At 33.6% G+C, this 60,948-nt stretch overlaps 7 protein-coding genes across 7 annotated transcripts; 6 read left to right on the forward strand and 1 right to left on the reverse strand.

Moving 5' to 3' along the window:
• Positions 1-5,328: 5,328 nt before the first annotated feature.
• Positions 5,329-10,569, forward strand: LOC122578965. The gene is made up of 6 exons (XM_043751037.1): positions 5,329-6,752; positions 8,408-8,463; positions 8,871-9,101; positions 9,182-9,476; positions 9,860-10,056; positions 10,130-10,569. The coding sequence occupies exons 1-6, from the start codon at positions 5,676-5,678 to the stop codon at positions 10,281-10,283; spliced, it is 2,010 nt and encodes a 669-aa protein (XP_043606972.1). The 5' UTR covers positions 5,329-5,675; the 3' UTR covers positions 10,284-10,569.
• Positions 10,570-21,219: 10,650 nt separating this feature from the next.
• LOC122579719 lies at positions 21,220-26,513 on the forward strand. Its single transcript, XM_043751942.1, has 16 exons — positions 21,220-21,249; positions 21,455-21,532; positions 22,729-22,800; positions 23,254-23,383; positions 23,484-23,564; positions 23,671-23,753; positions 23,831-23,946; positions 24,077-24,187; positions 24,297-24,382; positions 24,678-24,837; positions 25,242-25,319; positions 25,431-25,481; positions 25,567-25,653; positions 25,726-25,776; positions 25,900-25,975; positions 26,298-26,513. Exons 3-16 carry the CDS (start codon positions 22,770-22,772, stop codon positions 26,324-26,326), a joined length of 1,170 nt encoding a protein of 389 aa, XP_043607877.1. The 5' UTR covers positions 21,220-21,249; positions 21,455-21,532; positions 22,729-22,769; the 3' UTR covers positions 26,327-26,513.
• A 1,781-nt stretch (positions 26,514-28,294) lies between these two features.
• Positions 28,295-32,118, forward strand: LOC122578263. Its single transcript, XM_043750180.1, has 11 exons — positions 28,295-28,362; positions 28,893-29,146; positions 29,315-29,387; positions 29,545-29,669; positions 29,755-29,863; positions 30,275-30,338; positions 30,420-30,475; positions 30,619-30,726; positions 30,924-31,070; positions 31,164-31,334; positions 31,671-32,118. The coding sequence occupies exons 2-11, from the start codon at positions 28,902-28,904 to the stop codon at positions 31,902-31,904; spliced, it is 1,332 nt and encodes a 443-aa protein (XP_043606115.1). The 5' UTR covers positions 28,295-28,362; positions 28,893-28,901; the 3' UTR covers positions 31,905-32,118.
• A 1,460-nt stretch (positions 32,119-33,578) lies between these two features.
• Positions 33,579-34,985, reverse strand: LOC122579165 (histone-lysine N-methyltransferase ASHR2). Its single transcript, XM_043751277.1, has one exon. The coding sequence runs from the start codon at positions 34,916-34,918 to the stop codon at positions 33,728-33,730; it is 1,191 nt and encodes a 396-aa protein (XP_043607212.1). The 5' UTR covers positions 34,919-34,985; the 3' UTR covers positions 33,579-33,727.
• Positions 34,986-36,519: 1,534 nt separating this feature from the next.
• On the forward strand, positions 36,520-44,071 carry LOC122580295 (DNA repair RAD52-like protein 2, chloroplastic). The gene is made up of 4 exons (XM_043752572.1): positions 36,520-36,992; positions 37,530-37,567; positions 42,947-43,038; positions 43,602-44,071. Exons 1-4 carry the CDS (start codon positions 36,661-36,663, stop codon positions 43,740-43,742), a joined length of 603 nt encoding a protein of 200 aa, XP_043608507.1. The 5' UTR covers positions 36,520-36,660; the 3' UTR covers positions 43,743-44,071.
• Positions 44,072-45,563: 1,492 nt separating this feature from the next.
• LOC122579117 (DNA replication licensing factor MCM2) lies at positions 45,564-51,905 on the forward strand. The gene is made up of 17 exons (XM_043751223.1): positions 45,564-45,891; positions 46,425-46,603; positions 47,242-47,426; positions 47,520-47,706; positions 47,809-48,028; positions 48,115-48,322; positions 48,389-48,523; positions 48,621-48,812; positions 49,383-49,555; positions 49,641-49,829; positions 49,918-50,034; positions 50,127-50,211; positions 50,305-50,457; positions 50,914-51,039; positions 51,115-51,297; positions 51,387-51,548; positions 51,626-51,905. Exons 1-17 carry the CDS (start codon positions 45,605-45,607, stop codon positions 51,740-51,742), a joined length of 2,898 nt encoding a protein of 965 aa, XP_043607158.1. The 5' UTR covers positions 45,564-45,604; the 3' UTR covers positions 51,743-51,905.
• A 4,763-nt stretch (positions 51,906-56,668) lies between these two features.
• LOC122578616 lies at positions 56,669-59,484 on the forward strand. Its single transcript, XM_043750612.1, has 2 exons — positions 56,669-57,054; positions 58,835-59,484. The coding sequence occupies exons 1-2, from the start codon at positions 56,738-56,740 to the stop codon at positions 59,250-59,252; spliced, it is 735 nt and encodes a 244-aa protein (XP_043606547.1). The 5' UTR covers positions 56,669-56,737; the 3' UTR covers positions 59,253-59,484.
• Positions 59,485-60,948: the final 1,464 nt, after the last annotated feature.

Raw genomic sequence — 60,948 nt, forward strand, 5'->3', positions numbered from 1 at the left:
TAATATATCAGTAGTTCATTTTCAGTTAATATTTACCAGCTATATATATATATATATATATATATATGGTAACACTCCGGTGATAACATTTTTAAAATAAGAACGGTGAGAACACTTAAAAACATTATTTTGATGAATTAAAAGTCTATAAAACTAACATAGTGCATAACTAATTATCATTATTTAAGTGTTTAACAACACATTGATCCTTCAAAATTAGAAAAAAATCACGTTTTTTTTTTGTGCATCCATCTTGGATGCATATTATCAAAATGATGCATCCAACAAAAAACGTGATTTTTTTCGATTTTGACAGATCCATGTGTTGTTAAACACTTAAATAATGATAATTAGTTATGCACTATATCAGTTTTATGGACTTTTAATGCATCAAAATGTAATTTTTAAGTGTTTTCATTTTAAGTTGATTCTCATTCAATTATCTATATATATATATATATATATATGATTGTCTAGGGTGGCTTTCAAATGAGAATGAAATTAAAATGAGAACAAATGAGAACACTCAAAAATTACATTTTGATGCATTAAAAGTCTATAAAACTAACATAGTGCTTAACTAATTATCATTATTTAAGTGTTTAATAACACAATGATCCGTCAAAATCAAAAAAATCACGTTTTTTGATGGATGCACAAAACAAAAAACATGATTTTCTTGATTTTGACAGGCCAATGTGTTGTTATACACTTAAATAATGATAATTAGTTAAGCACTATGTTAGTTTTATGGACTTTTAATGCATCAAAATGATGTTTTTTAAGTGTATATATATATATAGGGTAACACTCCGGTGAGAACAGTCTTAAAATAAGAACGGTGAGAACACTTAAAAAACATCATTTTGATGCATTAAAAATCCATAAAACTAACATAGTGCATAACTAATTATCATTATTTAAGTGTTTAACAACACATTGATCCATCAAAATCGAAAAAATCATGTTTTTTGGTGGATGCATCATTTTGAAGAATATGCATCCAAGATGGATGCACAAAACAAAAAACATGATTTTCTTGATTTTGACAGGCCAATGTGTTGTTATACACTTAAATAATGATAATTTGTTATGCACTATGTTAGTTTTATAGACTTTTAATGCATCAAAATGATGATTTTTAAGTGTTCTCACCGTTCTTATTTTAAAATTGTTCTTGTTTGATTGTCCCTTTATATATATATATATATGATAACACCCCAATGAGAACAGTTTTAAAATAAGAACGGTGAGAACACCTTAAAAACATCATTTTGATGCATTAAAAGTCCATAAAACTAACATAGTGCATAACTAATTATCTTTATTTAAGTGTTTAACAACACATTCATTCGTCAAAATCGAAATAATCATGTTTTTTGTTTTGTGCATGCATCTTGGATGCATAATCATCAAAATGATGTATCCAACAAAAAACGTGATTTTTTCGATTTTGATGAATCAAATTGTTGTTAAACACTTAAATAAAGATAATTAGTTCTGCACTATGTTAGTTTTATGGACTTTTAACGCATCAAAATGATGTTTTTAAGGTGTTCTCACCAATCTTATTTTAAAATTGTTCTTATTTGATTGTCCACATATATATATATATATATATATATATATATATATTCTAACTTTGAATGGAAAAGAAGGCTATTCACATCACATAACACATATCCAAAATATAACATGTATACATTAGATACGATTCCATTAAATTTATTCATAGTTTCTTAGTCACCTAACTTGGTCGAATAATATTTTCCACACGTTAATAAGAATAGTGGGCAACAACACATTATATAGGAATTATATTGATGGGTTCAACTCACGACGTCTACTTTACTCGATCAAAGTCTTCAAACAATTAAACATTATTCAACATATATCATTAATATATCATATATCCATCGATCATATTAACATTTTCTAACTTCGGTTACATTATTTAATTATAAGTTGTGTATAACCTTAATTAATGTTTATTTTGTATAATATATGCGATTCAAAAAGTTAGTGACTCATTAGATCAGTTTCTATTCACATCAACTTGTGTTATATGCGACCAATAGATTAGTAACTTAACTATTACAGTATTACGAGTAATATATTATGTATTCCAATCACGTATTCATCATTCATGATAAGTTGGCCACAATGTTTATGTTTAATTTACATACCAATAGCATGCATAATATGTGAGTAAAATAGTTAATTTTAATTTTTTTCATAAAGTAAAAAAAAGGAAATTTTAAGATTTTTACTAATAAGTTACAAGTTATCTTATTATAAAACACTTGAGTATCTATCTATATTCCTTATACGTAAAGAAAAAAGAAAAAACCCATTTTTTATTTTAGATAATTTTATATTTGAATTATTAGAGTTATTTTTGACTTTTTATGTCTAGTCCTTAATGAATTAATTTACACTTTAAACCTTTATTTTAATAATTAACACTTTAGGTCCTTATCTTCTAAAAATTTTCACTATCACAATTAGATTAATCTACACCACTTGACACCGCCACCACCACGAATAGTACCATCACCGACACTACTAGACCGCTTTTCCCACCACTACCGCCGTATTCCGCGGGTACTATGCTCGTCTTCAATAAGAAACAAGCTTGAAAAAACATTTATAGTCCAACATCAACGAGTTAAAAGATCCTTGTGCAAACATAAAGAAAAACATCGGCGCCTGTAAGACACCAAATTTTGTGTTATTATATTTGGTAAAAAAGCAATGAACAAACGACCAGGTAAATCCATACCCATTCAATACACACTTGGTCAAGAGCACTAGATCGATCGACAAACATGGTTTTCTACCTACAATATGCTATAAATAAACCATTATATTAAAGACTAGGGTCAACCTGTAAAAAAATACTCGTAAAAATGTGTGACACAATCAAATTAACATATTCAACCATTATAACCTGTTCACAACACCCACATTGTTTTGACTTTTTTAATTAGTCTTACACTTTTACTACTTGTTCTTCAGTGTATAACATATTAAAAGCATTAATAATCTTCCAGACAAAACACGTATATTAGAGACTTTTGGTTTTGTTAGACTTAATCAAAATAAAATAGTGATGAAATGTTAAACAATAATTCATTCCACACTAGATAATTAAGATACATGTCGTAAGAAATAATATAAGTATGAAGAAGTTGAAAATATCGGCCTTTAAGATTTCATTTATAAACTGAATTATTATGAGCTCTATATGTCCTTGCGAGCCAATAACTTCCTATTGCAAACACAATTGTAAAAACAATTTAATGTCACGTTTGATTCACAGAATTTGATGAAATATAATGAAATTGTAATTATATTCTATTTCGTAGTGTATTTGATTGTTTAAATATGAAATTCCAACGGAATGTAAACATTCCATCATTTGTTCTCAAAACATTCCATGAACCAACGCCCTATATATATGAGCTTTTGTTAATTAAACCACAAATTAGAAGCCATCTTTGCACCAAAAAGAAAAAATGACAATAAATTTTATGTTTAAAAAATCAAGCAATTAAATTTGCACATATATAAGAAGCGTGATAAACATATATTACATATAATTAACTATGAGTATTTTTTATATATATATATATATATTGTAAAAACTACGTGTCTAGTTAATCTTTTTAATTTCTTGAAATCAGTGTAACAAGTTGTTATTATATACAAGATATTAAACGTGTATATATATATATATATATATTTATAATCGTTTAAAAGTGATTAGCTCATAATCGGTGCATGTCTGGATATATTAAGAATATGTTTACCAATCAATCATAGATCAATTGATACTGTCATCATTTGATAATATGGATTCATAAAATGTTGCAAGTCACAAGTTTAAATCCTATCAAAAGTAAGTGAAAATAATTATATTTCCTTATATTGTGATTCATGTATAAGAATTCCAAGTTATCGAACATTAATTATATACGGTATGTCCTTTGGGTACTTTGAGTTTCTATTCGTTTATTATTATTATTTTTTGAATAATATTTCTATGTTTAACCTATATAAAATTTAAAAACCTGAAAAGAGTTTAACCCAACATATTATAAACTGAAAAAATAGATTATGATATTAATAATTAATACTGTAAAATAGGACAATTTAATTGTTATTGAGATGGAAGATAGTTACCAAAGTTCTCTCTAGGAGGAGACTTGTTTAAAGTCATTGTCTCGTTTTTTGATTTTCTATTGCTTAGAAATACCATTTCCTCAAATATCATTTTCACAATTATTGACAAAATTATACGATATCATCTATACAAACTTTGTTCTGCCAGCCTTTTAACATCAAATCTTCCATTCATAGTTAATGCATTTAACTTATTACATCATTAATATCATTAATCCATATACCATAAAAGAAAAAAAAATGTATGGTTTGAGAATAAAAATGAAAATGTTGAATGGTAACGGATTCCAGACCCACCATGAATACCATCCCATTTGGGTTTGAGATATAACAATATATATTCATGGGTTTTAATGATATATTTTGTATCATACCCATTTCTATACCTTTTTATCAAAACCCACACTCCAAATACATCCTTAAATTATTTTCACTTGTGTATATTCAACTTATCTTTATAAGATTTGTCTCTATAAATTATATTTAAATTTATAAACTTATTATGGCTTATAATCATAAAATAAACTAATTATAATCATAAAATAAACTAACAGTTTTACTGTAAAGATTATAAAATAAGAATAAGAAATATTCAAAATAAGCTAAAATAAACACCCAAAGAGTGCATTTTTGAGTTTTATTTTGAAGGGATAAGAAAAGAAAGGGTAAGAAACTTTTAGTTTTTGTATTCTTGAGTTTTTTTTTAAAAGAAAGGGAAGGGAAAGAAAGGGAAAATATAATGTTTTGATTCCAAAACTTTCTTGCCACTTTTGGCAAGATTTGGAAGGAAAAGTGGTGAAATTATTATTATACCACTCAAACTTATATAAAGGTTTTAATTACTACAAGGCTATAGATGTAAAATTGTATTTTTTATCCTTTCTTTTCCTTCCCTTCTAACTCAAGAATATATTTAACTATCAACATTTTTTTTTTCTTTCAACTCGAATTTGTTATGTAATCATCTATCTTTTCTTTTTCTACCCAATCTTCTCTTTTATTTTGTTTTAATAAAAACTCGAGACGATAGGGAAAGTAAAGAAGCAAGCATGTGTCATGTGATATTTGAATCTCTATACTCCCTTCACGTAGTATTATTTAAATTCTTAAACATGTCAAATATTAAATTGATTTGTTCTCATATCCATATAACAGATTCATATGTATTAAATTAAGCAAATATCACAAAAATTATAGTCCTTGTAACACTATTCGTTAATTAATTAATACCGTAACAAACATATATATTTATCACCAGTATAGTATCTAATCTAATCTAATTAGTATTCTCGCCGGATCCCGCCGGTCACGTTTGTCAGTTTCCACCTCCTCCCGCTGACTTAGCAAATCCCCCTCAAACACACCTTCACCTTCAAATATATATACATAAAGACAGATACAGATACATACATATTTTCTCCCCTGATATTATCGTCACTCTCGCAACTTAATCTCTATTTTTCATTTCAAATAATTTTTTTATCATAACCATGGGCCAAATAACAACCGATGTTGATATTATGGTCCATACAGAAAACAATCAATCACCGGAGAAGAAGATGAACGTAACGGAAAGTGAAGATTTCGAAGACCGAAAAACGGAACAACAAATCGATTCAGATGTAAATGATAACGATTCTTCTTCATCATCATTAGATGATTCTAGTAACAGTGATGACGGAGCTTCTGATGAAACTGAAAAATCACATATTAATAAAAAACCGTTTGAGGATTCCGATAAATGTGGCGAAGCTGAACAGAATCAGTTATTTAATCCTCAGCTGCCTAAACCAGAAGCACCGCCAGGTGTTCTAATTGTTTACACAGAATCGAAATCTGTTCCGCCAATCAAACGATCAAATTCTAGTCCGGAAAGTGCTGTACAGATTCCGGCGATAGGTAAGTTTTTTAGAGAGAAAAGTAATAGCTTATCAGCAGCGATAACTAAACGATTATCGTTATTAACTGAAGATAACGAAAACGACGTCGTTTTGGATGGTAATAAATTTTCAAATGTAACGGAGATTAATCTATCAGGAGTTAAAGTTACAGTAAAGCTAAAAAACGATAAAACCGAAAACGAACAGTTTAAAGGACGGATCACGTTCTTTTCGAGATCAAACTGTAGAGATTCAAAAGCAGTCAGGTCATATTTCAGAGACCGAAATATACGCTACGTGGAGATTAATATTGACGTGTATCCTACGCGCGAGAAGGAATTAATCGAGCGGTCAGGAAGCTCCGCCGTGCCGCAGATATTTTTCAACGAGAAGATGTTCGGCGGACTTGTGGCGTTGAATTCGTTAAGAAATTGTGGTTTGTTAGAGGAGAGGATGAAGGAATTGCTTTGCCGGAAGTGTCCTGATGACGCGCCGGCGGTTCCAGTGTACGGATTCGATGATCCGGAAGAGGAAAGGATGGATGAGATGGTGACGGCGGTAAGGGTTTTGAGACAGCGGTTGCCGATCCAGGATAGGTTGATGAAGATGAAGATCGTTAAGAATTGTTTCTCGGCGGCTGAGATGGTGGAGGTTTTGATTCATCAGTTTGACTGTGGCAGAAAGATGGTAATTTGTTTGACTTTTCTACTGTCTTTTATTTTATTTTTTTTATTATAAATTCTTTCAAAATTCATAAAAGTTATGTGACATAAATTTATTTTTACAAACAATATAAAAACGGATTAATTATGTGACATGTTAAGTTTTGCCATATAATTTTGATATTATGACTTTGTCTATTTGGATTATCATAGATAATTTTGGGGGATATTCGTGAATTGAAGTTTGAAATAATAATATTTTAATAATTTGAAACAGGACTTAAGGCGGTAGTGGGATATATAAAGATATCTATTTGAGTAGACAAGTTGGTGATATTTTGTCTATCTATTGTCGTTTTAAAAGAATAAAGATCCAAAGTCTAAAATGGGGTTGACCTAACTGTATTATGTGTTTGGATTAAATAATTATTTAATAAAAGAAAAATAATGAGGGACAAAATCATGAAGAATTAGTTTACAAGGTACACTAATTGAGTAGAAGATAATTAGATTTAATGGTGATTAGAAGTTAGTTATAAACAAACTTTTAAAAAGCATTTGAATGTCATAAGATATGTGTTTTGCATTGGAATAGTATGGATTGCCAATGTTTTTCAACCAACTTTTTCTATTGTTTTAATGATTGATATAAGTTCTTCATATTTACAATTCATATTGAAAGCACTAGTAGTAATAATGTGTACATTATTCATGAAAATCAAAATGTTTTAACTCTTGGGGAAATAGATTTTTACTTGGGTAATAGTACAGTATTTTTATTAGGGTAAAATAGTTTGATGGTTTGTTAATTGTTTAAAAGAACATTAAAGTCATCATTGATGACACATGGTTCACTGCACAATTGATTCTTTATTGGCAACACGAATCATGACTCTTTTGCATGCTGCTGGATCTTGTGCTTCCTCGAGTAAAATACTCCTCTAATATTAAATGTACATCTCGGCTTCAATAATTTGACCGTATTAGGACTCAGATGCTTTTCCCGTAATAATAATTATATAGTTGGGTTCCTGAAACAAAGTTAATTGTGCTCACGATATGTTTTGGCTTTGTTTTTAACCAGCGGCGGAACTTGATCGAACATCACTACAGTGGGGGGTCAAATTTTTTCAAAATCTAGTACATATATATATCTTAAATTTTTGGGAGGGGTAAATACACATAAATCTTATTTTTTTACCATAGTATATTACTCCGTAAATAATTGCTAATTATATCTCAAAATTCTGGAGGGAGCAGAACCTCTTTTGGTCATACTGATCTTCCGCCGCTGTTTTGAACTTCATAAAAAAAAAGTAACACAGTCAAAGGCTACAATACTAGTATAAATGTTTTATCAAGCCCAACTACACAAGGCATCTTCTACTCGTATCGTATAGGTTTAGAAAAAAATTGTGTTTCCTCTAATATTTTGTGCTTACAAGACATCATTTTCATATGATTGTTATGAGACATGGAAACATGAAAGATGAGATGCGTGAGAGAAATAGATGACACATGTTATTGTCATATTGTGTAGGATGATGAATTAGACATAATATATAAATGAAGATTACATTGCTTGTTTCTTTAGGTGCGTGATATTTGCTATTCTGGAATATAAAACGTACTTGTATGCATGTGGAATGTTCATAACTGAATTGTCGTTCTTGGCATTAGGCTGTTGAGATGGGGAAGCAGCTAGCAAGGCGACACTTTATCCACCACGTGTTCGGGTAAAATTATAATCTTGTTTTTGGGTTTATCTTAAACTTAGAAGTGACCACACTGGCCGATTAATTTATACACAAGCCAACAACTGCTCAAGCTAGTAATTTTTTTTAAAGTAGCTTAAAGCAGGTCAAATTGGTCCAAAAAAAGCGGGCCAAATGGGATGGAATTAGCCCAAAAGGTATTTATGAAACAATGTTACGAGTACTATTTGGAAATCTTGCTTGACACTAGTTATTTATAGAAGATCCTAAGAAGCTCGGATTAAAGTGTTTTGGATCAACCTACTTAAACCAGTTTAACTCAATGAATTCCAAAATCTACAATTTGCTACCTCTAGTTATATAGTACTATGAAAACTTTGGGCAGTGCTTGGTATTGTAGTTATAGATCATGCTCCTTGTGCATACAGGGAAAATGAGTTCGAGGATGGGAACCATTTTTATCGGTTTCTTGAACATGAGCCTTTCATTCCTCGATGCTATAACTTTCGGGGTTCGACAAATGATCTCGCGCCAAAGTCTGCTAATGCAATTAGCTTAAGACTTGCCAAGATAATGTCAGCAATTCTAGAATCCTATGCATCTGAAGATGGCTGTCATCTAGATTATTTGGGTATAAGCAACAGTGAAGAATTCCGGAGGTAAAATTTTATTATAACTATAATAACAAGTGATTAATTGTTTGGATTCAAATCAGTAAATTTGTTAGCTTACTTCACAGATATGTGAATCTGATGCAAGAACTACAAAGGGTGGATGTATCAACTCTCTCGGTTTCTGAGAGACTTGCCTTCTTTATTAATCTACACAATGCCATGGTCATCCATGCTATTATCAGTATTGGGCATCCAGGGGCTGCTGTAATTGAAAGGAGAGCCTTTAATACTGATTTTGTCTATGTCATTGGAGGCTCCCCGTATTCCCTTTCATCAATTGTAAATGGAGTTCTTAGAAATAACCGAAGAGCACCTTACTCATTTACAAAGCCCTTTGGTTCTGGTGACAAGCGTTTAGAGGTATGATTTCAATAGATCATATTCAATTTATGGTTGCTTATACTTTATGGAGGTGGCTAAAAGGGTATATCAGGTAGGTTGAGTAACATGTTATAAATAATGGTAGGGGTCAAAATGGTCAGTTTTGGTATGGGTTGAAAGGGTTGCTTAGCGCCAAACACTTTCAAACCAAACAATTTTGAAAATTGTATATAATCTAATCTTCTTTGAAAATAGTTAAGATCATATTTTTGAAAGTAGGCTTTGGACGACTTTTGATTCATATAACTCATTTACTTTATAGCTAATACACATAACTTAGGTTAACCCATTCATTAGTAAATGGGCTAAAATTGTTATCTATGATCATATATGCTAAACCAGTGTTTTTTTTCATTATGCAGTTGACTTCTCCAAAAGTTAACCCATTGATTCATTTTGGTATCTGCAACGGGTCCAAATCAAGTCCACCAGTGAGATTCTTCACCCCACAAGGTATTGAATCTGAACTGAGATTTGCCGCTCGAGAATTTCTGCAGAGGGATGGCATCCAAGTGGATCTTGCCAAGAGAACAGTGCACCTAACTCGAATATTTAAATGGTAAGCCAAACATATTAACCACTTAGTTCAATCTACACATACCCATGGACTAAGATCGTGTTTTTCCTGTCAGGTTTAGCGTTGATTTTGGACATGAAAAGGAGATCTTGAAGTGGATCACCGGTTACTTGGATGCACCCAAGGCGGGGTTGTTGTCACATCTTTCTAGTGATGGTGGTGCTGTGCATATTGCCTACCAGGACTATGACTGGTCCATCAATTGCTAATGAGCCACAATCAGTGGCTCAAACATTTTGTAAATAGAACTATAATTTGAGTTTCATTGAACAATATATTATCCACACTTAGTTTTGGAGTCCATAAAATAGATTTTAGACAATGATCTAAAACATGGATCTCCTTATGGGAGGTATTTGTTGATGAACTTATCACATACTGGTAAGTCGTATTTTTGTTACATTAAAGAACCCATTTCAAAAGCATAGGAATGGAGTGATCATATATAGTTTGTATTGTTGGACAAATTTTCAGTCATGTTGCTTTGTACTGTAATATCTACCATCTACTACATATATTTATTATTAAGATACGATGTTATTATATACTGTACATTTTACAAGCAAATGGTTTGTGCGTGGAAACTTGGTGCAACTTTCTTATTACAATAATTATCGGTGGATTTTCTTGACAAAGTTACAGCTAAGTCATAAACTGAGATGTTCATGTAAGTCTTCTTGGCCATGATTTCCTGTAGAAGTCATACAGAAAAATTTCATGACGATAAAAAAAATATAATGTCAAGTTCAAGAACCGGCAATACAATGATATTGCACGTCAGTGCACGTCCATCCTTGATGGTACTTTAAACCTATTAATATTTGTTAAAACCAACCATCCATCCATACTCAGTTCCTCACCCACAATGCAAGCCAAACTCAATTCAACATATGCATAAAAAACTTGAGATGCAAACCCACTTCCAACGACATGAAAATATGAAATCCACAAGATTAGGAAATATCTTATTCAAGGATGCAGTTTCTCTTGTATAATCTGTTAGAATATATGAACATATAAACATACAAGATCACGAATAAGCGCAACGGAAGAAATCGAAACATATATGCAATCATATTAATTAACAAAGAGAGAATCAAGACGTGTACCTTATATGCAAAGATCCAATTAAAATAATAATAATAAGATTATTATTAATGCTTAGGGTTTAAAGCAAAACCCCTCCACAATCGCACACTAGACACCCCGAATAATGTATGCTAGTACCCCGATCACGAACCTAAACAACCCTTTGTTTAGAACCCTTAAACTAAAGTCGAAAACCGAAAACCCTTTTGAGGAGGGGGTTTCGGCCGAACCAAGAAGAGGGAGAGAGAGGAGAATTGTTTGTGAATTGAATGAATGAAAAACCTATGAATTAGCCCTTGTATTTATAGGGTAATTTTAGGTTAAACATAACTTGGAAACTAAGCAACATCAAGGCTATGGAAAGCCTTGATGTGCCGTCCCCCATACATGGACTTAGGTCCAAGCCCACTTTCCAATTTTCACATTTTAATCCTCCTTTTTAATTAATTAAATATAATTAATCCTTTAACTATTTTTAATTAATTATTTCGTGATCAAACTAATTAATATATTACTTTAATATATCAATTGTTATTATTGAGTTACCGTGTCATTTCGTGTGACCCCGTAGGCTTAAATTATTCCCGGACATGCGACTTATAATAATATGATCATATGCCAACAGCTCCCACTTGAGCATGTTATTATAAACGTAATAACATTGGTTGGCGTCTAGCAACACTCCAATGCTCCCGGAAATATTTAAGAATAGATTCTTAAAATTGCCAAGTTGAAATGATTTAGTCTTTAATATCCTTTTGTTCAGATACCCTTGTTAATTATGAATATGGATCAATGTCATTTCATAATTTAACGATATGTTTCTCATTTCTACAATTAATCAAGATTACCAAATTAGTCAAGAATCCTTTTGAGTTCATTTGGGTACGGCCATACAAACATCTTAATTAATTAATGAGGGGCCTAAATGGTATCATTCTTCAGTTGCAAATTGAAGGAACAAATCCTGTATTGACTACAAGTGTCTGGCCATGTCGTTTCTTAACATTTCTGAAAATAGCCCTTTATTACTGCCTTGTTCAGGACAGTTAGGAACTATATCAAGAAATGCAATCCACACATGCATAACTCACTTGTATCTCAAGTCAAAGGATAAATAAAGTAACCATTTCATGAATTTCATTCAATGACGTCGATCCATAAAATGATAATTCGTTCTGTGGGGTAAGTCTAATATTCACCTTTTGAATATCATGTGAGTTTGGTACGATCCACCATCTTCAAAATATTCCCTTAAATATTTTCACCAATCTCTCACAATTGTCTTACTTTAATCATATTCCCATATAATTAATCGACAATAGACATTTAGAATATCGAATTAATATTCATGGATTTAAACATGCAAATTTAGGATACAATTATTATAAAAATGAAACCACTTATACCGCGTATAAAAATTCATTTATTGAAAATAACAATTGTTTAACATCCCATTATCCAAATACTAATCACAGATTTACATGAAATAACTTAGCAATATCTAAGACCTAAGCCTTCTGGCATGCTTGTTGAGCTTTCCCTTCGACAATGCCTTTGTGAAAGGATCCGCCAAGTTACTATCTGTGTGAACTTTGAGTAAATTGATTTCACGTGATTCGATTTGCTCTCGAACATAGTGATATCTCCTTTGGTAATGTCTGGCACCTTTTTGAACCCCAGGTTCATTGGCAATGACAATTGCTCCAAAATTATCACAGTACAGATCCATAGGTGTATTATTTGATGGCATCACATCAAGTCCAGAAATAAACTTTCTGATCCAGACAGCTTCCATTGCTGCATCCGAAGCAGCTATATACTCAGACTCTGTAGCAGACATAGCAACGGTAGATTGCTTCTTGCTCTTCCAATCTACTGCTCCTCCATTTAGAATGAAGACATACCCTGACTGAGACTTGGTATCATCCTTATCAGTCTGAAATCCAGCATCACAGTATCCAGTGACTTTAAGCTCTTGATCCGGATTTCCTCCATACACCAAAAATAATTCTTTAGTAGCACGCATGTACTTTAGAATGTTTTTCACAACAGTCTAATGATACTCTCCGGGATTTTGCTGATACCGGCTTACAATATTTTGCGTGAACGCAATGTCAGGTCTAGTGCATCTAACCGCATACATGATAGAACCCACCGCCGAAGCATAAGGAACTCTCTTCATACGCTCCACCTCTTCAGGTGTAGAAGCACCATTCTTGTTGGATAAATTAAGTCCTTCTTGCATAGGCAAGTTTCCGCGCTTAGAATTTTCTATCTTGAATCTCTTCAAGATTTTATCTATATACGCACTTTGACTTAATCCGATCAACCGATTACTTCTATCTCTATAGATTTTGATTCCAAGTATGAATGCTGCTTCACCCAAGTCTTTCATAGCAAAACACTTTCCAAGATAAGATTTAACATCTTTCAACATTGGAATGTGATTTCCTATTATCAATATGTCATCGACATACAAGACAAGGAAAGTAACATTACTCCCACTAGCTCTGCGATATACACATGGCTCATCAGGATTCTGAACAAAATCAAACTTTTTGATCTCTTCATCAAACCTTTTATTCCAACTCCTTGATGCTTGCTTTAGTCCATAAATGGACCTTTGAAGCTTGCATACTTTGTTGGGATGTTTTGGATCGACAAAACCTTCAGGTTGGTCCATATAGACTTCCTCGTCTAGAAAACCATTCAAGAAAGCGGTTTTGACATCCATTTGCCATATCTCATAGTCATAGTACGCCGCTATGGCTAAGATGATCCTAATAGCTCTAATGTCCGCAACCGGAGAAAAGGTTTCCTCATGATCAACTCCAAAGAGTTGAGTATAACCTTTCGCCACAAGACGAGCTTTATAGGTGTGTATATTTCCATCCATGTCGGTCTTCTTCTTGAAGATCCATTTACATCCAACGGTTCTACCATTTGGTGGAAGATCAACCAAGCTCCAGACTTGATTGTCTTTCATGGATTTCATTTCCACATTCGCAGCTTCAAGCCATTTTTCAGATTCCGGATCTGATAATGTAGCATTGAAATTAGGAGGTTCATTCAAATCTCCTACCACGTGTTGTTTAGACTCAATCATAAGATTTAATCTTTCACGAGCACGTATAGTCCTTGAGGACTTACGAAGTGGAATCGCTTCATCTTCAACTTGAAGTTCATCTTGAGATTCATCTCTTTGAACATTTCCCCCCCCCCCCAAGTTGAAGATTGCTAGTATCTTTAGAAGTTGACACATCTTCTTGATGCTCATCAAGTTCAACAATCCTCCCACTGTCTTCTTGAGATATGAGTTTCTTTTCAAAGAACTCAACATATCGATGAACCTTGACAGTGTTTTCCGTAGGAATGTAGAAGTAGTAACCCATCGTTTCCTTTGGGTATCCTACAAAGATGCACTTGACAGATCTAGGAGCAAGTTTGTCAGGCGTATCTCGTTTCACGAGCGCCTCACATCCCCAGACCTTAAAGACAATTGAGGAATACTCCCATGCCACAATTCATGCAGTGTCTTGTCAACTTTCTTAGTTGGAACCATATTGAGAATGCGAACAGCAGTCTCAAGGGCATAATCCCAAAACGAAAAAAGGAAGAGTCGTATGAATCATCATTGATCGAACCATTTCCAACAAGGTTCGATTCCTCCTCTCCGAAACACCATTGTGTTGAGGAGTATATGGAGGAGTAAGCTGTTGAACTATACCACAAGCTTTGAGATAATCCTTAAACTCTTGACTCAAGTATTCACCACCTCGATCCGAACGGAGGATCTTGATGGTTTTACCGAGTTGATTCTCCACTTCACTTTTAAATTCCTTGAATGTTTCAAAGACTTCATGTTTATGCTTAATCAAGTAAACATAACCATAATGATTGAAATCATCCGTAAAAGTGACGAAATAGCTAGCACCTTTCCTTGACACATGTCTAAATGGGCCACATACATCCGAATGTATTAGTCCAAGTAGATCTTTAGCCCTCTCCGGTTTATTTGGAAAAGGTTTCCTTGTCATTTTGCCAGAACCACAAGACACGCATTTTTCAAATGATTCATCATTTGATTGTAAGACACCGTCCCTTTGAAGTCTTTCAATGCGTTTCTTGCCAACATGAGCAAGCCGACAATGCCAAAGATAAGTCGAGTCCAAGGTGGACTTGACTCGTTTGCTAACTTGATACATTGAATTATCCTTTGAATCACAACCACGCATATCAATTTCATAAATACCATCACAAGCAATAGCATCAAAAGAATGAACATTATTTCGAGAAACTGAAATTCCAATATCATTATAGACATTAACGTAACCGTTGTTTTTCAACAAAGAAACTGAAATAACACCTCTAGTAATAGAAGGTGCATAATGACAATCGTTCAAGACAATTATTAAACCACTAGGTAAAACCAAATGATAATCGCCGATCTCTTCCACAGCTGCAGGCAGGCCATTTCCCACGAACAGTTGTAAAGATCCCGGCTTCAGTTTCCTTCCTCTTCTAAGCCCCTGTAAAGAATTACAGATATGAGTACCACACCCAGTGTCGTAAACTCATGAATTCCGCTTAGAAAATGAATATAATTCAATGGTGAAGAACATACCTGAAGTCCCGGACGTACCGGGCTGCTTCTTCTTCAACTCAACAAGATACTTGGGACAATTCTGCTTCCAATGACCCACTTCATTACAATGGTAACAAGGTAGGTTCTTAGCGGGATGTTCCTTCTTCGCCGGAGGGGTCTTCTTAGGTTTAGGAGCAGCAACTTGCTTTCCTTTGCCATCAGCCTTGCCCTTTCCTTTCGGTTGTTTGCCTTTTTGGACCTTACCCCCCTTTATCATGAGACAATTGGGAGTAGCAGTTTTCTTCGGTAACTTCTTTTCAAATTCAACAGCCATTGCAAGAAGTTCCGGAACGGTTTTATCCATGTTATGCATAGTATAATTGCGTCCGAATTCTTCAAAATCCTTAGATAAGGACTTGAGAATCAAACCAATTTGTACTTGCTTTGCATAAGGAAATTTCAACCTTTCCAACTGCTCAAAGTATCCTTTCATCTTAAGGATATGAGCGCTCACCGGTGTTCCTTGTTCATGTCGCAAGTCATGGAGTACATCGATGAGATCGTATAACTCCATGCCAGCTTGCTTCTCGAACATAGACTTGAGTTCAGTAAGCATATCACATGGAAATGAATGCTCAAATTGCCTTTGTAGGTCAACATTCATGCTTCCCAACATCAGACAAGCGACCTCATTATGTCTATCATATGCAGCCGCATATTCCGCTAATGCTTCAGTTGAAGCATTGGCAGCAGGAGCAACGGGTCTTGGCTCATCAAGGACTTGGTATTTCCTCTCAGCTCTCAAAGCAATCCGGAGCTGACGATACCAATCATTGAAATTCGATCCAGAAAGCTTTTCCCTTTCCAACATCAGCCTGAACGCCGATTGATGTATGTTTTGAGTGGTATTGGTTGTTGCCATCTACAAAACAGACAAAAAGTTCAATTATCAGTATTTCGATAATTATCCTTAAGAAATGTAATTTTACCCTTGTTAAATTCATCTAACAAATTACTTTCACTAAGGCTAGGATCCAACTTGACATACAATCATTTCATCAGTTGATCTGCTAGAAATGACGGCATTTAAAAGGTAATCGAGAATCGATAATTGCATTCATGCAACTCCTAGGTTTATGGGATTTACAATAACACTGTAAAGGGGTATTAAGTGTTTTGTAAACATGTTTTGTCCCATCTTATGCCACTGGTTAAGGTCTCACCTCTTAACTCGTTTTAAGTCGCCCAATTAAGAACATGTAGATAGTCCACCGCTGTCTCACAACGAGTGGTAATCCACCTTGAAGAGATACAATTCACCTACGTCTCACGTAGAGCAAAAAGCACTGGCAAGTGTTCTTAGCAAAGTGGGTGGGATTGACTTAACTTTAAATGGGTAATGCATTTGATGTGAATCAAAAGTTTATGTTTTGAAGACTCATGCATAATATTCGAAACATAATATTTAATAAAATCATTTTTATAGTCTTACAACACAAGAGAGCTCGGTAGCTCCATTTGAACGCACAAAGAAGCGCAAGGGCAAAGGTATGCGATAGACGCGATTTAAAAACCCGCCCTTTTAGAAGGCTAGCACACTCTGACTTATACCTCTTTTAGAATTTGTTCAAATGGGTGAGCCGGTGTATCTCAAGGTTGCAAGACTCCAATTTTATTAATGAAATCTCTATTTCGATAGTTCTTAGTCAAGTTTATTTTCAAAACCAATTTTTGCATCACCATTATACAACTTATAAATAAAATACAAAAATTAATAAACTTACTAATTACCGAACTATTTAATCATATAACAAGTTAAGGTAGGCCACCTAAACATGGTCACTATGGTTCATGCAAAAGTTCAATCACGGCTCCCCCTTCCGAAGAAGAGGACCACATGCATCAAGTTACCTTGATTGCGTAAGCCTTTAAACAAAACAAGTTGCACATAAAACATATATACTTGCTGTCTGGAAATTTCCAGCAGCTTGATTACCAGTTTACACCTGTTTCTGGTCCGATTCAGCTTTCGACCAAAACTACAAAGTTGTGTCCCTATGTGTTGGGCTTCTACAGTCCAAAGCACGACTCCTAACTCATTACAGATTATTTTATATGATTTTTCTAGTAAACTGTCGCACATCAGAAAATTTACACGCAAAAATCACATTGTCACATAATTATCTAATAATTAACCCTAATTATTGGATCAACATGCTTTGCATAATATAAATCATATTAATTAACAAAGAGAGAATCAAGACGTGTAACTTATATGCAAAGATCCAATTGAAATAATAATAATAATAAGATTATTATTAATGCTTATGGTTTAAAGCAAAACCCCTCCACGATCGCACATTAGACACCCCGAATAATGTATGCTAGTACCCCGATCACGAACCTAAACAACCCTTTGTTTAGAACCCTTAAACTAAAGTCGAAAACCGAAAACCCTTTTGAGGAGGGGGTTTCGGCCGAACCAAGAAGAGGGAGAGAGAGGAGAATTGTTTGTGAATTGAATGAATGAAAAACCTAAGAATTAGCCCTTGTATTTATAGGGTAATTTTAGGTTAAACATAACTTGGAAACTAAGCAACATCAAGGCTATGGAAAGCCTTGATGTGCCGTCCCCCATACATGGACTTAGGTCCAAGCCCACTTTCCAATTTTCACATTTTAATCCTCCTTTTTAATTAATTAAATATAATTAATCATTTAATTATTTTTAATTAATTATTTCGTGATCAAACTAATTAATATATTACTTTAATATATCAATTGTTATTATTGAGTTACCGTGTCATTTCATGTGACCCCGTAGGCTTAAATTATTCCCGGACATGCGATTTATAATAATATGATCATATGCCAACATAATCTTCAGACTTGGTTCCTTTTGTCTTTTTCTAATACTCCGAAACATCGACCCAAATCTTCTATTTCCTCAATACCAAAGTCCATCCTATTTTTTCCTTTTTTTCTCCTCTCGCTTATCTTGCTTATGTGAAACTTGTTCCTCTAATGATCTCCTGTAAATTGGTACTCACGTCGAAAAGTTTGGTCACAACCTGATGTAGCATCCAGTCTATTAGTGGATACATTTGATTTGATGTTGCTTCTGTATTTCCAACATTCTGTTGGACATCGTTAGCTCCACTAACTCAAACATGCTTTTAAACAGATGGGGCCATAAGACTAGTCGATCATTAGGTACTTCATCCGCATCCAAACTACTAGCAGGTTTAGACTCGTAACATGTCTATTACGTACGAACCATATTATTGCTTGCTAATTAGTGATCTAGTGTTGTATCATCTTAAAATTACGAATTAAAATAAAAGAAATATTCTTATATATGTTAACCGTTTATCTTCTTTATATAGAATTTTTAAATGAATTGAGTTTGATTGATTTTGTTACTCCGTAAAAAAAAAAAAGTTAACTACACTCACAACGGAGTTGGACTACAATTGTACAATCCTTCGTAAATATGATTATTAATTATACTTATTTGCAAAAAATTTTTTGAAAAGTGTGAGTTACATTTTAATATCGAGAAGTTTAATATACATTATTTTACCAAGTTTACATCTCCTAATAATCTACGATTTAAATCCATCGATGAGAAACTTATGTCACCCAAAAATTTGGTGGGAACTAAACTTAACATAAATGAAAATTAAATACATATCGCTAATTTTAAATTACGTAAAGTAAAATTTATTTTTATGAAAAATAAGAAAACTTATTGACATTAGACCTCTTATTATTATACTTACTAAATAGAGTTAAAATTTTACATTGAAAAATTTCTAGTTAACTACTAAAACTATTGTCATTTTTCGGATTTTTTTATTCATTATATCCCAAAAATATGTAGTAACAATAAAAAATACCCTTTTTTTTTGAAAAAAAAAGAAAATAAAATTTTTATTGTCAAGCACAATACATTGCTACGAATTAACCAGCCATGCGCTACCTCGTTGTTTTAGATCTTGATAAATATACTAGCGTTGTACCCGCGCGATACAGCGGGGAATAAGAAAAAAACGTCGGTGGTTTGATGGTGGTTTGTGAGGCGGCGGCGATGAAAAAGAAAAAAAAAATAAGCCGGCGGCGATGGAAAGTGGTTTGATGGTGATTTTTGGGACGGTGGTGGATGGTGTTTATGGGGGGATAGCGTACATAGAAGGTGGATTGCGGCGGTGGATGGTGGTATTTGGGGCGGTGGTGGATGGTGTTTATGGGGGGAGAAAATCATAGAAGGGGAGAGGGAGAGAAAATCGAAAATCGGATGAATGTATGTGTGTGTAATGAGCGTGATGGAGAAAAAATAGGGTAGTGTAAATTAGGTAGGCATAAAAGACATTTTAAAGGTAGAGGTGTTAAAAGAGGGGTGAGGTAGTTTGCTTATTAAGGGAGTATAGATATATATATATACTAGGATTTTTTTACCCGCACGATGTGCGGCTACTTTAAAAAGGTGTTTAATAAAGTGAGATTTGAGTTAAACTTGCTTAAAAAAACATTTAATGAAACACTTAATATGTGAACAAATGAGTTAATGGAATGGATCAATAATGATCGTAAAAAAAACATATAGACGAACAATCTATTTAGTTTCACTTAATTAAATTAACAATAACGTATTCATTATCCAATCATTAAACTAATTGTTATATACACTTGTTTTGAACTAACTCTTCGTCTACAATCATAATATTTTTCTCATCATCACAATGAAAAATTGTATTGTTAAAAAACAAAAGAAAAAATAGATTATATTAACCATTATCATAAATTTCAAAAAAAGATAAAAGAATTAAACTAAAAATTGTACATTATTTCCATAGTGATATGAACGAAAGAATTAACATAACTCTTTCAGAAAGTTATGATATTATACAAAACTCTTAACTCATATAAGATGAATATAATTTAGTGGTAATAAAAAAGCTTATAAACTTTAAATATTGCCACTAATGATTAATGCGATGAGAGTTCTAACTAACCAAAGGCCTGAGCAAACTTTCATATAATCACCATAAAAAAAACAAAAGGAACCTCATATAAATGTTGAATAAAAAAGATAATGAAATATCATTAGGTATAGACGTGATTTTTTAAACTAAAGAGAAGATATCATTTCATCTAATGAGAAGATCTTAGATTCTTACAATATATATATATATATATTTTAATTTTCTAAATATATAGTTTATTTAAAAAAAATATGGAGTTGACACATAAGATAAAATCTTATGTGGCAATTTTTCAAATTAGTTTTAGATTGTAAGAGGATTTTAAAATACTTGATTAACTATTGTTTTACAAGAGTTATATATATATATATATATGGAAAATGCTAAACAAAATACATATATATATATGAAATTTTACACAAACAAATGAACAATAAGGACCGTATATGTTATTTAACTTATCAAATATAGGAGTTTTAACATATATGAATACATGATGCTTTAAAATTTATGGTAATTATTATTGGATATGGGATTTTTCCTAACAAAACCATATCAGCAAATATAAAAATTATTATTATAATTATAATTAATTAAGATATATGGTTATTTATATTTATATCCGCAAACATTACCATACCTTAATTCATTATAATAATTATAAATATATTAATTATAAAATACATATATATACCCATTTAATAACAACAGTAAACAGTTTGCAGGAATCGTGTTTTCGAACCATAAATACCCGCTGCTCTGTTCGGCTCGGTTGCTGCCGTGCTCCGTTTAAGAGGTGATCCAATTGTATCTTAATTGATTGACAGATATCTGTTTATTTTATAAATTCTTTAAAGTTTATGTCTTTCATTATTATTTTTCTTGAATTGGGGTTTTCAATGCTTATGATATTCGCATTAAAGTATCTTGGAATGTAACAAACTTTGAACGAATGTCTATAGTAGTAAATAACTAAAGTTGTGTGTATTGTATGTAAACAAATCGAAAATAACGTTTATTGTATGTAAGAAAATGTATTCAACCAATTAAAATCAGACAAGTGGCACCTCTATATGGTTGTCATGTATGTTTTCTTACATACAATAAACATTTTTTAAGTTGTTTACATACAATACACACAACTTTAGTTATTTCCTACTATAGACATTCATGCAAAGATTGTTACATTCCAGGATACTTATCCCTTCACATTATAAGTAGTTTTTGATTTCACTCCTTAATCTGAGCAATTTTTAGTGTGGTTGGAAATTTATATTTATGATAGAACAATGTTTTGACTTGCTGCCAATTCATGAAGAAAAAAGGTGAAACTTTGTGGTATTGTTAATCTTGAAAAGATGTAATTTTGTTGCCCTTTTCCCGTAAACTGGTTTCCGGTTGAAACGTGGTTGCATAAATGGTAAAAAGGTAATAACTTGGTTGCATAAATAAGTTTTTCTAGTTATATACTTAATACAAAGTTGAATAACTATGAAGTGCAATGCAATACACTAGTTTTTTTTTTGTTTGCATGTGTGAGGTGGTTAACCTAGGTATCTGACTCGCTTGCAAGCCAACTAATCTTAGGGCGACTACCCACTTTGTGGGTATCCTGGAATCGTCACAGGGGAATCTCCGTGGCCATAAGGGGATATCTTTTTGCTCCTAGGATTCGAACTCTAAGTATTTTCACCAATAAAGACCATGCCTTTATCACTAGGCCACCTCCCTTGTGGCCGAAGTACTAGGTTTAATCTAAGGTTTGGTTTTGATCTAGCGAACTATTTTTATAGAAAGTTGTAGAACTTGGGTGTAATTAGGACTTGTTTAATAAAATTGTATAATTTAGCGCTGAATAAAGGATAGGACAGAATAATTGATAGGGATGAAAATTGACACGTTGATAAGCCTACTGAATGGATAGGTTAAATATTTGAATATGATCATACTAACCGCGTTTTGCTAATATATGTATTTTTTTATGCTATACAGGCTTTTGAGAGGTGAAGGAAGCTTGATTCATTCCATTTAAAATGGGAGGGAGAAGAAATAAATCTAATCAAGGTGCACATATAGTATTTTATATTAATAAATAAAGAATCCTTAATGACAAAAGTTGTTGAAAGGTAAGTGATCCCCGAGAATCTTGATACGATGCTTTAGAGTTAAATGGAGACAATGTTGATGATAAAGAGAAATATAGAGTTGACTAACAACATATAGGGTATTTAAATTTCTAAGTTTAGACAATGGTGGAATTGTGGAATCAGTTGATAAAGTATGTTTTCTATACTAGTAGCAAATTTTGGTTAAAGTTATAGATTCAAAAGATGAATGGAAGTCAGGGGCTATTAGCAGGTTCTTATTATAAAATATGCGAAATTGTATTCCACATAGCATTATTTAGGAAATTTTTTTCACTAGGTGACAGTTATTACCTTAAAGAAAATATCTTAAGTAATTTATCTGAATTTCGAGGTACTATGAATGTAATTTACATTGAATCTCCTGCTACAGGCACTCGGAAATGTGCAAACTCTGCTACAGATATTGACAATGATACAGATGCAGAGATTTGTACAAGTGCAAGGGCTCTACCCCTACCCAGGAATTTGAATCTCTTCTTAGAGCAGTTATATGAGAAAAGGTGTAATTAAAAAACTATTTAGTCTTAGTGTTTGTGTTTTTGATGCATTACTATTGATGTACAACAAAATTAAGCTTGGATTTATTATTCTTCTGTTTAGGGGGTCGACAAGGGAGGCTGCACTTTCTTCAATTATCCAGATATCTAGTCTTGGTTATCACTATAAGTTCTTTGAAAAGAAGTCAGTTATTCGTTTAGCTATTTAATTTTGGTTCCTTAAATTGTAACTTTGAATTACCGTACGTGTTCCTTGACTGAAAAAATGTTTCTTCCTTTTATTTTTTCAGCTTCACTGAGTTACTTTACCAGTTCTTGAAATCTTTTACAAGGGGTTCAGTCAAAGAGAGTTGTTTGGCTATTGAGGCACTAGGTAGTTTGCTCAGTTCAATTTAAATGTTTTGCACTTCCTCTACATACACTTTGCAAAATAACTCTTTCTTCTCCCAGGATTACTAGCCATCACTGTTGGCTGTGGGGACTATGGTCATGAACTATATAAAGAATCAGCCCCGGTTCTCTCAGAAGCTCTCAAAACCGAGTCTCAGTCGAAGAAGTTAAAATTAGTAAGTCCTTACCAAAGTTGTTTGTATATTTAATTATTTATCATGAGTTATGAAGTCTGGCGTACATACTTACAGAAAAGCTCAGTCTTTATTTTACCTATTTGGATTATTGATAAGGCTTCTGTTGTAGATCTTGGATAGTTTGGCTATCATCACCTTCGTTGGGGGAAATGAATTAGAAGAGACAGAAAGATCAATGCAAAGTATTTGGGATTTCATGCATTCAAAAGCCAATCTCAAGGCATGTTCCTGAAATATTATGGAAACTCTGGGCAATTCAATTGTTTATGTATATTTGTGAAAATAGTGCTATTATGGAATTGGCTAATTGTATTCTGGCTTGGAAACAGGAAGCCCAGAGTGTGGCTATTTTCTCTTGGTCACTCCTTCTAAGTACCATGGATATCTGGAGTCTTGGCTACAAACTTTGGCGCGGGTAATTTATAATATTGTATCTGTGCTTTTCTCGCTAGAAGGGGTTGGGATGGGTTGCCCACTGACCTTTATTAATTCACATTTATATAATATGAAAGATATGATCGTAGAAACTAATATGTTACAGAAACAATTTATTTTCTCATGATGATTATTATTATGATCTTGGTGACTTTATACATTGTGGGTGGGTAGGCTTTGGAAACTTTCAATCTTTTGATCCGTTTCCATTTTAGTTCAGTGTTTTTGAATTCATAACTGTTCAGCGTAAATAAACTTCTCTTTATTTAGTACAGGGCGATCCCTTTCTTTGAGAAACTACTAGCAGCAGATCACGAATCCACTCTAATTGGAGCTAGGCAAGCACTGGCACTAATTCATGAACTAGGGTCCCTTGAGAAATTTGAAGCTGACAATCCAGAAAAGGAGGAGATGAATGCTGAGAAAACATTGAAGGTAATTCTGTGATCTCCAATTATATGATAGAGATGGTAAAATAGATATATTAGTTTATTATTTTAAACACTTTTTTGTCCACCTTTTTTTTTCTGCTGTCGAGTTTTATTATAGATATTTTGAGTTAAATATGATTAGAAACCATAATGAAGTAGATAATAACAAGTAACAACAATACTATATGATTAGCATGAATGAGCAATTTAGCATTAAAAGTACACTCTGGGTGATTTTTGACATTTTCCTGCCAATCCGCCATAGTCCTAGTTAGAAATTAAAGTATCTCCAACTGACCCACCGACGAGTAAATGGGTCGAAGTTGCCGCATATATAGTATGCTACACGCCTATACTCCATTTAAGGGATTAGGCTCCATGGTAATATGTATTATGCGTGACTTGTAGGATGAATGTGTTCCGGAAATTCCAGTAAATATTGATAAACGAGTATTGAAAGTCAGCACGACAGCTCAACAAATCCAGGTATATTTCTTTACATTAGAGATCAACTTTTTAAGTAATGTTTTAAAAATGATTTAACGCATGCTATTTCTTTCAGTCTATGATTATTTCTTTTATGTGTATCTTATGTAGCTAAATTTTATGAAGCGGTTGCTTGGTTCTGGTTTTGTTGTGCACATGAAGGTTGCATTTCCTATAACTTGTATAATCTATCTTTTGATTGATTCTTTTACGTTTATTGGCATAATTTACTGAATGTATAAAATAGGAAAATGTATTTCTGCATGATGTTTTCGATTTCAAACCAGTAAGACGGCAACCAGGCAAAGAACTGTATCTGGCTGAACGTGATGAGGTTAGTTCTTCCCCCCCTCTTCCCCTTTCCTATTTACAAAGATCCTTTAGCTCATAATGTTCCCATTTGTAGATCTCTATCAATCTTTTTGTTCCTGACGTAAAAAAAGAAGAAAACTTCCAGGTACATTTTCCGTTTGAATAGCACTAAACATTTACGTGTTACCCAACCTGCTCATTTCTATATTTCAACTCATCCTGTTGTGGAGTAGTGGAACTGTGCTAACCTTTAGGTATTAAACTGCAGCGTATTCACAAGTCACAAAATTCGGTTTTTGTGAAAGCAAGAACACAGATAAGAAACAAAAATCGCGATATTAAAGGTAGTTCTTGTCCTAAACTTGTTACCTGAAAATTTCCTAACATAGGTAGAAAAGCAGAAAGAAAGTAAAAGCCAGTATGCTATTTTAGTAGTGCCTTAATGTAACAGTTTGTTTTGGTAATGCAAACTCAATAGATTGCCATTGCCTCACATCATTCTGGACTGCAAAATTATTATCTAATGGGAATTATCATTATTCATGTTTCCTAGGAAGAGAAAAGAAAAAAGCATTTGGAAAACTGGCAAAATCAAATTTATTTACTGATTAATCCTGTATTAAATTTATTTTTTGTTTATGTACTCGTATTTTTTTTTGTCTGTAGGGGAGGAGCAATGGTGTTCTGAAGATTGATGATGAGCGTGACAGATTTTGCTGCTTTGATTTTTGTAGGATTAGTTTATACCATTTCATTTATTAACTTGGTATAAAAAATATTATTATTTATTTTAGAAAAAATAAAACGAGGACCAAATCAGGGCGCCTTTTATATAATTTCATTTATTTACTTGGTAAAAGTTTCTTTTGAATTTGCTGGCCTTTTTCCTTTTTACCGAAGTCTCAAGCAGAACTAGTCTACGTAGGGTGTGTGTGTCAAGTAGCCGGAGGTATTAACTCGAGCTGGGACTTGTTTAAGCTTTTGTTTAGAGTTGGGAGATAGAGTTTTTGCTAGTATAAAAGCGTTACACAAACTAACTGGTTGCCTAAATGGGGCTGGGACTAGGGCTGAAAATTATAAATGTAAAATGACATAAAAGGATAACAGTAAAGATCAATTTTTAAGAGGTATTTATGTTACCAAAAATTCTAGCTACTTTTTAAAAGCTTTTTCTAAAAGGCTTTTATACCTTCTTACACATTTTTTACAAATAAAAAAGCTTTTGAAAGTACACCTTTATGGATGCTCTTAGAAAACTTTTGGTTTAAGAGTTTGTTTTTTTGCCAAAAGCAATTAAATTTTAAAATGCCAAATAAAGCTTTGTCATTTAGAATTTTAGCCTCGGCTTGGTGTTGCCACTGCAATAACGAACACTAAGTAGGGGTTACCGAACAAAGCTAAGCGTGAATTTATCTAAGCTTTGGCTTGTTTGAGCTGAACTCAACCTGTGTATTAAAACATTTATAAAATGGGTTTATTATAGTATCATGGGTTAACGATTTTTTAATCGTTTAAGATTTAACTTATTTAATCTTCCAAGGTCTTTTGCAATGACTTAAGCTTGCTAAGTTCTAAATCTTTTTTGAAAACTTAACAATCCGCGCCGACGCCAACAATTGTTTTCGGTTGAAACCGAAGAGGTCTTCAGTTGTAACATACTGAAAAGCAAAGACATGAGAAAGGGGCCGAGGAAGAACCTGAGATCATGAAGTAACATCATCGACAATCCTTCTTTTCTTGCATTGTCAATTGGGAACGGTTTAAAATGTGTGTGTATATGTGTTTAAAAGTGAAGAGGTTTTATCATCGACAGTGTGTCGGTTTAGAAGTGTTGATGTGACATGACTGATGAATGAAGTGAAAATCGTATTGTTGGGAGCGGTTGGAGAAGACCTTTAATCTTTATACTTATATACATACATTTTTATCGATAAACTTAATCTTCTAGGCTGATTTTACCTTTTATAGAAAAGTAAAAGTAATTTTTTTTTAAACAATGAGTTAGTAATTAGTTAGCAATTAGCATTTGAGACACCACAATGACATCCAATTTGGAAGTATGCGAAACTCGAGTCACGCATGCCTAAGATGAAATGAGAATAATCAAAATGATTTGTAACATCTTTCTTAAAGATTATTATGTTTTAAAAAAACATTTTTAAGGTGACGACAGTAGCAAGACACCTTGAAAGATTTCAAAAGGTGTTCAAATACTCAATTTCATATTTATTTTGAATTTTGGTTTTTCAGTTTCGTATCACACGGTTCGAATCATTTTTTTGATTTTTTGGTTCATTTCTTACACCCTATATAATATGATAGATCTTATACTAAAACTATTTCCTTTCTTTTTTTCTTATTCATCCTTTAAAGTCTTTTCCTTTTTATCTTAGATAAAACTAAAAAACAAACATAAAAATTTAATGAAAAAATGATAAAAGTAAAAACAGCTTATCAACAAAAATAAAAAATAAAAAATACATGGTCAATTTTTATACACCACCACCACCCATAGATGGGAATAAAATAGAAATGTTGCGAGCACGGCTCAAACTACAACTAGTAATTTGGAAGTTTTCAGTTTTGGAATCAATAAAACATTATTAAAAAAACTAATAATAATAATAATCCATATTTATTTATTAAAATTTATACTGTAGTAATAGTAATTTTATATTGTAGTGTGTCTCTCTCTGACTCTCAGCTTCTTTTTGCTCCTCCTCTTCCCCCGGTGAGTTATTTTTCTTTCTTTCTTGCCACTTTCTTTCTATTTTGTTCTACTCATCCGTTGGTTTCCCCATTTATGTACGAGTATTTATTTATTTATTATTATGATTATTATAAGTTAAGTGATTCTTCTAACCCGAATTTTTTATATATGTTATTACTAGTTTTATTATTATAATGAATTCCTTTTATTTATTTATATCTTTTCCTTGTTTGTATATTTGTCATGTTAAATCTATAATAAAAGACAGATATCTACAGTTTTGATTTTCAGTAAACAATTACCACTAAACTAAAAACTGTTGGATAGGAGTTGCAGATAATATCCAGAAAGTTTTTCAATGAAAACAGAAGACATGTTTAAATTAAAACTTTTGTGCAAATTTAACTTGCTCTCGTTTACTTATAACTAAAAAAGACGAAAACTTGGGATGGTTTTGGCAGGAAAAAATTAAAATTTTCTGAAACTAAATGCACCGTTTATTTTGTGTATGATCGTATTTGAGATTAATTGATTGATTGATTGTGAAATAGTTGATAGGCATGGCCAGTTCGTTACGGATACCGCATTGGCAATTTAGCTCCCCACCACAAGTTGTTGAGTCTAGACTGTGCCCCAATAATCATTTTGGTATTCATCATCATCTCCAACATCATCCACAGTCATCTGTTGTCAGTTTTCGTAAATTCGATAGCTTTAAGGTAATATGTCGTGATTCCAACGGCCAGCAAAGCAACACCAACCAACCCCAACAAACTGGCATACAGATTTACAGAGACATTGAGAGGTCAGAAAATATTCTGCTCATTTGAAACTAAATGTAATTTATTATACGCTCCTAGTGTAGGTTTATAGTGAGTAGTTTTTATCATATGATGTATAACATGTGCTAATTATGTAGGCCGTATGAGTTAAGTAGTTCACGATAATCATAGATATCTCGTGTATCTTATAGGTTACTAACTGAGACTGTACGGCAATCTCAAGGTGGTGGGTGGGGTGGTTCAAGAGATTGGCAAGAAGTTGAGGTATTGCATACTATAAGCATTCTACTTTTAGTTCCAGTGGATGTTTTCTCATTGTTTATTTACACTGCACTCTAGATTAATTATAAACAACCATTTGTAGTGATAGCTCTTGATCACATATAAGGTCTATGATTTAATATAATTTATGCAATTTCAGGGAGCCTGGGTATTGAGACCTAGAAATTTAAAGCCAGTGGCTGTTGTGCATTTTATTGGTGGCATTTTTGTTGGGGCAGCCCCTCAGCTCACCTATCGTTTGTTTCTTGAGCGCCTTTCAGAGAAGTAAGTGATCTTATATGGTTACATGTCTATATGAATGCGCTGGTGCTTAAATTCTTATAAAATGTTTCTTTCTGTTGCTGTCTAGGGGTGTATTAGTGATAGCAACACCTTATGCTAGTGGCTTTGATCACTTCTTCATTGCAGATGAAGTCCAGTTTAAATTCGACAGGTGTCTTAGATATCTGGATGAAACAGTGAGTTTTAGACAGTCATTTACAGAAATTTGTTGGTTAATGTAATGTGTTATTGCATATGGAAGGAAGGAACCAACTTTGGTCTGATTTTTGTTTGTGTAACCTTCTTATGTCGCCCGTTAATACTCCAAAACTTTCAAACCTACTTTAAAAATCTTCAATTCAAAGTAATTCGTGACTTGGCCAATAATATTTTATAAATTTTAGCTAGTTATTTTTTTCCTGGCGTGGCAACCAAAGTATTGGTTACCTGCTGACAAGATTGAAGATTGCCTTTAACTTAAACTTTTTTTAATTTACGTACCTATTTATGGGTGACAACAAAAAGGGTCAATTTTAATTGTGCAATGACCTTATATGAAGTCTCTTTCTATTTGTTTTCGTACTGAAACGAAGTTGGTCTGTATATAGGTTCGTGATCTTCCATCTTTTGGAATTGGACATTCTTTAGGATCTGTCATCCACCTTTTGATTGGTATCTGTCTTTTTTCAAGTTTCAAGTAGTACTTTGTCTTTTTTAGATTCCGTGATGAGAAATGAAGTTTTTGTTAGACAGGTTCTAGGTATGCTGTGCAGAGGTGTGGTAACATATATATGGCATTTAATAACAAGGTATAGCCATTTCTCTTCCATCATTCGCTTGTAGTGTGTTTGTAACTTGTAAGTGAGTGATTGTGTGTTGGTAGCACTCGTTTGAACGGCATAAGAATCAATTACCATGTATTAGATAAGTAGTATTTCTACTGATGTTTCAGGATGCCAGCCTGGCGGTCCCGTTATTCTCACCTGTTCTTTTACCAATGGCACAAAGCATTGGACCAATCTTGTCACAGATTGCATCTTCACCAACAATCCGTATGGGGGTAAGTAATAATACTTTAGAATTCCTCTGATGATTGATTAACTTTTGCTGCATCCCTTTACTTGGAGTATGTCATTATTATTTACTACTCATATTTTAGATAATTTAAGTACATACAATTTGTATCCCTTCCTTTCCACCACTTAATGAGTATGACTCTTCTGCATTCAACTGTTTTTCCATTTCTAATATATGCAGGCTGAGATGACTCTGAAAAACTTAGAGAACCTTCCTCCCATTATGAAGCAAGTTATACCTCTGGTGGAACAACTTCCTCCATTGTACATGGACTTGGCTAATGGAAGAGAAAATTTCTCTCCGAAACCAGAAGAAACTCGTAGACTAGTACGTAAAGCTGCTATTGTTGTCTGTGCACACATATGATTCATTTATAATAGATAAATTTACATGATTGTTGATATTGATCTATATGTCCAGATAAAATCGTACTATGGAATCTCAAGGAATCTTCTAGTCAAATTCAAAGATGATACAATTGATGAAACCGCTGTCCTAGCTCAGGTGCTTAGCTCAGAGGCTGCCATTAGTTCAGTGCTGGATATGTCAATTCGTTCTCTGCCTGGGGATCATGGACTTCCTCTACAGCAGGTATATTCATACTTCCGAGCAAGGTGGTCATCTAGGCAGGGCAAGTGGATGGATGGGTAATAGGTCAAAATAGGACATGTTTTGTACTGGTGAAACATGCAGGGTTGGGTTGACTCAAAAACACTTTGTGCCCACTTATAATTTAGTTTATTTTCAACTCATTTGACTCGTTCAACCTATTCGACCAGTTCCTCTTTGAGTCAATTTATTGACCCTTTTGAGATAAATCACAATCTAAATTGACCCATTCATAAGCAAATAGGCGGAAGTTTTCACGTCGATTTCTGAGATAAGCGTTCAATATTAACAAAAACTACATTTGTTTGTATTCATCAGGCTTTACCAGATGTTCCGCCAGGGATGATAGATGCTGTAAACCGCAGTGGAGAGTTTTGGGCAAATTTGACAGCAGGTACACCATTAGAAACGGTTGCCAAAGAAGTAAGCAATTCATTAGGAGTAGACTCTACAGTTCTTCGTGCAGATCTTTCGAAGGAATTCGATTTGCTAGTGGATACTATTTCCTCTTGGATAATTACAAATGCTGGTACGAGACTTTTGAAGCCATAAGAAGGCACCATTATCACGCGTTAATACAAATATGTTGCCAAAAACAAAAAAGAGTACACATCGGGTATGTATGATCAATGATTATGCGACTTGTAATTACATGACTAGCGATTAGATTTGCATCACCAATCTATACATCAATACATATACTGATAACTATACATGTAGGTTTGTAAATGCATATTGGAACTAATGCGAAGATACATTTAGGAAATTGGTGTTGTATTGCAATGATCGAGGTATAATTAACATGTCATGCGTCACATAAATCTCACTGTTATTGATTAGGTGCGTAATAAGAGGCTTTGACCTGTAAATCTGTAATGAGGATATCATTGGTTCAAGTTTCACATGATACAAAAAATAAGGTGGTTCATGTTGGGCCTATAAAAATAAGGTTTTCCATGTTAGGTCATTGTCCAAACAAGTGTCAACATCAAACTTACAAACATATGAACATACAAATATAAACAAGCTTGATAGATCCATCTCACAAATGACACCTTCATCTAGGCGAGACTTGCAATGATGTAGAAGTGAAATCATCTTTGTAAGAAGAATCTTTGTCATAAGGCATAGCATATAAACAAACTGAACGGTATCTCTTGAATTGGTTTCAGTTGCTCTGTTGGGCATCTCCTTTTTTACTGGTGTAACTATTAGGTTGTACTTGTTATTTTAAACATGTTACCTGTCTTAATGTTCTAAAAACTTTATTAAAACATTGAACTTGTTTGTGTTTCACCAAAAGGATCGATCTTCATGCAAACCCAAATCAGCTATACGTGTAAAAGAGTCAAAATCAGATCTAAAATCATCCAACTTAGAACTAAAAGCAACAAAAACATACGCAAATTTAGAATTGAAGATGAAAAAAATGAAATAAAGTTTACAATCAAGGAAGAAAAAAGAAGACAAGAAGGTACCGGTGGTGGTAGTTAGTGGCAGCCGGCAATTCTGTGGTGGTGGTAGAAGGGTGTGCGGCTGGCTTAGTGGTGGTCGGCAGTAGCAGTTGAGGTATGGTCAACAGCGGTTTAGCGGTGGTTGGCAGGATCTGGTAGAGTATGGGAGAGGGAGGGAGAACGGGTGGAAAGAGGAAGGATGTGAAATGGATGTGTTTTTGTGTCTCCAAGAATGAAAAACAAGTTTTCTAAGGTTTGTCAAACAAAAAAATCATGTTTGAAGATCTTATGCTTTTTTCAAACAAACCATCTTCAATAGAAATATCTACCAGTCCACAAACACAAGAACTAATAAGATTAGCAACAGTTCATAGGTGAGATTTTGTTGAGAGTTGTAAGTTATATCAAAACTCATAAATCATATGATTTTATTGGTTTGATTCAGTAAAATTGCTCTTTTAAAACTATGTACTCATATATCATTTGAGTTGAATGGTCTCATCCGATTAATGAGTTTGCAATACAACAATTTCACCGTATCAGAACAATCATCTAATTCTGTTCTTAATTTTCCAGCATAATGTGATTTAAAATAGACATATTGATACCCCCTCAAACATATGCATGTTGATCATAATGGCCCATCTAACCCGACTTATTGTCAATACATATCAACCCAAAATAAACCACGACCTAGTTCATCATGACATTATGACCTAAGAAAAGAACTTATATGTAACACGACCTAGTTCATTATGTTTGGATGAACGAGTACTAAATAAAACTTATTATAAGTTATTGGAAGCATTCAAAACATGTAATCCCAAATACAAAGGGCCATTCATCAACTACAGACTGGTCAAACACACCAAGACACAGATGAACTTAAATAAACCACGTCAAGTATCTAGTACTGCTTGATCATACCTGATCAAGTTTTCTAAAATTGCCACAAACATTACACTCCATTACAGAATGACTTGTGGCAACAGATGGAGGCAGGGGAGCCAACGTCCCCCAGCAATTCTTTCGATCACACATGTAATTCAAAAAGAAGTACGAGTGAGGAAACTCACCCTCATCCCCATTCAACACAACACTGCCATCTTGACCTTCCATTTCTTCATCGACATCCTCATCCATAGTCGTTTCTTCCCCTTCATCCTTGCCATCATCACCGTCGTCCATCTCCACGCCGTCATCCTCACTATCAGACCAATTCGCCTCAACTTTACACCGATCACACTCACAAGCAAACCCGTACTCATCTTTCAACCTCTTTTGCCTCTCAGAATACTTCAAATTCACCGGAAAATAACTCAAACAAATCTCCCTCCCTTCCACCACATCATGAATCATCCTAATACTAATCTCACTATTCTTACCCACATTCATTCCATCAGAAACATCAATGTAATCAAACCTGCAAGCATTAGGCAAACAATCATGGTTAAAAAAACTAGCCACAGGGTAAATCCCATACGCCCTAACCGACCTCTCTTCCCTCTCCTCATCAAACGGTTCCATTAACCCGAACGCATTAACCTTATCTTTAGCCAACAAAGCACATGTCAACTCCAAACAGAAGCCAATTTCGGCCGGCATTGGTTTGCAGACCGACCCGATTAACGAATGCAGGAAATTTACAGTCTGGTCTGACTCTCCTCCACCTGATCCATCAAGAGACAGCAGTGTCTGAAACTTTGTTGGTGAAACAACTGCAAGATTGTAAGCCGAAACAAGATACCGGGCTTGCAGTTGTGTATCAAAAGGAAGGCGGTTTTCGGAGAAGTATGGTTGGAGGTAAGATGTCATTTGGCAAACCCAGGGAGTGTGTGAAGTGGTTGAAGCAACTGCTTGGCAATTTGGGGTGCAGAATTGAGAGCTGCTGCAAGTTGGGCAAGAAATTTTTTGGGGGTGATTTGAGATTTTTATGAAGCAATTTGAACAGTAAATGTTTTGGGGGTTAGTAGGGTGAAACGGAAGGGCGGAGTAGAGGATGATTGGTGAGTCTTTGAGGATGACTTCGCCGGCTTTTAAGGGGCGGAGAGCCACCATTGATCTTCCTCTTCCAGGGATTTCAATCATGCTTATGGCGGCCGGTGTTTCCATTGCTCGGTGAGTGACAGGATTAGGGTTTTGGAAGGGTTTCTATTTCTTTTCTTCAACAAATTTTAGTTTCCCATGTCTAAAATTTACAGTCTACGTCTCTGTCTATCTCTCGTAATTATAGTGAACCGTTTCCATGTGGTGCAAATGGTAAATTCACAATAAATTTTATGAAAATTCTTGGGATTTATATTTATGAGTCACACCGTTGCAGCGGCGACTTTAGACACCGTAACGGTTTATAGCATTCAGTTTACTTTCATGAGATGTGTCAATGAAGGATCTAACCGTATATATCATTCTAAAAATAAGTCGCGGATTAGGTGCAAAAAATAATGAAGTGAAAAATAACTATGAAAAATAACTACTTACAGTTGTAGGGGAGGGGACCAAGACAATTAAAAAAATAAATAGTCAAAAATTAAAATTTAATAGGAATATACAAAGAACATAATTGGTTCGTAATTTCGTGAGTTATAAAAAGGTAATTATTGTTTAAACATTTTGTAATATATTTAATGACAATTAAGATGTTTTTCTTATCCGTAACAATACCTTCAGCAATAGTTTTAGAGTTAATGAGGATTTTATAACAATAAGGGTTTTAGATAATTGTGAGGTTTTTTTTATTGAGGGTAATTTCGAAATTTCAGGGATAAGATGTGTGGAGGTAGTTTAAATGTAGAGGGTATATTAGGTAATTCAAAGGTAGAGGGTTAAATGGGAGAGGGGTTAGTTTGTTTATATAGGTAGTATAGATAATAACAAATAGTCAAAATCGAAAGCAAACAGGTAATTTGATAAACTCAAGTATTATAATTGGTAGATAAATTATTAAAACAACTGTTTTTAGTATACAAAAAGATATGATTGCTTAAAACACTTAATTATTACAAGAAAATAATCTATATGCTTTTAGTATCATATTAGTTACGTGTATCTAAAGTAAATTCATATATATCCAATTTTGAAACACCTAACTTATGAAGATGTAAGTTAAGGGGTAGAGGCATGTGTCAAATGACACGACAATTAATAAGTGTGAACCCTACTCATTTATACTCGTACATAGGTATACCAAAATTCAAACCTTTATAAAGGACTATCTTTGTATTTCAAATGTGTCAAATGGGACTTGAATATGTGATCTAAAAGTCACAAAATAGATGCCAATCACCAAACAATATTTGAAAAAATATATAGCTCGTAGAGTTGTAGCTCTCTAATTTACCTAGGTTCAGAACAAAGTTGAAAGGATTTTGTCATTATTAATACATAAGTCAACCCAGTTAAAGTGTTAAACTAACTACTTATTCGACTATTGTTAATCAACAAAACAATTCGACTATAAAGATCTGATTTTTAAGACATTATATTTGACTTGAAAGAAAAAAACAATGCAAGTTCACGTTAACGAGTCTAAACTCTAGAGACTTTGTTTAGTTATTAAAAACAAATAAAAAAAAAATAAAGTCAAACACTATAGTTTATTGACATAGTAATCGGCATTTTGTTTTGGCAATAAACAAATTTAAATAGGAATTGAATATGTAGTTTTTATTCTGGCAACTACCCCCTTTGGCCATTCTAATCTAGTACGAGTACAATACAAGTGTACAACTACACGATTAATTAAAAAATAAATATTAAAAACCCCTACCTACCCGCCTCCAACCCCTTTCTTCAATTCCACTCCACCACCGGTCCACCGCCTCAATCACCCTGGCCGGATAATAAATCATAAAATGACCACCGCCACCACCGTCCAGTGCGCCACCACCTTGATAACACATCCAACACTTGCCACCAAATCCCCGATTACATTCAATCCCCGCTCTAATTTATCATTTAAGTCAAACAATAACATTAAAAATTGTAATAGTAATAGAAAAAGAAGAAATAATAATTGTGTTAGTGCATCACTGGGGGATTCTTCAAACAGTAATTACGTGGTTCCATTTGACATAACCTCTTCATGCATTACTCGGCCTTTAGCTGAGATCCTCCGTGATCTCAATAAACGGATCAATGATAATATCATTGTCAAAAATTCTTCTCAGTCTGCTTCCATCCCTTGGTATTTCCCTTCTTTCTTTATATATATCTATGTATATATACATCCATCTATATCTATACTTACACTTTGTTTTCGTATATATTAGTATTAGTGAAATGTTCATTTGAAAACTAAAATTTGTGTGAAAACCAACTGTGATTAGAAACGAAACACAATGTGTTTATGCCATGGCAGTAAGGGCAGCGCCCGTACCATATCAAACCACCACATTATCTCTTGGATCGCCGACCATTAAATCCACACCATTCCCATATGCGTCCGGCTTCCAACCCCTTTATAAATGCCTCGAGGTTGCCGACCGTGAAGAGCGAAGCCCCCTGAATGGTGCAGCTGTTCGATTAAGGGCTTCGCCATCACAATTTCCGGCAATTATGCTGCTGTGGTAGTGGCGGGCAGCTATAAACACATTGTGTTTAGTTTCCAATCACAATGTGTTTGGCCAGTTTTCTGGTTTTCATGCAAATTTTAGTTTTCAAATGATCACCACCAATTAGTATTAGTATTATTATGATCTGAAATTTTGTTGGTAATTTGTAGGTATCATGCAAATAGGATGCTAAGTTTCTATGCTCCAGGTGCCTTAATCTATCTTTTATTATTATTATTATTATTATTATTATTATTATTATTATTATTATTATTATTATTATTATTATTACTATACTCCAAAATTTTAATGATCAAGTTAAATATGTCTGGATTTCTTTAGCTGAGTTTTTAAAAATAAAAAGATTATATAGATAACTTTGTTATTTAGCTTATGTCCCAAAAAATGTTGCTTTACTGACAACCTAACCGGCCCATACCAGACCACACAGCTTAACGGCACTCAGATTGTGGGCTGTGGCTCAACCAACTCATACTTCCTGATTTATAGATTGAATCCAGGATACCTTTTTAATGCCCTCTAAACCAATGAGTCTACATGTTTAAGGTAGAAAAATATAGTGGATCCATATACAATTATAAACTGACCTTAACCCCCAATAGGAAGCTGGAAAACCCAAAATGGAATTTCAAAGGGATAAGTAACCTGAGCAGGCTGAGGGCTGTTAGGCACCAAGTGGTCGTGAGTCGTGACATAGTTTTGTATTGCATTGGCCCGACCCAATAGGTTTCCTGTATGTTTCAGGGGTGTATGGTTATAAATATTAAAATAGTAGTACATAGGGTTTCCATCGGGGATGCTTTTGATATAGGATTTATCCATTGATCGTATCATGATTTCATGGAGCGTACCTAATCATGTTAAAAATTCTTGTGGTTTCTTTTTTTATTTCTTGTTCATATACTTGCATTGTTGCCCGGCAGATATTTAAGGCAGGGGAAAGTGGGAAATCCAAGAGTATAAACATGGCTTAAACAGTTTTAATTATGTGTTGGATTTAGTTAAAAGTCTCATTACCACGAGCTGAAGAACCTATTGGGGCAATTTAATATCAAACTTTAAGCTTTTTGGGATGCACTATGTTGTTGATAAATACACGAGGTGATATTTTGATTCCTAAACTAATATTGTGACAACTGGCTCTAGTTGTACATTGATACTTAAGGATGGGTTATACATTGTTTTGTGCGTCATCGAGACAAAACATATGTACAAGCGTAGTTTATTATAGATAAGTAACAGAGGATAGGGTTGGCCACTTACAAGATGTAGTCTAACTAGAAATTAGAAATACATATATAAAACTCGGGGACTCACTAACAGGAGCTATGGTAGGATTTATGCAAGGTAGTGGTCCTACAGTTGACTAGGATTCAATCATTCGTGGTGCATATGATGTGAGGAGCCTTAGCTTTTTCAAAGATTTTGTTCTTAGGTAATAAAGCAGGTTCAGTTCCCAGAAGGTTATGCTGTTATGAACTTATGATAACTAAGGTTTAAATGCCTAGTGAAGGCTTATCCAGTGGTAGTTTTTATCAAGTTCATGTTGGTTTGAAGGCTTGCTGGCCAGTAAGGCCCGATCTATTAAGGAGGCCTGTTTAGGTTTCTTTGGGGACCAAGTTTCTAACACTAGCTGTTCTCCTATATATATCTCCTTATTGTAATTGTAATCTTATGGTTCAGAGCTTAATAAAATAACCTAGTTGCAGCCGGTGGACTAGGCCCCCACTGGGGCCGAACCACGTTAAATTCTTGTGTCGTTTATCTAGTTTCTGGTTGTTATCTTCTTGTTTAATTGCTTCCGCTGTGCTATGGCTAAGGGCTGTTCCTAACAAGTGGTAACAGAGATAAAGCCATAAAGGTTCAATTAAGGGGCTGCTATTTTTGCCGATTAGGGTTTCAGTTTTGCCTCTCTTGTTCGCCGTTTTCTTTCGCAACCGTGCAGAGCTGCTGTACCACCTGCCACAGCCACTACGATTAAAGTTTTTTCTACCCTTGTCCACAGCTGTTTGCTGCTGATTTGCAGCTGTCTGTTGCTGTTCAGCTGCTGAAATCTGCTGTTCAGCCGCTGTTTGCAGTTTTTCTGCTGCTGTTTGCTGCCGTTATTTGGCTGTTCAGCTGCCGTTGCTGCTGAATCTTTTAATTTAGCTGATGGAACTGTTGTTGCTGCTGCTGCTGTTTGCTATTTTCTTGTTCGGTCAGATGTGTTCTGGTTCTGGATTGCAGCTGTTTAGCTGCTGTTCCGCCATTGTTTTACCAAACAACCACCTGTCCACCGCCACTGTTGCAGCCGTCTCTGCTGCTGTTAGCCGCCGCCACTTGGAGCTCTATTAGGGTTCCTGTTTTTTGGGGTTATTTGGTGTTATTGATCGATTGGAAGATGATGAAAGCATTGTTTTCTTGTTCGAGAAGATATTTGGCTACAGTTCTTGGTTATCATCATGACATTCTTGTTCGTCATTAATCAGAGGTTGAGGTACTGTGAGGTACTGTCTCTGTTCAGTTTATTCTTTGAGTTGGATCTCGGTTTATTCTGATTCATGATTAGGGTGTGGTTTTTTGCGGGTGGTTGTTACTAAGTTTGTTGCTGTGATATTACCTTGATCGATTAGACAAGAAAAGAAGATAAGTACCATTGTTTGAAGTTAGTCCATTGAAACAAGGTATTAGGTTGATTAGGGTTAAGCCTTTGTTCACCCGGGTATATACATGTGTTTTGGATTGGATTGGATTTCTATTGGATGTGGTACCGTTTATGAAGAAAATAGAACTAGCTGGTTTGGAGTGCTTTGAGTTATAAGTATTCTTGTTCCGGGTTGCTAGTGTTGACACGAGTGAAAAAAAGTTAGTCAAGTCATGGAACTAATGCTTGTTTTCTCTACTGTTATTGATCGTTGCTTTTAACTGGTCTGGATACAAGTGGTTTGACTTTTGAATGGATCTTTGTACTGGTATTGGGTGAAGGTTTTCGCTGGTTCGAAACGAGTGGAGGTTCGTCACATGAAGTCTGGTTTAGCATGGTTGGAATAACAGAGAGAGTGGGAGCTGTGCGTAGTTGACTTGTGAGGTTGCATGAGGTGCTCAAGGTTTTAGGACCCCCCGAGGTTGATAAAATTCTGCTTATGAGAATGTGTCTGGGTTGATGCATTGGGGGTCATTGGAAGGCAGTGAAGACTCTTGTTACAGATTTTGGTTTGCTTCATTTTATGTTACCTACTGTAGTGAAGCATTGGTCTGTTGTTTAGACTTTTGGAGTGTGCAGAATACTGCACTACCCGAAGAATTGAACCAACTTTCGGAGAAAAGTCTTGGCTCGCGGATTCGAGAGTTACACGAGTCTGGTGCGCGGTAGAGGACTTTGGGACTTTCAGGTAATCTGTTCGAGCGTATTCGGAGGTTTGAACTTGGACGGGATTTTGTAACAGTGGGAGCACAAGGAGTGTGTTGACATATGTTGAAATCGACGTTGAGTTCTGAAGACCAGGGTTCCGAATGAAATCTCTCATGTGATGTTACCGCTAGTGGAGAGTGTTGTTCCTCTGGAGTCTCTGGATCCGGTATTTCAAATCAGTAGGGGCCGGTTGAGATTGAGGATGAGTCATTGGTGATCTTTGCCATGACTGAGTCAGTTGTGTCTGACTGTATTGGAGCGGTTTACAGCTTCAATGGGCCTTTCAGGTAACTCTGATGAAAAGGGCCGTTGCAACTAGGTACACTTGGGATGCATGGATTGAAGTTTGGTTTGTTCTTGGGAGCTGGACCTGTGAAGACTTCTGTTCCTATCTGTTTTTATTGAAATCTTAGCTTGTTCATGGAGAATTAAAGACTTGGGAACTTCTGTTTTGAAGTTTAATTTGTTCTTGGAACTGAAGGCTTGGAGGATTTCGCTTATCTGAAGATTACTGGAGTTACTAGATGACGGGAATGTTGTTTGTTTGAATAGCGGGCTGAAGTTTTTTGGCAAGGCCTTCGAGTGGGAGATTGTTGGGTTTGAAGGCTTGCTAGTCAGTAAGGCCCGATCTATTAAGGAGGCCTGCTTAGGTTTCCTTGGGGACCAAATTTTTAACCCTAGTTGTTCTCTTATATATATATATCTCCTTATTGTAATTGTAATCTTATGATTCAGAGCTTAATAAATTAACCTAGTTGCAGCCGGTGGACTAGGCCCCCCACTGGGGCCGAACCACGTTAAATTCTTGTGTCGATTATCTAGTTTCTGGTTGTTATCTTCTTGTTTAATTGCTTCCGTTGTGCTATGGCTAAGGGCTGTTCCTAACAGTTCATTGTTCGCATTTTTACTACAAGTTTGGTTTGCAGGTCCAAGTAGGTGTATGGAAGTGTGTTGTGTTTGTTTCAAACAGTAATAAATTCAATACCATCTCCTTACGTTCGGTTAATAAATTCAATATATGTTTATCTATTGCTGCGGCCTGCTTCAAGAAAAGTAATAAATACATGAAATCAGGAAAAAGGGGGTGGGGGGGTAGGTGATAGTAGCCTAGTAGGAAGGGTTTGTAGGTGATGGTTAATGCAGGGGTAACCAATTATTAAAATTAATCTGAACTAATTAGTATATAATTAGACATAAGAGATACTAAGTATGTATTGGCTTATCAGATTACAAGTTTATCTTTGGTCCTTACAGCATAGCATGAGAAGTTTTTGATCAAATTCGTGTTGTTGTATGAAAATGCATGATAAGTAGGCAAGCAAATGTAGTCATTATTATGTAGAAGCAATGGATAATTTGATATCTTATGATTTGACTAATTAACAGCCTGTACATTTTGAAGAAGTTGAAAGAGTTGGTCCTAAATATGGGTCAATAATGAATACTAGTACTGGGAAGGTCTGTTACTGAGGTTAGACAACTGACTAGAAAGTATACAGGATCATAGGAGTGTGAATTACCTTATACAAGTATCTTATTTTCTGATTGTTAGTCTGATGTTTCATGGACAATAAGCTGCTTATGAATTATGTAGGTTTTATATTATATATATTTTTTTACAACCAGTATTTCCATAATAAAGGAGCTTCATTTGTTGGAGCTAGGAGAAATTGTAATCACTCTCTCTTACCAAATAAAAAATGCCAACTCTATATGTAGGTCATTTGTTCAAATCTTGCAAGTTTGATCATTAAGATTTGATTTTTCTTTTTTTTTTTTGAGTTAATCTAATAAACATGACTTGACCTGAAGAGTCATAAGTGTGTTGCTTTTCCCATGAACTCATTAGATTTTCCACAAGAGGATTATATGTTTTTTTTTTTTCAATCTAGACCAACTTGTTTTTTGAAATGATAAAATCTCCATCTATTTTATTATAGCTTCTTTGACACGAACATCCCACAAACTTTTTATATTAAAGAACCTAAACAAAGCTTCCATCTGCATCTTAGGAGTGTTTATGATATAATAAGGCTTGTCAAGTATTTTAGTTTATTAGGTTGCTCTTTATCTGTTTAATGAACTTGTATTCACAGACGCTATCTTTTAGATTTTATATTCATACTCAATGCTAAGTCTCATATTTTTTCTCTTACTTATACAATATTTCTTTAGGTTGGTGTGGAGAAATACGTGATGTAATTTTTTCAGACACTGGAAGTGTGACTGTGGTTTATCGTGTCACAGTACGTGGTTCTGATGGAGAGGTATGACTAAACCTTTATCTCCGAGTGGTTACTCTATATTTAGCTAGATACAATTCATCAGACACTATTCAGGCCCATGAAAGCAAAGTCGAGGCACGAGAGTTTCCATTTTTCAGTTCATTGCATGACCAGTAATTAACACCGATGTATTCCATGTGTCCTTTTTATATTATTGGCATATCTACTTCCTTTTGGTATCAAATTCAAGTACCTGTAAAATACTGAGTATTAAAGAATAGCAGCTCTTACATATCTACAAACATCTATATTAGCTTTCGGGTTACACTTCATCTACGAATAGTCAAATATGACATATGATCTATGTGTAGGATGGCAAAAAGAATAAAAAAACATATCCGACTGAAAAACCCGAAACCCGACTTTTTGGGCCGGGTTCGGGTACGTGGGTCTTGGTCCAGGGATGGGATGGGATGGTAAAAATTCCTTTTTTGCGGGTTTGGGTCTGGGGACGGTTTGGGAGGGGGTTCTTTAATCTGGTCCGGGATCACCCAAACTGCCTATTATTGTTTACTACTTTTTCAATCAAAACTGTCCCAATGCAGGCTCATCGTGAATCTACTGGAACTGTGTCCTCTACCACCAATGATCAGAATGTTGATCCTGTTGCTGCGGCTGAAGAAATAGCTTTTTGCAAAGCATGCGCTCGTTTTGGACTTGGCTTGTACCTTTATCATGAAGATTAAGCACAATTATGATTTTCGCATGGAGAAGGTTTTTATAATATAGCGTAAAAAGTTTCCTTTCATTTAAATGGATTAAAATATTTAAAGTTATATGGCTGGATGAATGCCGGAAGGGTGAGGTACCTCCAAAGTTCACACATGCCTCCAGTCATCATGAGTGATATAATAAATGTTGTTTAAATCTTTTGTTTTTTAATTAATAGATAACTTGTCATCTTTAAATGACATGTTTGAGATGGTGCTATATGGTCCAATCCAATGTATTAGCATACTGTTGTCTGCCATCATGGAAGTTGTATATTATACATGCAGTCAATTTGATTTGTAAATATATGTCCAAGAATTTAGGCCTGTGCGTAAGGACACTCTGCCTGAAATGGTGTAAACCTGGCCCAGAAATTTTCAAAATGGAGACCGAAGACTAACTGGGTCATGATCGATCTGGTCCAACCGGCAATGCTATCTCTTTTTCAATATCAAAAATGATGTATTTGACCAGAATTCATAAGCCTGACTAAGAAGGAGATTAACATACATCTTAAGATATAAGATGAAGATGAGGTAAGAGAGTGTAGAATCTATGTTTAGACGAATCTTTATTAATTATTTGTGCCTTGTAAAGTAAGAAAACTAAAACCTGGAATGCCGAGATGAAAGAGTAAGTCAATTTTTTAGCCTAGAAATTCAATTTCCTGACACAATTAATTAACAGAGTCCTAAAAGGCTAAAACAAAACTAGACAACATCCAACAGCGCAAACCAAATTGGATTACCTCAAAATGAGTTCAGCGAGTCACATAACATAAAATCAATAACCCAAAGTATGTAACAAGTACTAACATCGGGATGATGGTAATTGGTAAAGGTTCATCATCCAGATCGAGTACTATAATGAAAGTTGGCAAGTATCAACCAATTGTTAAACTAGTAATCCACGATTCTAGTTTCAAAACTTCTCAAAGTATGCTTTCGTCCATTCCGTCATTCTCTTCACTTGTTTCGTTGTTCCCCTTCCACTACATGCATTGAATTTTTCTGAAGTTTATAAGATACAGATCGTAATGACTAATGAATAGCCACGAACTAAGACTCCAATACGCACAACAAGTTGCAACAAACTAATTAAATTTGTAATACTAAGAGAAGTATCTTTTGCAAGTTCGTTAACCTCAGTCAATTAAGTTGTCGTCCATATTGATTTCCCTTGTGGTTGTGGTGAATCAATATCAGTACATAATACTTCCTTTACTATGTAAGGAGACAATAAAGTTCTCGTTTCATCCGATACATGACTACTACAACAACAACGATACCTAAACGGGGTATGAGGTAAAATGTAGGCAGTTGTACACACAAAGGTAGAATGGTTGTAGAAGTGACAAGTTTATTACGAGTAGTTTTTTTCACTGAATCATCTATAAAACTATAACGGCTCATGATATATATATCTCGTTGTTTAGAGTATGTGAAGTACGTTATCCGTTATTTCCGAATACCAAATTACCAACTGAATGTTACATTTAACAAAAAACCACAATATTAAGGTTGAAAAAAATACATATTATCGCAAATGATAAATGGTAAATATCACATGGGAAAAAGAAAAACATTACGTCATCAAACTTGTATGGTTTTCCAAAACTTTAGCCCAATTTATTTTATTGTTAGCCCATACGATGGAACCTTATAACACTTCCCACATAAGATATCTATCATATTGGGCCAGCCCTCATATCTGGCGCGAAAACTTCCCGCCAAAAAAAATGTGACCTAAAACATAAAAAAGGGGGGCAAAATGGTGCAAAACTAACACCAGTCACTCAATCCCACACACCAAGCGTGCGAACACACACAAGAGAGAAATGGCGGGAGGAAATGAGAATGGAGGGAATCCTCCGAGCGATTCAGTACCGAATTCATCGGATCAGGGCGAAAACCCTAATTCAAGTCAATTTAATGGCAATCCACCGTCAACACCTGATTCTCCTGCTGGTTTCAACACCGATCAGCTGCCGTTCAACAGCCGCACCTCTGAAAACTATTCAGACGATGAAGCTTCTGTTGATCATGAAATCATTCGTGACGAACCGGATGACGCCGATGAAGATGAAGGCGAAGGCGAAGATCTTTTTAATGATAATTTCATTGAGTATGTTTCCTTCACTTTGTTAATTAATTAATTATTTTCATAGAGTATCAGTATTCTATTTTACTTTTATATGTATCTATATATATCTAGGCATCTAGTTAGTGAACCGATAACAACACTTGAATTCAGTCATATAACCTAATAAATCCATAAAACTAATGCCTCAAATAAGCACTCATAATAAATGGATACATCGGTGCATATTTTCATTATTTGTCAAAAATAAAATTATAAAAACTAAATCAAATGAAATTATGATGCAAAAATTTGATGTAGCGGCATATAAGGCTGTAAACGAAAAGAATGTTAGCACAGTTTGTGGTACACATGCTTGGTGGGGAGTTCGTTCATGTTCGTTTGTTTAATGAACCAACTATCAAAAACGATAATATATGTCAGGAAGAGCTGAATACTACAAAAAAAAAACACTCAGGAACAGATGGAAACTATTTGCGGCATAACTCTGGTGTATTTATATATAACATAAGTTTATGAAAGGATCAAGCTTATGATGGTTTTGTTGCAACTTATAGGGATTACCGAAGGATGGATGAGCATGATCAGTATGAATCAGCAGGACTGGATGTATCTTATGAAGATGATAGAAGCTTGGGTGAGATCATGGCGGATCGTAAGGCCGCTGAAATGGAACTTGATGCTAGAGATGGTGTTGCTTCACAGCGGAAGCTTCCTCAGTTACTTCATGATCAAGGTCCGTTTGGGTTTTGCTCTTGGCTATTTAGCATAATGTTAAGGAAAATGTAGTTTTTTGTAGCTTAGTTTGACCTAATTGTATATACTTATTTTGGTGTCACTATATGCCTTTTTATGTTTAGTATATTTTGTAATATGAAGTTTTTGTTTTTTCATTTCGATGCTTAGTATGTTTAATTGTGGTGAAGAAGGCAGGTGATCGTTTTCAGTATAGATATGTAGTTATACTAGATACTTATTGTATTGACTTTGACCTTAGTTTGACTAATCCGGGGATAGATTATACTTACGGTGATGACATTACATTCTTTGTTAAATACTATGTATTTAAACCTTCCTGACTAGTTGGGGATATTTTATACTTATGGTGGTGACATTACATTCTTGTCAAATATTATGTATTTAAACCATCCTGATTTGTGCATGGATACTCTATGTTTCGGAAGATTTGCATTCTTTGTTACACTTTAGAAGCACCGATGTTTATCTTACTTGTGTTGGTTTCTTATTGCATGTTTTAACTTTGTTTTTTGTATGTAAGAGTCTTACATATAAAAAACAAAGTTAAAACATGCAATAGTAGTCTTTCGAACACTATTAATATGATCAACTGTGTTTTGATATTAATGGCTGCAGATACAGATGATGACAGCTACCGGCCTTCAAAAAGAACTAGAGCTAGTTTTCGACCTCCTGCTGGTTCACCAGGTGGAGGTGGAAGCAGTCCACCAAGTGGTGGCGATTTTGGTGATGGTGGTGGCAGAGCACCAAGATTTCCAGCTAGCGACGATGACACTGATGTGCCCATGACTGATTTTGATGTGCGAAATTTCAATCTTTATTCAGATTATGTACTTTGCTCACTAATTATTTTACAATCACCATCTGAACTACTCTCTGACATTTTGTTGTAGGATGATAATGATGACGGTGAATTTGAGATGTACCGGGTTCAAGGTACGTTAAGGGAGTGGGTTACCAGAGATGAAGTCCGTCGTTTTATTGCTAAGAAGTTCAAGGAATTTATTCTCACTTACGAGAATCCAAAGGGGGAACAGCGTGACTTCATATATCTTAGGCAAATAAATGAGATGGTGTCAGGTAAATAGTCTTGTATTTGCTTGGTTTTAGTTTATATGTGCCAGCTCTCACTGATGGATGTTAGTTAAAATTGTTATATTGAATAAGTTGTTTATTATGCAGTCAACAAGTGCAGTCTTGAGATTGATTACAAACAGTTTATCTATGTCCACCCAAATATTGCCATATGGCTGGCGGATGCACCTCAGTCTGTTCTTGAGGTCATGGAGGAAGTTGCTAATAAAGTTGTGTTTAATTTACACCCTAACTATAAAAGTATTCACCAAAAGATCTATGTCAGAGTTACCAACTTACCTGTTTATGATCAGATTCGCAACATAAGGTTTGGCCTTTTTGCTTGAATAAAAACTTACATAAATTGACTTCAATGTACACAAATTGAGAATCGGCCTGCATTATCTTTCTCAGGCAGATCCATCTAAACACAATGATTCGTATCGGAGGGGTTGTCACACGAAGGTCTGGAGTTTTTCCTCAATTGCAACAAGTAAAGTATGATTGTAACAAATGTGGAGCAGTGTTGGGGCCTTTTTTTCAAAATTCATATTCAGAGGTGAAGGTTGGCTCCTGTCCAGAGTGTCAATCAAAAGGACCGTTCACAGTCAATATTGAGCAGGTAACTTGTTTATTCTTGTTTTCTGTTAACTAATGTAACATATTTACTCATACTCTTTTATGGCAGACCATATATAGAAATTATCAGAAGCTAACCCTTCAAGAGAGCCCTGGCATTGTTCCAGCTGGCAGATTGCCAAGATACAAAGAAGTGATACTTCTGAATGATCTGATTGATTGTGCACGTCCTGGGGAAGAGATTGTATGTTTCTTTCCTTTTTTTCTTATGCTTTGTTATTTCACTCTCCTATCAGTAAACGTCTGAACATTCTTTTGTTTTGTTTTTGGTAAATATTCAGGAGGTTACTGGAATCTACACAAACAACTTCGATTTGTCGTTAAATACCAAAAATGGATTTCCTGTATTTTCCACAGTGATTGAAGCAAACCATGTTACGAAGAAGCAAGATCTGTTTTCAGCCTATAAACTTACCCAAGAGGACAAGGAAGAAATCGAGAAACTGTCTAAAGACCCACGAATTGGTGAAAGGGTATGTGTTTTTATGCTTAACTTCTGAACTGTTTGATGATACATTTATATTCATGCCTTAGGCTTAGGGATAATTTTAGTCATGTTTTTTTTATTGTATTTTTTGGGTAAAAGGGTTTACGCAAAATTTTGGAATTCGTGCATTGTTGACATCAATGCTCTAACTAGAGGAATCTTAAGAGATAGATAGATTCATGATTTACACATTATTTTATATTTTCTTCTTTCATGAGTATGACATGTAACTAGTGTTTTGCCCTCGTAATGAGATGCATGATTACAACCCTAAGAATTTGTTAGGCATGGCTGACAATGATATAAGTTGAGAAATGTTAGACGACTTCATGATTTTCGCATCATTATATTACTTTTCATTGTCTTCAGTCATGAAGTATGACTTATAATCAGTGTTTTATCTCATAATGAGATACATGGTTACAGTCCTCATTATTTCTCCCACAATCTCAATTCTTGACATTATACCTTTATATGTACTCCAAACATGATTTTATTTGTTAATATTTTTTACATAACACTTAATTTTAATGAAATTAATTTGGGTAATGAACAGATTATCAAGTCAATTGCTCCATCAATTTATGGTCATGAGGACATAAAGACGGCAATAGCTCTTGCAATGTTTGGAGGTCAGGAGAAAAATGTGCAAGGGAAACATAGATTGCGTGGAGACATAAATGTGCTACTCTTAGGTGATCCTGGTACTGCAAAATCCCAGTTTCTTAAGTAAGTCTTTTATGCTTTTTAAAGTTTTTTTGAATCATAGATGAAGTAATTACAGCTCTAATTTTTGTTGAACTTTGGTTTTAAGATATGTCGAAAAGACTGGACAAAGGGCTGTTTACACAACAGGGAAAGGAGCTTCTGCCGTGGGACTTACAGCAGCAGTGCACAAGGACCCAGTCACGCGAGAGTGGACTCTTGAAGGAGGTGCCCTTGTCCTGGCTGACAAGGGGATTTGTTTGATTGATGAATTTGACAAAATGAATGATCAAGATAGGTAATCAAGTATGCTTGTCTGTTGTATTGTATGATTTCATTTGTATATGGAGTTATCTGAATGTCAGATTTTGTTTGTCTATTGATAGGGTGAGTATCCATGAAGCCATGGAACAACAAAGCATTAGTATTTCTAAAGCCGGAATTGTGACTTCCCTTCAAGCTCGATGCTCTGTCATTGCTGCTGCTAATCCAATAGGGGGAAGGTAAGCAAAAGTTGAAAATCTATAATATTGTATTAATTTTTTCTGATTACATTCATTGTCCCATCTTAATTCAATACTCCGTCAATTTGCAGATATGATTCATCAAAAAACTTTTCGCAGAATGTTGAATTAACAGATCCAATTGTCTCCAGATTTGATGTTCTCTGTGTCGTGAAGGTTAGATCTCTATCATTTAAGCTACTCTTTTCTGTCCTTGTGTGTTGTAGACTTGTGCCTAACGTTACATGGATGGAAAATCGTTTAATGTAGGATGTGGTGGATCCAGTTATGGATGAGATGCTTGCAAAGTTTGTCGTAGATAGTCATTTTAAATCCATCCCTAAAGGCTCTAACTATGATGACAAGTCCATCAACAATTCTCAGGAAAATTTCCAAGACTCTTCCATGTTAATGGATCCTGAGGTACCTAATCAGCTACTTCTGCTTCAGTGTGTGTTAAGGTGTAGTTGTTTTTTTTTTAAATGGCAAGATAGGTAGGTCGGGTAGACAGATCTGGATGGGTTAAGTCAAAACAGCGTTTTCTTAAACATGGTCAAACATGCCAGGCTGGTTAGCGATTTCTTAAACATGGTCAAACATGCCAGGCTGGTTTACAAATTTCCCAGTTTTCTGTTCTTCAAACTTTTTATAAAAGATCAATGTTATGTATATCTTTAAACTGTATTATTCTTTTGGATGTTGTTTGCATAAAAAATATACACCCGGAATTTATAACCTGTTCATTTTTTTCCTAGTAGAAATCAGTTCCCATTTGGACCTGTTTGAGATAAAATTAAGTTAGATTGATCTATTTATAAGTAATTGATTTATATGATCACCTGTACAATTCTTGATTGATAAAATAATAATTTTGTTCAGATACTTTCTCAAGACATGCTAAAGAAGTACATCACATATGCCAAGCTAAATATATTTCCAAGGTTGCATGATGCTGACTTGGACAAACTAACACAAGTTTATGCTGAGTTAAGAAGAGAATCATCGGTGAGTCTGTCATGAATTTATTCTAGCTTAGAATCCCAATTGTGCACTTGTTCTAATTGAGTGTCATGTGTTTAGCATGGCCAAGGAGTTCCAATAGCTGTGAGGCACATAGAATCTATGATTAGGATGTCAGAAGCTCATGCCAGGATGCATCTCAGGCAACACGTTACTCAAGAAGATGTGGACATGGCTATTCGTGTACTTCTCGACTCTTTCATTTCCACTCAAAAGTTTGGAGTGCAAAAGGCTCTACAGAAGGTATTGTATAAATATTTAGGAAGCCTATGTTGCTTACGAAACATATTTTCGAGGCTTCAAGATTCTAAAAGTAAACTCATTGTTTGCAGAGCTTTAGCAAATACATGACATTCAAGAAGGACTTCAATGGTTTTGTTCTGCATATATTGAATCAAATGGTGAAAGACACATTCAATTTTGAAGAGATAATGTCTGGATCTAACAATAATGTTACACATATTGACGTCAAGTTGAAGGATTTGCAGACCAAGGTAGTCTAGTTTTATTTTTCTGTATATAGATGGGAGGGAGTTGCATGAGCTAATGGTTTTCGTGTCTGACTGTGCAGGTGTTGGATTATGGAATTACCGATCTCAACTCCTTTTTTACAAGTGCGGGTTTTGCTAATGGGCACTTTGAATTGGATGAAGAAAGAGGTGTGATAAGGTATCACATTTCAAGATGATGTGTGACTGAGTTAACAAAGTACTCGTAATATGTTTTGAACTTTAATTAGTCTTGGCATTTGAAAGAAACAGTTTGCCTTGTTGAAACCCGCTAGCGTTGCTTTGCATATGAAAAATGTTTATTTATTGCAGGAGAGGGTTAACTTATTTTGTTGTACTAAATATTTTTTTTATTACGTCTCTATGTTAAAAATGTTTATAAATTCTAAACTTTCACCCCGGCTATAGATGCACGCTCTTTGCATAGGTTTGCACCAATGAACATCAAAATAGTTTGATTTAACCAAATAATTGTCTTTGATGGTGGGAACATCAAAATCCCACCCACCCGACATCCCTTTATTATAGGTTATGTTCCGTATGTTGGCTGTTGCCTGGTCGTTGAGGGTCAATAATGGGTCAGATATCTATGTTTTTGCAAACTTAGATTATCCATATATGAATATATCTATGAAACATGAGGAAGAGTATACTCTGAATTTCATCTTTTAAATTTAATTATTTTATCTTTATTAAATGACAATATTAATACTTATACTTTACATTATTTGTCAAAATATACCTTTATTAATTATTGAAATATAACATAAATATAAATAAATAAGAATGAGTCGACTTTCTCATTCACTCTACAAATTGTAATATCATTGTATTATTTATTTATTATTTTATTAACATGGTTTCCAAAAGTAAATTAAATACGATTATGTTCTTTATCTTTACTAAAAGACAACTGACATAATAGCTTATTAACCAATCAAAAGCCTCAATTTGTTAAAATTAAAATTTGATGATGTCATAAATATAAAATAAAAATATATTATTAACTTATAAATAATATTATTATAACTTTGCTTATCCGTTATTTGAAGAAAATAATCATATATATCCAAACTATTATTTTAATAAATGATTAATAATGATAGTAACTTAAACAAAGTAGGACTCCTTCGCAATTATAACTCTAATAGGCGAATGACAATCCAATTATATACTTTACTTTTATTAAAAAAAAGTCAAAAATATGTAATAAAATAATTAACACAGGGTCTCGGGTTCAAACATGAAAAAAACATTTCAGGGTATTTCACGGATAAACTCCTTTATTGGAACATGTTTGAGTCTTGCAAAGGGGTCAGAGTTATCCCAATTAAATGTGGTGTCTTCAAACAGTTTAGTATAACTAATACATATCTAATAAACTAATCTTTATTTTTATCTAAATATATTTTTAAATAGATCTTTACAAACCAAACATATTTTTCTTCACATATTTATTTCACGACTTTTGTCATAAACTTAATTAAAATTTGATGATGTCATAAATATAAAATAAAAATATATTATTAACTTATAAATAATATTATTATAACTTTGCTTATCCGTTATTTGAAGAAAATAATCATATACATCCAAACTTTTATTATCATTATATACTTAAAATTGTTTTAAAAGAGATATCAAGTGATTAACACATATAATTTATTAATATAATAAAATTGATCATAAAAATAAAAAATCTAATATAAATAGTACGACCATATAAATGCTATATGGATACATACAATTATCTTTAACATAACTTAGTCTTTAATTAATATTATGAAATAGAATGTCCAATCCATTTTTTTATGTTATCACTTCATAAAACATGATAACCAGTATAATCCATATTTTTCAATTCTACCAATTTCTAAACAGTATAAACTTTTAATTCATATATTAAATCATAAACGAATATAATTATGATTTGATTTTATATTTACTAACAATGAATTTTATTATACTGTATTGGATATTTTTCTAATATATATCAAAATAAACATATACCAAATTTTATAAAATATATTTTATTTTGTTTAGAAATTAGATTTATTTAAACAGATTAGTATTACATATAACAAATCTAATTTACTTTTAAAATTACTCCAAACTTTATGTGAAAGTTTGAACCTTAATCTTTCCGGAAAGATAAATCTCTATCAAATAAGCTAACAAAGTCTGATAAATACATTTTTAACTGAAACTTTACAAACCAAACATATATTACTTCATATAACTTATTTCACAACTTTTGTCATGAACATATTTTAAGCTTTGTTTAGCTTATAATTCTTATATACACCCGTATATTTATACGGGTCTAAAATCTAGTTGTATAATAAATTGTCAAAATAGTTTATTTTATAAATATGGATGATCATCACTTTTATTAACTTATACTTTTTAATTATTTAATTTTTCTTAATTCATAATTATAAATAAATTTGGATTTATATATGAATTTTAAGTTTATTTAAGTCATTATACCTTTTATAATTTTTAAAAATTTAATTTTAATCTAATAAATTTAAATATGATCATTAATTATTAAACAATAATTACTTTAATGATACAATCGTGCAAAAAGAAAATAAATTAATTAAACACAACATTAGTCTTTCCATTTTAGATGATATTAAGGTTTGTGCATTTAATTAGTATTAATTTTTATGATAAAATATATATAAAGTTGGAATAGCAAATAAGTTTAATATATTTAGCAACAAACTTTTTCATCGTTAATTAGAGAGAGAACAACTTACATAAAGAACAATTACCAACGCTTGAGGATTAGCTGGGTAGCATGTACCTTTTATTTTTTTATGTTTATCAAATCCTAATGTTGATTTTAATAATTAGAAGTAGATCAAGCGTCTTAGGACATTTGTGCGATCGTAAGCGCCATGGTTGTTCATCCTAGCTGACTATAGGTCAAAGCTGACTTTGATCTACACCCAACTTTGTCTTTTATATTTGTTCTTCATCTTCGATTTAAATCAAATGCTATAACCTACATTAATACATCTTGAATAATCACTTCTTAGACTTATAATCTACATGGGTCAGCTTAGAGGTTAAAAATGACCTGATTTAAGAGAGCTTACCGCATAAACTGACTCAATTTACAACTAAAGACTTAAACATTCTTTTAAACTGTTTGTTAACAACAAATAAATCCATTTTTTGATTTATTTAATCTATATCAAGACCGGAAGCCGCATTTCACTAATTAATTACACTAGAACTCAACATGTATATCATACTAAACAACTTCGAAACATAAAACTTTTTGAATAATAATATCATCATATTTCAGTTTATTTTATCTATAATTAGTAAGTATGTTATCATGAAAACTTAATATTTTTGAATAGTAATATCATCATATTTCAACTTTTCATATCTACCTAAGTATGTTATCATGAAAACTTAATATACTAATCTCGCATATTACGGGGGAAAATAATCTAGTTTGGTATGTACTATCTATCAATAAACTAAAACATGATTAAAGCTTTCATGGTAGTGACTAGCGAGTGAGTCTCATTGATCAACATGTAGCGCATTATTAAAGCGACATGTGTCCTTTTTAGTTATATTCATTAAAAAACTTATTAAATTTATTATAAATAAATTATTTATAGTATATCCAAATAAATATAAATATAATATATATACCTATACGTAGCTATATTGTTTTTTTAACTTCCTAATTCTAATACAAGTATACAACTTTTACTTATTCAACTAACCATCGACTTTATATATAATATATACATCCACTAGTCTTAATACCCATACGATGTATGGTAGTTATATACACTATATCATGAAGAAATTCGAATATGCCACATAAATGATTCGTGAGTATGAAATAAATTGTGGTTAAAGTAAACCGATGATCGAAGATAAATTATAATAAACAGTAATAATAATTATAATACTTACTCCGTCTCATATTAATTGTCTAATTTTGACTTTTTAAGTCTTTTTTTTCAACTTTGACCGAAAATATTTTTGTTTGTGTTATATAACACTTGATATAACAGATATATGTTTAGTTAGAGTTTTGGATTTACAATATTTACAATCACATCAAAACCAGAACTTCTAAGCATAGTGGATGACAGCAAATAGTCTTACGATTTTGAATCGTAAACAAAAAAATTTTAAGTCTTGATGTTAATAACTTATCATTATATTAGTTTATCAGTAATATAAGCAATAGGAGTTGAATTATTGAGAAAGAAAAAGAAACATTTTTATTAATGAGAAAATAATCAATCAAATAAAATTATAATGTGCTTTGTATCTATAAACAAAAAGTAGCTAATATTATAATCATCACTAATATTATATTAAATAAATATATGTTATTTATAATGATAAATATGTTATTTTGATAAAGGTATATATGATTTCCCCTTAAATTTATTAGAAAATACTATAAAATAATTACTTAAAACTTTCTAATTTCATATTATACGTATAGTTGCATGTAAATAATTTAAAAGAATGAAACGGTTTGTTTAAACATTCACTAAAGCTAATGATCCAATCTATTCACTAATTAATTTAAATAATAAAGTTTTGCAAGAATCCTTTTTAATGTCTATTCAAAATAAATGTCCATCCACATAAAACATTGTGTTTGAAGTTGACCTAAATGTCATCGTAACAATATTTTGAAAGCCTTTTTCCCTTAATGTTGAAGCCTAAAAATTTTCATTTTACCAAAATCAATGATAAACACCTATCATTAGGAGAGGGTTTACCTGTCCTTCTCTAAACTCCACATCGACACATCCTATGTTTATAGAAAAGTGGAAAAAAAGGGATCAATGATTCGTTGTGTCCTTTCCATAACTATTAATAACGATTAACGAGTACAAATTTTATTTGCTATACACAGTTTAACGCGAAGAAAAAAGTTTGTATGAAGGTAAACCGTAAACGTCAACTAGAAATAACGATCTACTGTTATAAAGTACGAGTAAATGGTTAGATATAAAAATGGAATAATAACAAAAGTTGAAAGCAAACAAATTGGGCCGATATGCGCCGGGCTAAAATTGTTAGCCCAATCAATCGGACTACCGACTGAAATGGTCACTTTCTTTTAGCATATAGGAGTAGCAGTCTAGCAGAAGGTGGTTTAATTATTTGCAAAAATGGGCGGTGGCCGGAAAGTAGGTTTAATAGCGGCAGCAGCTATACTAACAGTAATCATAATAATCACACTTTCAAAACCCAAAACCTCATGGAACAAAGAAACAGTTGTGGAATTCTTCACACAGATGAAGGATCGGTTAGGTAACTGGGCGATTCCGGTCTACGTGGCGATCCACACGATTTCGCTCGCTTTATGCCTTCCCTACGCCGTGTTTTTCGAGGCCGGTGCTTCTCTACTCTTCGGATTCTTTCCGGCGTTGCTCTGCGTCTTCTCTGCTAAAGTTCTCGGTGCTTCTCTCTCCTTCTGGATCGGAAGGTATGCTATGTATCTTCGTGTATTTAAATTGCATTTGTATGAGGCTTTGACTTATTAATAGTTACGGAGTATATCTAGGTTTACATTAGATATTTTTTGAAGTACTTTATTTACACTAGAAATGGTGATCCTTTTAAATGCCTATTTAGAGTAAAGAAGCTAAGGTGTGTGTATTCTGTTAGTGTTTGCGTTGCACAATTTTAAGTTGTTTTTCCTTTTATGGAATCTAGCCAGGTATGCATCTAGATGTAATTCGGTATCTTTGAAATTCATTCTAAAGGATTAAAGATGTTTGTGAATGATTTTATTTACAGTTTTGCTTTTGCCTCTAGAGGCAAGCAAAAATCTTATTGTTTACTGGGGGCGTAAACTGAGTGGGATAAGTACTTGTATCTATTTGAAGATATGTAGCATATTGTTAGACCCAGAAGGGTGGGGGATAGAACATTCTTTCAGTTACACGTGACATCTAACGCTAGTTCGATCAAGCAATTATGCTTTAGTATTTTAAATTTGACATCTGCTGGTTATGCTGAGTCAAAATAAAAGTTTATGGTCCTTAAATTTCAGTATTTGACTCTTTTCTTTTGGAAATGTTTTTGGAATGGGGTTGGATGTCTGGATGTATTATTTCGGTGACCTGGAAAATAATGGAACAATTGCATGTGCCTGTATTTATGAAAGAGATTTGATTTACAAGTGCAATCGACATTTGAACGACTTACAAGCTTCACATGTATATTGCTTCCTTCATGATGTTCTGCAAGCTTGACTTGGTTTTGAATTGAATGTGACTTGATCTTTGCTTTCTTGGCGTTAGCTCATTCAGATATGTACATTCCATTGTCGATCTTTATAAAAATCTCAATTTGTGTCTCTTGTGGTGTAAGATCAACCTAATTAGCCCATGATTTGTTATTTGTCTTCATTCTGCCTGTCATGTGTTTTTGTTAGATGATCCTTAAACAAGTAATCTTGAAAAAGGTAATCACATGTACTGACTACTCAATACTTCTTAGCAGAGTGATACTTGCTTTCCAAATAAGGTTGTTATTGATCTCTAGATACCAAATCCAAGTTAAGGGTGTTTTAGAGGTTTTTGTCATTTTTTTTGTAACTATAAATGATTTGCCGTAACTTGGGTTAAGCGAATCTAGGGATGATGTACTTTGTATGATATCCAAAATTGTATCAAAAACACATTTTCAATTAACACTCGGGGGCAATGATGGTAAAGAATATATTTGAGTTCATTAATTGATTGCCAAGAATGGGACATTTATTAAATCAGATGATCAAGTATAATAAAACGACTGTAAAATATGTGCAGTATGTGTTTTCGATGTTTGTGGAGACAATAGCCAGATTTTCGTGTGTTTGATGATTCCATTTGTACGGAACAATGGATAAGTGTTTTTGTGGAAAAATCAAGGCGTAGAAGTCTGTCAAATAGGTTGAAAAGGAATGGGTATATATGTTACCCTTAGATGATTAATCTGGTTATGGCTGAGATGAAACTGATCTGATAGATCTTAAACGTAATTTGTTTATCCAATCACTAAATAATGGAACCCCAAAACACAGATCCAAACACCCTTAAAGGCTAAAGCCTTAACAACAATTGGGGTTTACTGAGTGCAATGTTGGGAATATTTTTTGTTATGGGAGTAATTAGCAGATTCGTTAACTGTTGTTAAGGTTAGGCTACGTATCCACATGAAAGAAAATCTCTCCATTTATTGATTTTGATGATCAGTTATTGGTACTTTTCACTTTTCAGGCTGCTTTTTCGGAGTTCTAGTTCGGCGATTCAGTGGGCACATGGAAATAAATATTTTCATGTGCTTTCTAAGGGAGTTGAACGCGACGGTTGGAAATTTGTTCTTCTTGCCCGTTTCTCTCCTATACCCTCATATGTCATCAATTATGCTTTGGCTGCCACAAACGTCCGTTTTTTGAGGGATTTTTTTGTGCCAACTGTCCTGGGGTGCCTGCCTATGATCTTACAAAATACATCCGTGGGTAGCCTTGCTGGTGCAGCCATGGCGTCCTCCACCGGGTCTCACTCAAACAAGTCAAACCTTTGGTCGTACATATTTCCAATGCTCGGCATTTCATCAAGCATTCTCATCTCTTTAAGAATAAAAAAGTACTCTTCCAGTATTGCCATAGATAAGCCTGTAGAAAAGACCAGTTGACAAACAGTGTTATAGACTACAATACCATCGTAGGCGGGGTATGAAGGAGGCAGAATGTAGACAGACATACGTCTATACGAAGATAGAGAAACAACTTTGAAACAATGTTATGAACTAGTGATTCGAATTTCTATTTTGTATTTTTTTTTTTTAAATGTAATGCCTTAAATGGCAGCTGTAATTGTAATTCCAAAATGTTATGATTGCAAGATAGACCAGCGTTAGAAGACAATTAATTGATGCTCGGCCAAAAAATCATTATGAAAGGTGCAGAATAACATTATTTGCTTGTTGGCCAATTGGTTATGTATGGCAAAATGTTTGTCTTAATATGAATTTATGAAACAAAAAATATATATAGATAGATGGACATGAAAAGGTAGAAAATTATGGAAGGATAGTATGGTGTCGGCTAACAGGCAGAAGAAGTTAAAGTGAAGAGATTTGATTGGAGATACCCACACAGACAAAGAAAAGGCGATAACATGTTATCTAGGTCGGGTGCGTTGAATCTTGAAATAAACAAAACTTTGTTTTTCTTTTTTGGTTTTTATATTTTAGGCGGGAAGGCATAATTATATAGATATACAGATAGATTGGAATGTATAATATTCGGAATTAACAAATTCAGTTAGTAGTAATTAGTGGTTCGTGTATTTTTAATCGGAAAACATAGGATTGATAACTTTATACATTATACGGCGTTTTGGTGATAAGAACTTAAGAAGGGTGTTTTTTATTTTATGGTGTGCTGCGTGTGCAAGGTAACATGATAGATAGTCTCATTATCACGTTTTTTTTTTTAAACATACTGTAACTTTTTTAATGAACATGTAAACAAACAAATTCTCATAATCGTGATCCTTACTTTGGGTTTAACAAAACAAATGAACACATACAAAAATTGTCGTCAGAATAGTCTATACCGACAATTTTTTGCTCATTGAGAAAGTAAGATAGTATTTGTGGAATTAAATATTAGCTCACACTCAACCACCATAATTCCCTCCTAGCTTGTCTTCCCTCCATTAATACTTTGTAAAATTGTAGTACTACCCGTAACGAACTAAAACTACTCCTTTAACTCGAGACAATTCATAACATGATATGTATATAGGGTAGAGATTCAGAGAGAAGCTCTTAAAAAAGAGAAAGGAGAGAAAGTCTGTTTTTTATTTATTTTAGCTTGTTTTTTTGATATTTTTTTATTTTTTCACTTGTTTCATTCTTTTTTTAATTAACTGGATCCATAAAAAAAAAATTTAAAAATTAGAAAAAAAAAAAAAAATCTAACCCGAGTTAGTGAGTTATATATGTAAGGGTACGGTACGGGCTTCGCCCTTAAAAATATTAATAAAGGGTAGCTGGTGGGAGTGATAGGTCATTGAGAATGATAGGTCATAGGGGGTGATCGTTGATGGGGTGATCTACCTAATTGGCTTCGCCCTTAGCTATCATGGCTCCACCATATTCTGAGAGGCTTCGCTTATAGCTTACGAGATACGCTCTTTGGAAAAAAAATATTTTAAAAGAATTTTTAAAATTTTTATATGAATTTGGTTAATGAAAGAGAGAATGAAAAAAGTGAAAAACAGTAAAAAAGTTAAAGAAAAAAAGCTAAAAAAAAATGAACTTTCTCTCCATTTTTTCCTTAAAATACCTTCTCATTTGATCTCTATCATATATATATATATAT

Source organism: Erigeron canadensis, chromosome 8 (assembly GCF_010389155.1).
Source record: "Erigeron canadensis isolate Cc75 chromosome 8, C_canadensis_v1, whole genome shotgun sequence".
In the NCBI taxonomy this organism is placed as follows: Eukaryota; Viridiplantae; Streptophyta; class Magnoliopsida; order Asterales; family Asteraceae; genus Erigeron; species Erigeron canadensis.

Coding starts and splice junctions, on each gene's coding strand:
- LOC122578965 (XM_043751037.1), top strand. CDS start 5,676: ATGGGCCAAATAACAACCGATGTTGATATTATGGTCCATACAGAAAAC. Junction 6,753..8,407: donor TTGACTGTGGCAGAAAGATG/GTAATTTGTTTG, acceptor TCTTGGCATTAG/GCTGTTGAGATGGGGAAGCA. Junction 8,464..8,870: donor TTTATCCACCACGTGTTCGG/GTAAAATTATAA, acceptor TTGTGCATACAG/GGAAAATGAGTTCGAGGATG.
- LOC122579719 (XM_043751942.1), top strand. CDS start 22,770: ATGGGAGGGAGAAGAAATAAATCTAATCAAG. Junction 23,384..23,483: donor GAGCAGTTATATGAGAAAAG/GTGTAATTAAAA, acceptor TCTTCTGTTTAG/GGGGTCGACAAGGGAGGCTG. Junction 23,565..23,670: donor TATAAGTTCTTTGAAAAGAA/GTCAGTTATTCG, acceptor TTATTTTTTCAG/CTTCACTGAGTTACTTTACC.
- LOC122578263 (XM_043750180.1), top strand. CDS start 28,902: ATGGCCAGTTCGTTACGGATACCGCATTGGCAATTTAGCTCCCCACCA. Junction 29,388..29,544: donor GAGATTGGCAAGAAGTTGAG/GTATTGCATACT, acceptor ATGCAATTTCAG/GGAGCCTGGGTATTGAGACC. Junction 29,670..29,754: donor CTTGAGCGCCTTTCAGAGAA/GTAAGTGATCTT, acceptor GTTGCTGTCTAG/GGGTGTATTAGTGATAGCAA.
- LOC122579165 (XM_043751277.1), bottom strand. CDS start 34,918: ATGGAAACACCGGCCGCCATAAGCATGATTGAAATCCCTGGAAGAGGA.
- LOC122580295 (XM_043752572.1), top strand. CDS start 36,661: ATGACCACCGCCACCACCGTCCAGTGCGCCACCACCTTGATAACACAT. Junction 36,993..37,529: donor CAGTCTGCTTCCATCCCTTG/GTATTTCCCTTC, acceptor GGTAATTTGTAG/GTATCATGCAAATAGGATGC. Junction 43,039..43,601: donor TACGTGGTTCTGATGGAGAG/GTATGACTAAAC, acceptor GTCCCAATGCAG/GCTCATCGTGAATCTACTGG.
- LOC122579117 (XM_043751223.1), top strand. CDS start 45,605: ATGGCGGGAGGAAATGAGAATGGAGGGAATCCTCCGAGCGATTCAGTA. Junction 46,604..47,241: donor TCAGTTACTTCATGATCAAG/GTCCGTTTGGGT, acceptor TAATGGCTGCAG/ATACAGATGATGACAGCTAC. Junction 51,040..51,114: donor AGTTAAGAAGAGAATCATCG/GTGAGTCTGTCA, acceptor TCATGTGTTTAG/CATGGCCAAGGAGTTCCAAT.
- LOC122578616 (XM_043750612.1), top strand. CDS start 56,738: ATGGGCGGTGGCCGGAAAGTAGGTTTAATAGCGGCAGCAGCTATACTA. Junction 57,055..58,834: donor CTCTCCTTCTGGATCGGAAG/GTATGCTATGTA, acceptor TTCACTTTTCAG/GCTGCTTTTTCGGAGTTCTA.